The sequence below is a fragment of the Tiliqua scincoides genome, chromosome 2, assembly GCF_035046505.1.
Source record: "Tiliqua scincoides isolate rTilSci1 chromosome 2, rTilSci1.hap2, whole genome shotgun sequence".
NCBI lineage: Eukaryota > Metazoa > Chordata > Lepidosauria > Squamata > Scincidae > Tiliqua > Tiliqua scincoides.
In genome coordinates this window covers 131,668,198-131,738,165 of record NC_089822.1, presented here as the reverse complement: position 1 = coordinate 131,738,165, position 69,968 = coordinate 131,668,198, and the positions used below count along the sequence as shown (strand labels likewise).

General features: G+C 45.2%; 5 protein-coding genes and 3 pseudogenes across 5 annotated transcripts in view; 5 read left to right on the top strand and 3 right to left on the bottom strand.

Moving 5' to 3' along the window:
* The window catches only part of LOC136641585 (keratin, type II cytoskeletal 5-like), a 15,195-nt gene extending 12,068 nt beyond the window's left edge, over positions 1–3,127 (top strand). Inside the window, exons 7-9 of the mRNA XM_066617508.1 lie at positions 1,355–1,575; positions 2,259–2,293; positions 2,886–3,127. Of these exons, the coding sequence (XP_066473605.1) occupies positions 1,355–1,575; positions 2,259–2,293; positions 2,886–3,127 (498 nt within the window). The remainder of the gene's footprint in view (positions 1–1,354; positions 1,576–2,258; positions 2,294–2,885) is intronic.
* Positions 1,712–1,831, top strand: LOC136642799 (5S ribosomal RNA; annotated as a pseudogene).
* Positions 3,128–8,799: 5,672 nt separating the features above from the next.
* On the top strand, positions 8,800–14,914 carry LOC136641583 (keratin, type II cytoskeletal cochleal-like). Its single transcript, XM_066617505.1, has 9 exons — positions 8,800–9,240; positions 9,649–9,857; positions 10,583–10,643; positions 11,757–11,852; positions 11,985–12,149; positions 13,210–13,335; positions 13,561–13,781; positions 14,513–14,547; positions 14,643–14,914. The coding sequence occupies exons 1-9, from the start codon at positions 8,800–8,802 to the stop codon at positions 14,912–14,914; spliced, it is 1,626 nt and encodes a 541-aa protein (XP_066473602.1).
* On the bottom strand, positions 14,351–14,470 carry LOC136642347 (5S ribosomal RNA; annotated as a pseudogene).
* A 3,142-nt stretch (positions 14,915–18,056) lies between the features above and the next one.
* Positions 18,057–27,301, bottom strand: LOC136638795 (keratin, type II cytoskeletal cochleal-like). Its single transcript, XM_066612824.1, has 9 exons — positions 26,948–27,301; positions 24,793–25,001; positions 24,041–24,101; positions 22,952–23,047; positions 21,474–21,638; positions 21,255–21,380; positions 19,794–20,014; positions 18,534–18,565; positions 18,057–18,337 (listed from the first exon to the last, which is right to left on the bottom strand). The coding sequence occupies exons 1-9, from the start codon at positions 27,299–27,301 to the stop codon at positions 18,057–18,059; spliced, it is 1,545 nt and encodes a 514-aa protein (XP_066468921.1).
* On the bottom strand, positions 22,295–22,415 carry LOC136642581 (5S ribosomal RNA; annotated as a pseudogene).
* A 4,368-nt stretch (positions 27,302–31,669) lies between the features above and the next one.
* Positions 31,670–46,033, top strand: LOC136638794 (keratin, type II cuticular Hb5-like). The gene is made up of 10 exons (XM_066612822.1): positions 31,670–32,137; positions 35,862–36,070; positions 37,395–37,459; positions 39,241–39,332; positions 39,807–39,971; positions 41,004–41,129; positions 42,518–42,738; positions 44,772–44,803; positions 44,920–45,133; positions 46,000–46,033. The coding sequence occupies exons 1-10, from the start codon at positions 31,670–31,672 to the stop codon at positions 46,031–46,033; spliced, it is 1,626 nt and encodes a 541-aa protein (XP_066468919.1).
* Positions 46,034–53,324: 7,291 nt separating this feature from the next.
* LOC136641586 (keratin, type II cuticular Hb5-like) lies at positions 53,325–60,423 on the top strand. The gene is made up of 7 exons (XM_066617509.1): positions 53,325–53,777; positions 55,092–55,300; positions 57,263–57,323; positions 57,494–57,589; positions 59,169–59,333; positions 59,938–60,063; positions 60,199–60,423. The coding sequence occupies exons 1-7, from the start codon at positions 53,325–53,327 to the stop codon at positions 60,421–60,423; spliced, it is 1,335 nt and encodes a 444-aa protein (XP_066473606.1).
* Positions 60,424–69,968: the final 9,545 nt, after the last annotated feature.

Here is a 69,968-nt window from a genome sequence, read left to right as displayed (position 1 = left end):
CCCAATAAATGGACCTTCAAAGTCAGCTTACAATCAGTTAGGGCCAAATTCTATCCGACTTTCTAGCACTGATGTGGTTGTGCCAATGGGGTGTCCACTGCATCCTGCAGTGGGGGGGGGCAGTCATGGAGGCCTTCTCAAGTTAAGGGAATGTTTGTCCCCTTACTTTGGGGGTGCATTGCAGCTGCATCAGCACTGGAAAGTTGGGTAAGATTGGGCCCTTAATTACTAAAACAATTGAGCACAACAGTTACTGAACAACAACTGAAACAGAGGCACAGAATAAGCAAACACAAAGGCAAAAAACACTCCCACTATCAAAGAAAAGTGAACTGAAACAAAAAAAAGTCTCTGCTGCTAGCTTCAAGGCTGTTACTGTAGAGGCCAGTCAGATTTCCCAAGAGGGAAGGAATTTCTGAAGATCCACCACTGACGAGGCCTGTCTTACGTCCCCATAAGTCACCTAAGAGGACAGTGCAAAGCCTCTGATGTGGACCTCATGGTGCAGGCAGGTTGATGTAGGAGGAGATGGTCCTGCAGTACTCAAGCCAGGTAGGGTTTTATAAGCAGTGACGAGCATCTTGAATGAATTATGCCCAGAAAAACATCTGAAATCAGGGCTTCCCCACAGCTCCAGCTACTATGAACAACATACTGCAGTTTTATTCTTAAAGCTTTGATTGCTGAATTTACATGCATGCGTAGAAACTACTGCTCATAGCCCAAAGCCCACCCTGATCCATAAATAAATGAAAACCAGCATTTTGTCTGAAACCTATCTGGTGCACATGGATCTCTCTTTTTGCTATCCCTTCAGCATGTTGCTTTTCCAGATCCACTGGATACAGATATTCTATTTGGAAATAAGACTACTGCAATTTTCCCTTGGAGTATGGAAGACTGTACAATATGTACCATATTATACCTGAAACAGTTTGTGATTTTCTGAAGTTGAATGACAACTGATCAAACTGATTGGCAGTAGATGTAGGATGGGCACAAGAGTTACTTTTCCATACTATGCATAGACTATGGAATTTGTTGACAGAAGATGTGGTGATGGCCACCAGCTTGGATGGCTTTAAGGCGGGATTGACCAAATTCACAGGGGACATACCTGTTAATGGCTACTAGTCATGAGGGCTCTGTGCTACTTCCAGGTGGAGCAACAGTATGCCTCTGAAAACCAGTGGCAAGAGAGGAGTCTGTTTTGCTTGCTTGTGGCAGCAGCGGGCCACCATAGGAAGCAGAATGCTGGACTAGATGGACCTTTAGTCCTGTCCAGTAGGGCTTTTCTTATGTTCTTACGTTGCTCTGAATAAAATGACTCACCCATCCTATTCGTTTCTTGCAGTGTGCCAGTCTTCAGTCAGCCATTGCTGATGCTGAGCAGCGGGGCGAACTTGCCCTTAAGGATGCCAGGATAAAGCTGGCTGAACTGGAGGAGGCTCTCACCAAGGCCAAGGCAGACATGGCCCGCCAACTGCGGGAGTACCAGGAGCTCATGAATGTCAAATTGGCCCTGGATATTGAGATTGCCACCTACAGGAAGCTGCTGGAAGGAGAAGAGAGCAGGTGAGTAGAATGCAAGGCATTAATGTATGCTATTCTCTCTTCACTGCACACTGGCCTGAAGTGCCCAACATTCAGTATACTGCAGAAAACAGGCTATATCTCATTTTGTACAATCTTTTTCTTCACTTTAACATGCCCTAGCAGCAACTGATACCCTGCACATGCCCGATCTCATCTGATCTCGGAGGCTAAGTAGGGTCAGGCCTGGTTAGTACTTGGATGGGAGACCGCCTGGGAATACTGGGTGCTGTAGGCTTATACCATAGTCTTTCGAGACTGAAGGTTGCCAACCAACATGCCCTAGGCTTTTTACCATCCTAAGCCTGCAATCCTACACCCATTTATGTGGAAATAAGACTCATTTAATTCAGTGGTGCTTACTTCTGAGTACACACACCTAGGATTGAATTTAAGATTCATCTTCTAAGGGCTCAGCAGATGTACCTAATCTAGGCCCCTCTCAGACTGTTCCACAAATACAAGCTTCTACCAGATCTCAGTGCTCAAAGAAAACAAAAAGCTCTGTTCCTTAATGCTCTTGTGCAGAGCTGGGATTTTATTCTTAATCTGTTGCATACAGTTCTTAGATTTAGAGTTTCTGCAGCTATTGCTTTACTACCACTGTTCCTCAAGCTGCTGGCATTTACAATTGTGGTGACTTCTCTTGTTCTTTCCTTGAACAGACTGGCTGGAGAAGGTGTTGGCGCAGTGAATATCTGTAAGTAATAAACAAGTGAATCACATGAACTCAATGAGATAAAGTTATGGTCCTCAAATGAATTATGGCATATTTATAAGTGGCCATTATCAGTGGTATCCTATTCATTCATTCATTCATTCATTCATTCATTTGCACTTATATCCTGTCTTTCACCTTGCATAGTCCCAAGGCAGCTAACAGCATAAAGCAAGAATGAAACAGATTTTAATGAGAATTTAAAATATAAAACCAGCTAAAACAGCTTCATCAAAAAATGAAATCTTAAGACTGATGTAAAACAGACTTATAAAATATTAAATCTTCAAACTGCAGCTCAACTCTTATTCTTTACAGCCCAAATGCCTAATAAAACAAATAGGTTTAAGTGCTTTTTAAAATCAGGGAAAGGCCTTCCCATACCTCCCATAGCAGGGAACTCCATGTCTGGGGTGGGGTGGGGGGCACAACAGAGGACAGGTCCTTTGTGCAGACCAATCTGGCCTCATCCAGTGACAGCACACCATGTTTGTAGTGAGCCTGTTGTATATCTCAGTTCCTTTTCAAACGCCGTTGCTCCATGAACCTCCAACCTCTCCTCTTCTCTTTACAGCTGTGGTCCATTCATCTGGAGGCACGAGCTACGGCGGTGGAGGTGCCATTGGCCTTGGGTCAGGACTGGGGCTGGCAGGTGGGGCTGGCCTTGGCTATGGAGGAGGCCTCAGCAGTGTTGGAGGAAGCAGCTTCAGCTCCACCAGTGGAAGGGGACTAGTAGGGGGTTCAGCCAGGGCAGGCTCCTCCAGTATGAAAATTGTATCGAAAACCTCCACAACCAGAAAGAGCTACCAAAGTTAAAAGCTTCAGTCATGTCAAATCAGGGATGCCTTTCTGGGGCACATGACGCATGATGGTCAACCCATATGTAAGAATGACATATCCCCCAATTTCTGTAAAATTTGGGGCTAGGGGCAATTAAAACAGCATGGGCTGGTGGAGGGGGGGAATGCTGCTGGTCCTCTTCCTTGTTGGCACTTTTCTCCCTGAAACTCTTCCTCTGCAGTTTGTCTCCTGGTGTGATCAGAGACTAGAAATAGCTACTGCCAGGAGAAAAGTAGAGAAGCAGTTTAATGGAGGAAAGGGATGGACAAAGAAGGACTTAGCTACTGCCTTTGTCCATACTGTGGTTTTAATTTCCCCCTTGCCTGATTGGAATTTAGCACACAGCCTCTTTTTTTACACATGGCTTGTCCCACCATACAGTCTAGTTTACTCCTCACTCTTACCTTTCTGCAGACATCACCTTTCATCACCATTCTTTGCATATGCTTTTAAACATACTGTGTGAATGATCCAGCATGACTGCCAGCATGGGTCAGTAGATACACTGTCCCAGACCTTGCTCAGTTTTCCATCAAAAGTTATGGGATCTATAAAAGTTTCCCTTGGAAGATTTCCTTGGAAAGGATTTCAGGAGGAGAAATGTCCTCCCCTTTCTGATCTTGAAGATAAATTTGTATGCCTTCCTTGCACTTTGAGGAAAATGTGTATGGTTTTTACAAGATGAGCATTTTTATTGGAACCTTAAAGTTATTCTTAATTTTTAAAAAGTAAACTTGGAGGGGATTCATGAACCAAAATCCATTAAAGAAAATAAATGAAAATAGTGGTAAGCTACAATTTTTTGGGGAAAAAATATTAGGACTACTCTCTGTTCTTCATTTTAAGTAAATAAATACATCCACACCTCAGGAGCTCACATTGATCCTACTCTGGTTTTCAAAAGAGATGGCCCACTAATTTTAGCAGACCATTATATGATGATGTACATGGGCATAGTAACAAATGTTTAAAAAAACCCAGAACACTTTTTTCATCCTCACCACATAGCAGAAGCACTTGTAATAAGCAAAATGGTTGTCAGTGCATTGGTTCCATGCTTGTTTGTTTGTGTCCTGGTAAGAGAAGGAGAATTATTCCTAATCGCATAGACAGCTGCTGTGCTTGTGGCATTGTGTTGCAGCCTTTCAAATTTCAAGTAACCTCCTTAAGAAAATAGCAGACTCCTGAAAACTGTGTGCACTGATGGTAGCTTTGGGGCTCTGTTAATACCACTTGGATGAATGTGTGTATCTTAATGTGTATCTCTGAGTGCAGCAGTTCTGCCTTCCGCTTTTCAATAAATAAAGACTATCAAGCCATAGGCCTGAACCAAGTAATCATTTTTCTTTAATGCCTTTGAGGACGCGCAAAGTGTCATTTCTTCACCACAAGGTGCTGCACTACAGATCTGAGTTCAAGAGGAATGGTTGGGAGTTCCCAGCATGTGACTCCCGGTGGTCTTGTGCCCCACCATTGGTGGGTGTTCCTTACCTATGTATATTTTCCTTGGACATGGACACAGCGCAAAGTGTTTCGACACATAGAAAAACAGCAGCAAACATCCCTGGAATCAAGGCAAGTTGTGGTCAGATCTGCAAGACACCCAGTGGGTAGGGCCTACTGGTGGGTAGGTCCAAATAGGAGAGGTTTCCCATTAGTGCAACAATTGCATTCTGGGATTGCATCACACTAGGTGAGCAACTCAGGGAACACAATGGATGTATAACCATACCACATGCAATAGCTGCAATATGCAAGAACTTAGGCAAGCCAAGTGTGAGCAGGGCTATTCACACATTATGCTCTACCCAGGTATAGAAGGTCTGCATCCAGTCCCATGTGAAATGACTCTACAGGTGTACAGTTCAACAATCCATGTGCATGATACATAGATTGTAACCATATTTAAGGGTATCTGTGAAAAACTCTACCCAAGAGCACAGATGTACCTGAATTCAGTTTCATATATGAATAGCCTTAATGTGGAGGGGCACACAAGAGATGGCAGTATGCCAGAGGTGCCCTGCATGCAGGCACCAGTTTGAAGTACAACACCAGAATTAACTTTTGCAATCAAAAACTTAAGGATGTGACGGAGATTTATTTATTTATTTACTAAATTTCTACCCAGCTTTATCTCCCCGAACGTCATTCAAAGTAGCTTACAATATAAAATCACAATAAAAACCATTAAAAAAAATCTACTTAAAAATAAGTCAGCTTTAAAATATTACATTAATAGACAAAGGCTATACTCATAAAACTAGCAGCAATCAAAAAAAGGGGGCAGACTCATAGAAAACATTAACCTGCATGAAATCCCACAATATCCAATATTAAAAGACCTGGACTCAAAAGGCTGATCTAAATAACCATGACTTTAGGCCCTGCTGGAAAGCCTCTAAGGAGGGAGCCGTCTGTAAGCTAAGAGGGAGGGAGTCCATAAATATTACAGTATTTTTCGATGTATACTGCCTTTCTCAATAGACTTCAGGTAGCTTACATAGGCAGACTGAACATAAATCATTTTTTTCAATGAGATTTTTACAAACATTCCAGGAGAAATCTCATAGGAACCTTCATTTATCTGCAACTTCTTAATACCCATGCAGAAGAGAGGCTTTAGTAGAATGAGGCACTTTATTAATCAGGGGTGTCCAAACTTTTTGGCCGGAGAGCCACATCATCTCTCTGACACTGTGTCCGAGGAAAAAAGAATTAATTTACATTAAAAATTTGAATAGATTCACATAAATGAATTTGAGATGGAACTTGAATGAATGAATAAAGTCTCACAGTAGCTCAAGGCCTATAAAAGGCCTTGCACAAAGCAAGGCCGGCCTTTCCTTTGCTGCCACTGCTGCATCACAGACGTGAAACAGCATGTAGTGGAGAGAGCCCTTGTCCCACAGCTCAGGTGGGAGGTTGAACAGTTGTCCTCACGCTAAGAGCAGTTGTGCTGGGCCAGCATAGGCTCCAGCAAGTTTCCGGAGGGCCAGAGGTTCATTGGAGACTGGGGAATCCCTGCGGGCCGGATTGGGAGCCCCTGAGTGCCGCAAGTGGCCCCCAGGCCGGGGTTTGGGCACCCCTGTTATTAATGAACAATAACCAATGCAGCAGGGGAATACTACTACAGTAACTTCAGTAACGTGTGGGCGCTAATCAGGGGAAATGGCACTACCATCTACCTCTCCCATAAGGGAACAGGGCATACCATCTGACTCAAGGCTGCAGTTGGCTGAGGGCCAAGTGATCCTATCACTGTAAACCCTGAAGGGTCAAGGAAGCTGGACTGCACACAGACTCCTAGGTCACTTCCTGCCGGAGCCTTAGCCATTGTCCGGTCAAGGGGCTTGCCTGCCAGCCAGCCTCACCAGGCTGAACAAGCAAGCATGAGCAGTCCTGGCTTACCCCTCGGCTTTGCCTGCCTCAAAGTGGACACTGGATACAATGCCTACGTACTGATTGTATCAGTGCAACAGCAGGGTTGGGAAGGGCGTATCCATGGATTCTGCTGAACAACAGAGCAGGGCTCTGCTCTGAGGGCTTCAGTCATTTCTGCATTCTTTGGTTGGAATGGTCAAAATCTGTATCCCCAAAACATGGGTCCATTCCTGAATTCCAGCTGATCTGGAATATTTACAGTTTCCCCCTGTTTTCCAGACTGAGTGGGTAGGAATGATCCTTGATGGCAACCATTTGATAGCCACTGGCCCATGAACAGTGTCACATCTGTTGAAATGAAGCTTTCATGAGCTTTATATTAGCTTCATGGATGGGAACAGAACAAGTTCAGACAGGCTTTCCTGTCTTTCTTGCCAATAACAAGAAGTGGAAAGAAAAATTTGATCTATGAGTGATGATCAGTGGTTGGGTGGGATACGGTCTTCTTTGCTTGGGTTTGCTTCTGGAAAGCAAGGGTGATGGGGTCAGGAGTTTGTTGCTGCTCCAAGGGCAGCAATGGGCTCACTGCCCAACAGTCCCTATCATTCTCAAGTACATGGAAAACCTAAGATCTGAGGCTGGTGCAGCATCCTGTACACCCAAAACATGGAAGCCCTTGCTCCTAGGAACCCCTAAGTCTCCATATCTTTCCACACCACTTTCACTCCTTGCTGATAATGCCTGACTCTAAATATATACACAAATTACATAGTTCACAGACTCTTGGGCAAAACGCTAATAAAAAACTTACACAACTATAATTATTTTTGTCTTGATTTATTCTAAATGTACTCTGTCTTTTCTCCAGATCATAAACTCAGGGTCTTTTCACATGTTTAAAAAAATAAGTGCACATTTTTAAGAGTATAGTTACAAATGCAAGTGTGGATGTATGATGGAAATCCACAATCTCCCCCTTTTCACCTGTGTTGGGCCTCTCCAGCTCCTCAGAGGCTTCTGTGATGCCTCAGCATCCTGTCATGCTGATTCATCCAGCTGCAGTAGACATTATCACATTTTTATTGCAGAGTATTGTTTGAGCATCTTCTTCCCCAGCTGATCAGTAAACAAAGAACTCAACTTTAAACTAATTCATTGGACTGTGAAGCCCACCTGATTTCCAAGAGTGGGAAATTCAGGACCTCAGGTGATCCCCCAGTACCCAATCCCAGAGGGGAAATCTGCTTAATGCCCATAGGCTATAAAGAGTGGAGTCGCACATACACACACCCTCTGCACACTTGTCCAGGTCTGATGTTGGAAGCAGTTGATGCTTATTGGGGAGCTCCCCTGTTCACTTGCTGCAAGTGTGGATGGTAGAACCAGGAGTAATTAGGGTAGAAGAACTACCCTGAGAAAATGTAACAGGGTTTCTGTTTAAGTTCCATTTACCTTTTTAGCAACCTTGCCATCCTTTGCCACCCCCACCCCTTTTTCACCTTTTGTTAATTGGTCAGTACTTGTTTTACTCACCCCACTCCACATCACCAGTTGCTGCTTGCAGGGGCTGGAAAACTCACAACACGATGGTGTCACATCAGGTGCTTTGTGACAGGAAACAGATGCGAAGGAGATGCGGGGCACTGTTCTTATGGCATCAGCAGCAACAAGTGGTCCTACCTTTGAGTAAAGCCTGTGTAAACCCAAGGTAAATATCTAGATGATCAGGTTCTCCAAATTTGCATCCATGATAACCAAACTCACATTCTGTCCATGTGCATCAAGCAGGCACTTTCAGGCTCATGTGTCAACCTCATAAACAACATGTTGCTTTTTCCCACACATAACACGAAATATCTCACGTATGCAGAAGACATCAAAAGAGTCCTTTTTTCCTCTCCTTTTCTCTTTTAATCATCACTATAAAACAGGGAGGTTTGCTAGTGCAGTTTTTATGGAACTGGATTTCCCTGCCATTAAATTAGAAGCTACAGAAGAGGCACTTTTAAGTGTAACCCAAATCTCTATTCAGCAAAATGGGCAAGTGAGCTGCTTACCCAATACCCCAAGCTAATAAATAGCATGTAAATGGCCATCTGAAGCCGATCAGAGAGTCAAGAGCCTCTCAGCTCACAGATAAAAAGGAGAAAGTTCTGATTCTGGTGACAGTGAGGAGAAATCACCTGGGGACACTTTCCCATCTTCTCCAGCACGACAGGCTTAAGCTATACTCAGCTTTGACATACTCTCCATCAACCACTACAATGTCTTGCCGTTCCTATATCGGCTCGAGGGGTGGTACAGCAGTCAAGAATTACAGTTCAAGCTCAGCGGTTGTCCCAAGGAATGTGAAGCGCTACAGTGCCATCAGCACAGTCTCCTACAAAGGGGGTACCAGTGTGGACTCGAGAGGGCTTGGTTTTGGCAGCAGGAGCCTTTGTGGTAGTTCATCCTCCAGACCTAGAATTGCCGTTGGCAGCCACCGACCTGTGAGATATGGCTCTGGGGCCACTGGTTTTGGATACGGCTACAGGGTTGGTGGAATCAGTGGACCTTGCCCACCTGGTATTGCATCTGTTACTGTCAACCCTCACCTTCTCCAACCTCTCCACCTGGATATCGACCCCAGTGTCCAAGTGGTGAAACAACAGGAAAAGGAACAACTGAAGACCCTCAACAACAAATTTGCTTCTTTCATTGACAAGGTGAGTTGTCACACTTCACTTGTAACTACTTTTGTGGATAGTTCAATGAAGAAACTTGAAGAGCCAGTTTTGGTTGTTTTTTAACCTTTGGAATCATTTTCCCAAGAGAAGAAAAGAAAGCACATCTCTCAGCAGAAACACTTCAACATTTCAATGGAATTCTTTTGGTAGATTTGTAATGTACTAGTATCTTGTTGGTTTTTATGATTGCCATCTTTGCCTGAAGCCATATCTGGAGAGTTCCCCCCCCCCCAACATAAATCAATTAATTAAGGCTGCAAAGGAGGGAGTAAGTGACATCCATTCGGATCAGAGGAACAGAATGGGTCGGATACAGATGGTTTGTTCTGTATCAGATACAGATCTGTTCTGATGATATCAATTGATTTTTTCCCTGGGGGGAGTTAGGTTCGATTCTTGGAACAACAGAACAAGGTGCTGGAGACGAAATGGAGCTTATTGCAAGAGCAGAAACGGGTCAGGAGCAACATTGAACCCCTGTTTGAGGCCTTCATCAATAACCTGAAGAGGCAGGTGGATGGGCTGGGATGTGATCGAAATAAGCTGGAGTCGGACCTGAGCAGCTCAAGGGATGTTTTAGAAGATTACAGGAGAAAGTAAGTGGAGAGGTACATTTACCTACATCACAAGATGTGTTCTAAAACTGCATCCACTGTGTATGAAAAATGGTACCCAAATACACAAAGGAGTGTATGAATTTGCCCTCAGAATATGTAACACTTAACAAAGCAAATGATGCGCAGCTCCTTAAAGTAGAATATCACCCCTCCCTATGCCTGGCCTGCACCAATCCCTGTAAGTTGACATAGAGGCAATTGTGTGGGTGGGGAAGGTTTGGGGGAGTTTTGAAGGCGGGGGGGGGGTTTCAGGGAAGGGAGGGAGTGGATCACAGTATCAGCAACTTGGACCAGGATACTATCCTCTCTTTCCCAGACTGCCCTTCCCCCTTGCTGTCCTTGAACTTGTGCATGAGCTTAACATAAGCCAAGCAACATAACATTGGATCTATATATTTTCTTGTTATGGAGCCCTCCCTTGGTTCCAAAGAATGATGTCAGATGCCCCTATCTAATCTTTGCTCTATTCTTGGATCCTGGCTTTTTCCCTTGTTGCTTTTACTACGGGTACCATGATGAATGCCAGATGTGACTCTTAGCCAAAGCCTTGTGCCTAATCCTTTATAAAAAAAATCTAGGTGATAAGTATCCGAAGAAATTCCTTAAACCGTCTTTGTTCTATCAGAATGTCTGCTGCATTAATCCCCATTGACAGTCTTTTCACTGCACAAGAAATAGCTTGAAAATGCTTCACTTTCTCACAGGTATGAAGAAGAGTGCAATCGGCGAACAGGTGCTGAGAATGAATTTGTGACCCTTAAAAAGGTGAGCAATGCATACATGATAGAAAAAGACAAGATGTCTCCTTTCTCCTCTGGATATACGGAGTGTCCATTTACATCTTGTTTGTCTGAAGATGGAATTACTTAGATTTCTGTGAAATAACACCAGGGCTGGATTTTCTCCTCTTCTGGTTACAACTTTGTTATAATTGATAGGCAAGCTTTTAAGAATGGATTTGGCCCTGACAGAAGCCTGTAGACTTGGAGCATGACAGACAGGGGAGCACAAACCCATGCTTTTGTATAGGCACACGAGTAGCCAAAGTTGGAAGAGGTTCATGCTCAGGGATAAAGACTATTCATAGGTGGTAGACTAGTACTTAATACTTCAAGTCCAATCCTATTGAGCTACTGCACCGCTAGAAAGCTTGTGGCCGGTGCAGAAAGCAGTGAGCAGCTGTGGCTGCACACCAGCAGCCTCCAGAGAAGCCCTGGTGCTGGTAAGTCGACGTGGGGGTAGGTGATGGGCAGTGGGTGTGAGGAATGGGGTGGAGACCAGGATGGGGAGAGGGGTGTGCCAAGGCCAGTAAGGGGCTGTATTGGCAGTAGCGTTCCACCTATATCCTACCATTCTTCCTGGCCTTGATTCACCTACCCAGGTCCACTCTGACTTGTGCTAGCAAAATACCCAGTGCAGGTCTGAGTAGACCCAGCATGGCAGCAAAGGCGTACCCCAAGGCAAGGGAACAAGTGTTCCTTTACCTTGAGGAGGACTTTGCAATTCAAAATTTCTCTACAGCATGCGGGGTGCACCACATCTGTGCGGTTGGATTGGAGGTGAGGGAGTCGTGCTGGATGGGGCTGCCCACATTTGTACAGCATTTCCCCAACCTCATAAGATAAATATTATTATCCCCACATTGCAGTTGGGACTGAGAAGGAGCAGCTTGCCTAAGGCCAACTAGTGAGTTCATGGTACATGCGAGATTCAAGCCAGGAAAGTCCTGATTTGCAGTCTAGGTACTCCTTGCTCCTATGTACGAAACAACGGTTTTCGGCCATTATCAGACTACACTATGAGTGGTCCACTGCTTTGTCTAGGAGACGGTAGTTAATAAAAGCACTGACTTGCCTTTTTTTTTAAACAACTTTCTAGGATGTTGACTGCATATACATGAATAAGGCTGACCTGGAAGGCAAGGCGGAGGGCTTAATCGAGGAAATCGGCTTTCTGAGATGTTTGCATGAGGCGGTAATTACATTTCCTAGTCTGCAAGCCAGCATTCAGAATGCTGAAGTTGGTCATCTAGTGCCATCTAGTGTGGCCACCTAGTGTGGACACTAGTAGCCTGCAAGTCACGAATCTCCTCTCTGTTCCTCACAGGAACTCCAGGAACTTCAAGCCTGCATCTCAGATACCTCCGTTATTGTGCAAATGGATAACAGCCGAGCCTTAAATTTGGATGACATCATTGCTGAAGTCAGAGCTCAGTATGAAGACATCGCAAACAGAAGCCGCTTTGAGGCAGAGTCTTGGTACCAGTGCAAGGTGAGATTTCCTTGTAAGAACAGGATTATTAAACTTTGTAAGATCTAAGGGGATATCTGGGATTGCATCTTGGGAGCAACAAGTTAAAAATGAGAGAGACTCTAGAGCAGGGGTTCTCAAACTACAATACTTACCTTGGTGACCCACTGCATCATTCATATGTGTAACTGGCATATTTCTGAGGAGAGAAAGAGGACAGGGTGGTAGAAAAATGAGGGGATAGAATCTGGTGTGCATGTTTGCTGCTGAGATCTTCCCCCTCTGGTTCAGTCTCCATCCTTGCTCTCCCTCTCATTGCCTCAGAATGCCCCTGGACCTCCTCTTCCTCATCCCCCCCCCCACCAACATTCCAGCCTCCTGGAGTCACTACTGCACACACTCATCATTCACAACAGCAGGTTGGCAGCTCATGACAGTAACCCAACATTTGCTCTGCCATAAAGGATCTTTCACTATTGAAACGCTTGTTCCATCGTGGCCGTAGTCTGCCTTGAATACTGGGCCTACCCAGGCTGTTCTGAGATTCCCCTCAGAGTAGCCTGTAGTCCTGACTATAAGTACCTGCAGAGGCTTGGGGGGGGGGGGCTGGCTCAGAGAAGGATAGTCAGCCAGGTGGGGCTCTGATCAAGGGCTCACATTCATCAGAGAGCTCTCCTCGCCAAGTTGATCCCTGAACCCTTAGTAGTAGTGACAGTGTCCAACACACCATCAGGGGACAGGCTTTGTCTGGGACCCCTAGAAATCTGATATCAGCACTGCAGGGTGCACCGTGGGTGCCAGCTGCTGACACTGGATCCCATTGCTCCTCTTTCCAAACACTGTCTTTTAAGAATAGCCTGGTATCCAAAGTTGAGCTGTGCATTTTGGATGGTTAGAGGCAGCAAAGGAAGGAAGCCTCACATCAAGGCACAACTACCGCATGGTCTCCTGGTCCGATCAGTGCAACTTTTGCCAATTCTACATTATCAGGGCAAGAATAGACTGAGTAATTTAAAACTTTGACTCATCCAGAAATGATCATTAAGGTTAAGTTTTCTGCCTTTAATGTTTTCTTTCCAAGTATGAGGAGATGAGGGCAACAGCTGGCAAGCACTGTGACAACCTCCGTGACACCAAGAATGAGATCATGGAGCTCAACCGGGTGATTCAGCGCCTGAAAGCCGAAATCGACAGCGCCAAGGGCCAGGTAACAGTGAGCCAACCAGCCGGCTGTGGGTGGGCACCTGAGCAGTTGCTCCATCCTGTCATGTGACCCCAGCATATCTTGCTTTTGCATTCAGGTCACCTTCCGTTTATGTAGAATTTCTCATGCATGCCTGTTATTGTCTCCCCATGGTCATTTTTAAATTTAAAAATAAAATGAAATAAATAAAAATGTGTCAGAAAAAGCCTCTGGTTTTCACCTTTGCAGCGCAACAAGCTGGAGGCTGCCATTGCAGAGGCAGAAGAGCGTGGTGAGATGGCCCTCAAGGATGCTAAGTGCAAGCTGACAGAGCTGGAAGATGCCCTCATAAAGGCCAAAGCTGACATGGCCCACCAGCTGCGGGAGTACCAGGAGCTGATGAATGTCAAGCTAGCCTTGGATATTGAGATCGCCACCTACAGGAAGCTGTTGGAAGGAGAGGAGAGCCGGTGGGTTTGTTGGGCATGTGACTGGCCTGAGGAGGAAGCTGCTTGGAATCACATGTGGCTACTGTCTCCATATGGCTGCTCATTTGCAGGGCCAGCCTGAGAAGCTCCAGGGCCCAGTGCAAAACATTTTCGCCACCCACCCCCATGGCCCCCTACTTACCAGGATGAGCAGCAGTGGTGAAGCACCCAGCAGCAGTATCACTGCCAACTGCTTCCTGGGGTGGTGGTGGTGGTGGTGGCAGATTTCAAGCCAATCGGACCCAGGGAATAGGAGGGATGGTCACCCAGTGGCAATGTTCTGCTCACCACGCTCTCCTCGTGATGCCTCATCATGGAAGATTCTGTGCTGGAGCATCAGCTACAGAGTGAGGGGCCTGCTGCAGGTGCTCTGCTCACCACCCCAGTGTGGCACGAGACCCAGTTTGGCAAAATTGGTCAAATTGCCCTAAGGCCAACTCTACTAATTTGTGTGTAGTAGCTTTCCACACTGATGTGAAGCCTCATTTCCGATTTCAGTGCCAAATGACTTCCATGGTTGTCAACCTTCAGTCTCGAAAGACTGTGGTATAAGCCTACAGCACCCGGTATTCCCAGGCGGTCTCCCATCCAAGTACTAACCAGGCCTGACCCTGCTTAGCTTCCAAGATCAGATGAGATTGGGCATGTGCAGGGTAACAGTTGCTGTCAATGATTCAGTGTAAACGTGAGACTTTCCCATTTCCTTTGAACAGGTTGTGTGGAGAAGGCGTCTGTCCAGTGAATATCTGTAAGTACTGCTGTTGATTTGGTGACAAATCTCATACAAGCTTTTCTGATGGAGGCTGAAACTGACAAGCCCGTGTTGTTCTGGTCTTCTTGCAGCAGTGTGCCGGACCCAAGGTGGAGTTATGGGTGATCCCGATGCCTGTATGGGAGGAGGATATGCTTCTAGCAGCCGGACAATCATCAGAAGTGGAGGAATTATGAGCAATGGCGGAGGAGTGTGTGGTATTGGAACGGGAAAAAGTTTGGTGGCTGGTGGTGGGGAACTGGGTGTCCCTTGCTTACCAGTCAGAGCATTCAGTTCTGGGAGCACAAAAGGTTCTAATGTGAAGTTTGTGTCCACTTCCACTTCTTTTAGAACAAAATATTAAATGGGCACACTCTAAAGGGAGAACTCTGTGCTTCAGCGGGGACAGCTGCAGCCTTCTAGAAGAGCATTTAGGCCCACTTTGCCTGCACTCTCCTTTCTGTAGCCTGGCTACAAAACGTACATGGCTTATGTTCAGTATGAGTGGTACATGCTATGTTTTCGGCCCCACATTTGCCTTCTGAGTATGTATAAGCAGGAACCCAGATACTCCCTTTCTGCCACTCATATATTCTCAGCTGAGAATGTGGCCCAGATCACGTACTTACCCCCCTCAACCTGAGCATTGGAGGAAAAGATTAGTAGTGTGGGGGCAGGAAGTTTATGTTTCATGGAAGTTTGTCTGCCGTTACTGATCTTCTCATTGAGGAACCTCTGCCCTGAAAAGCTTCCAAGAAATCCCAGAGTGCTCTAGAACATCGTTTGAACACCACTGCTACTGCTGTTTTTAATCAGCGAAATGGCATGTGGGTTGCTGCACATGATGAATCCCCAAGTGGCAGGGTCACTTCACATCATTCCATGCATGCCGTATTTTGGGCACCCACAAATGCTAAAATCTGCCATTATCCAGCTCTCACCATTCTCAGCTAGCTACAGTGATGTGCAACTTCATTCCTTCTTCACCTGCAGCGGTATGCTGGTCAGCCAGAGGCCATGACCTCATTCATGAGTTTTTGCCGCTGTCTCTATGGTTTGCTTTTCTCGCTGGCTGTGTTCTGTATTTTCTAATAAATCTGTTCAGCACACCGCCTTGCAATGTGGTGGAATCTCAAGTTTATGAAAAGACACACGTCGGTGAACAGCATTTTAAATAAGTAAATAAATTAATAATACAGTACGGCAATAATACAGTTACATGTGAGCCCTAGAACCTCTCGCCAATGCCAGGGCTCAGTTCTCAAATCCGAGATATTCCTGTGGTCAAAATTCCTGAGAAACACCCAATCAGAGATGGGGGCCATAGCTTGAGCACCCACTTTGCATGCAGTTGGTCCCAGATTCAGTCTCTGGCATTTTCAGGTAGGGCTGGGAAAGACCACTTGAAACTTGTGGGAACTGCTGCCGGTCAGTGTTTGTGGCACTGAACAATGGTCTGACTCAGCGGAAGGCAGCAACCATTGAAAAGCGGTATATAAACACTGATGTTAATAATAATAATAATAATAATAATAATAATAATAATAATAATAATAATAATATGACCTTGTTAGAATTATGTGAAATAGCACTAAAGATGGGAGTGTACGTAAGCATGGTCAGAATGCATTTCCTTCCTTTTTGCATAACCACATGACTTCTAGAAAGAGCTTACCTCTTAACCACTGGTGGTTCTCTTACATGAGCTGAAGGACACTTAAAAAAGCCTATCTCGATAAAAAGTTGTTTTTTAAAAGCATAGCAGTACAGGGAGGAGCGCATCATAGCTATGGTATCAGTGGCAGGGATGGGGGTGGGGGGAGACTTTAACAATTTCCCCATTAAGTTTTCTCCAGTTTAAATTACTCTCTGAAGCTGTGCGTAGTGCAGGAGAGCACATGCAGGCTCCTGAAATCATGTTCTCTTTAAAAAAAGCAGTAATGTTAGACAAGAATTTCCAAGGACAATGCTTAGGGAATGGTGGCCAATCCTTATGATATTATATTAATTTATTTTAAAACATTGCTATCGTTCTTCATACCATTCTTCATATGACCCCCAAGGCGACTTGACTTGTGTCATGTCTAGACCGCATGATGTGCCTGAGCCATTCTGATGTGCCCCATTATGCATACATGTAGAATCTCCTGTTTGGTGTCTTGGTATGTTTTATTTCTTCAGAAATGATCTGGGGAAGAAGTAACAGGATAGCGCAGGGGAGGCAAGCAGCAGTGCAGACCTGGCTTTGTGTCCCCAAAAGCCCCCCCTATCCAGGTATGCCACAAACCCCATTAGCTTTGTGACTAGAGGTAGTTCTGTTTTTTAGGCCCTATCTTCCAAATGTTTTTTTGGAAGGTTTTTCCAGGTTTTTTAGGCCCTATCTTCCAAATGCCTTTGCATTTGTATAAGTACTGATTAGGAACTGAAGCTTCCTCAGCTTCTTCTGTTGCACCTAGCCTGACATCCACTGTCAGTAATCAAGCTGTACAACCACAAGCCTCTCCCAATTGTACTGGGAGGATTCCCAATTCATCATCTGAAGCACTGATATACAGCATTATGCAGAGCCTGAAGCTTAAGTGCAGTATAGGGACACCAGCGTTGCCACACACATTCCGTTTCCTCAGACAATCCTTCCCTTTCACATTCTAGAACCCACCAGCTCCCTACTTTGGCTTTTCATGCCGTTGTTAATTTAGCTTCAGTCAGTCTTCGTTCTCCCCGCACCTTTGTGCCACATGGTGACATCACCCAAATCTGTCTTTGTTTTCCTGGGGCACAAATTCAGAAGCAGTGTGGCTCCTCTTAGAATGATTTAGCATGAAAATGAGTGAAAAACATCATGCCCACTCTGGAATTCGCCCTCAGAGAAATCACTTTATTGGAAGAAAAATAACTGTCCAATACACATGCAGTCAACGGTCTGAAGAGAGAAACTAATTAATGAGAAACCGTGTTCCAGAAATGGTTTGACAAGCATCTCTCTGGGAAGCTTCGTAGCCTCCGAACAGTATACTCTGAGGACCTCTTCTTGAATGACTCCCATAGAGCCCCTGGAGCAGGTCTCCTTCCACCGACACCCCAGTACTTCAAAAGCCTGAGAGGAAAAGCCAGTGACACAGCAACTTCCCACACCCGTGTCAACTACCTCTGGAGCCAGGGCAACCCTGGCATGAGAAAGAGCTATCTTCTGGACTCCTCCATGGGACCTTGGCTTTGGGGTTTTGGTTGCTACCAGAGCAGAGCAAGAAGGGTTTCTGTTCTGCTAATGTAATAATGGAGAACCCTGAGTACCACGGATCAGTGGGACTTAAGCATTTTGAATTGTATGCTGGAATTCAGACAATGACTAGTTAGGAAACATCCTTTATAAATACTTTATTTGTGGATTTAGGATTGCCAGCCAATCACTGATTCCTGCATGTTGCTTGGCAAAATCTGAAGGATGCATTGCTACAAGAAGATAAACTTTCACATGTCATGCCGCACCAATTTTGTTTTTTTCTTCAATGTGAGGGCACAGTGGAGTAAGTAGTGGACACAAAGCGCAATGTGGTGCTCTCCATACTCCCACCATGATGAGGGGCACGTACGTCAGGGTGAGGAGAGCCACGAATATCTCCGCCGCTTGCCTGACCACTCCTCACTGTGGTGCTGCCGCCACAAGTGGCTCCAGCACTGTTGCAAACACTTTTGCTTCTGTGGGTGATTCCACCTGGGGAAGCACATGCAGGGCCATGACGGGGGCCACCATCACACACGACTGCCCCCTGACTTCTCTGGACAGCTAAGGAAAAGAGAATCACACATGGTTATATTTTAATGTGCTGCTCAGTAAATTGTTGACAACCTTTAAATCAATAAAATGGGTGTACATCAATTCATGTAACTGAAGGCACCCCCCCTTCTTTAACTACCCTCTGGATGTGCCCTAAGAACTCTGATGGTTCAAGCAGTGTAGTGTCAATGTATCAACTACTTACAGATGTTCACAGACAACTCCCCATCCTTCAGCCTAGTGGGAAATAAATGAACAACAACTTCAAATCTCTCATTATGGCCAGAGCTGATTCAAAGTGGCTCGTACATGCATGTAAATCACCGCTGCATGACTCTGTTGAAAGCATAACATGCCTCTACTGAAAGACATTGTGTTTGAGTAACATTAATGGCAATGCGCAAGTCCTGTCTGCAATTCCCAATCTGTGACAGCAGACTCACACATGCGAGTCATTGCTGGATGTTGCAAACAATGACTGATGAATGTGCACCTGTGAGCTGGTCTTTACAGCTACTGTTACAAGTACTTTTTAAAATGCTGGTCCTTTTTCAACCAGCATGATAAAAAGCATGTGAAAATGTCATGCCCAGACCATCACCAACACCAAACCCTGATGGTGTCAGTCACACCAGAGAGGGGACATATCTTTGAAATATAAGACTGAAATTCAGATTTCCCAGTTTCAAATCTGATGTTCTGATTTTTCAAGGTGCACCATTTGAAACAGCATTACTTCAAATTTCAGTTCCAAAAGCTAAATTTTAGATGACTTTGGAAGGAAGATCCCCCCTATCATCACTACCTCAAACTGGCAATGAGATCTTCATTTCCATAAAGGTACTATTTCAAAAAATCAAATTTTGGGGTCAAGCACCTGAAACATCACAGTCAGAATATCTGTCTAAATTTGGGCAAGCAATTCATTTCCTTTCCAAACTCATTGATATGGTGAGACACATTGTGGTGAACAGTGTCACCCAAGCAGGGCTGGTGTGACCTGGAATGCCACCCAATGCTGCCTCAGGTTTGCCACTGCCTCCTCTGCACTAGCAAAAGAAAACAAATCCGTTTCCTGTGCTCCTACACACTTCCTTCAAATGCAGAAGTGCAGGACGTCCAGTTTTATTTAAAGGGACCACACCAATGACGGAGCTCCTTTGTGCACACAGACCATGTAAATGCAACCAGAAGCCCTACCCTTCCAAGAAACTGCACAAAGTAAGGAGGCAGTTGATCCACTTTCTGCTGGCTTGTAAAGGCGGAAAGTGGATCAATGCAGCTTGTGATTCTGGTGGGCTGGAGAGAAGAGATGGCAGCAAACTTGGGATGAAAGGCATCTCAAATCCACCACCTTCTCATAATCCCTACAGTCCACCACTGATGCAACCCACATCAACCAGGCTCATGAATGGGTGATCCTGGCCTCCAAGATAATGTCTTAATAGTACTAGAACACACTTACCGGCATTCCTCTCCTTCCAGAAGCTTCCTGTAAGTAGCAATCTCAATATCCAGGGCCAATTTGACGTTCATCAGTTCATGATACTGCCGTAGCTGGCAGGCCATGTCCTGCTTGGCCTTATGCAGGGCTTCCTCCAGGTCAGCCAGTTTGCGTTTGGCGTCCTTCACCATTATTTCTCCACGTTCTTCAGCTCCGGCCACCTCTTCTTCCAGTTTGCAGCGCTGTGAATGCAGAACTTATAGGGCATTTTTGTTTCTTGTAACTTTCTAGGGGTTACTATTAGAGTATTCAAGCGGCCCTTAAATGCTGTCACACTGAGGAACACTGCAGAGCTGTTTATTAGCAAAGTTATCCCAAAATGTGACAACATGCTGTTGTTTCTGACACTTCCCTTTATCAATTTGCGTTGGGAAGTTGATGAATGACTGGATTATCCAGAATTTTATATCATCTTATTCTTTTCCCCCTGCCAATGCAGTGATACCAAAATGAATACTGCTGCATCTTGGGGGAGCAGTTGTGGACGTCTCTTCTGGGTAAGAGAACCCTTTTTCCCCTTACCTGGGGTAAGCCTCCACAACACATGGACCCGCACAGCGGGATCGGGTCCAGGAAGGGGGCTAGGATTTGGTGGCCACAGCTGTCACCAAACCCACCCCCTTCCCCTTCCTGGGAGAATCTGCAGGACCAGGAAGTTTACTGCCTCAAAAGGCCAACCCCCCAGGAAGAAACTCTTGCCCTTTTTAGTGGGCAAGTGCTGCTGGGATACGTACAGACGCAGAAAGACAGCCAAATGATGGATGATTGACAGTGCTGGAGGAGGGACTAGTGCAGCTTTTTCCACAGATAAAACCTGAATTGGAGTGAATGTGCGATTGCAAATCTCGTGTAGGATTCAGGAATGTGATTCACGGCTGTGATTTCCCACAGATATCCTACGTGTTTCGTCTGGGTCTTAGATCAGGAAAAGAGGAAGTGGGGTGGGAAGTTGAAATCCAGCATCACTGCTCCAATTCATTACAAGCCAATCATAGCATTAACTGACTCCACGTGGTTTCTATATCCAAGGAGAACTACAATGGCATGGAATGGAACAGCAGTGAAGCAGCTTTCATTCTGTTGTCGGGATCATAGGAACATACCCTTATGCAGCTTTCAAAATCTATGAAGAGGGTTCCAAGAACTGCTTCTCTCCTTTGCTACCCAGCCTCCCTGTAATTCTAAAAGGTAACTTGGTGAAATAATACTTAGCACTTTCTGAATGCTCAAACAAATTCAATCCCCACATTGTGGGGTGGTGGGAAGAGTAGCTTGTGATCCAGCTTAGATCACAAGCTGGTGATCTCGGTCTTACGGATCTGGTGATCCTTATGATCCAGGTCATATGGCAGAGATGTGATTCAAACCAGGGATATTGTGAGTTGTAGCTCACAACACCACTTTTTGCACTGCTATACTCACCTGAGCTTTGATGTTAGCAATTTCTGACTCCAGCGTATGAGCCACCCGGGTCAGAGCCTGAAGTTCTTCCTTGACGCTTCGCAGATCATCACAGTGCTTTGCCGCTGTTGACCTGAGCGATTGATACTAGCGTGAAACACAAAATTGATAATTCAGAAATGAGTGTTGTGTTGCTGGGATGCTAAAAATCAGTGGGGCCAGAGCTGCCCCATTGCTCACCTGGCCCTGGAACCAAGACTCAGCCTCAGCTCGGCTCCTGGACGCAATCCCTTCATACCGACGCCGGAACTCCTCAATAGCATGGTCCATGTCTAGGTCTCGACTGTTGTCCATTTGTACCATGACACAAGTGTTGGAAATGCGGTTCTGGAGTTCGTTGATTTCCTGAGGAATGACACAACATGCAACTACTTCACTGACCATTGTACTTCATTGGGATACAAAGGGCCACCCACCCGTCAGGTTCTCAAAGAACAAATAATGTCATCCAGACCACATTGCACATCATAACTCTGGGCACCAAGAGTGTCTTCAGTCTTCAGCTCATGGAAATCAATCAGAGGCATGATCCATAAGCCACCATGCTCCGGACAAAGAAGGCTCCAGTTCTGTGTCCCATGCAGAGTGCAGATATGTTTCCCATAAGGAGCCAAAGTAGCCTCCCCTCTCCCTCTATAGGGCTGCCACATTTGGGGCAACACTGTCATGCTGACCATTCTACATTTCAGTAAGATTAATAAGCAACCCCGTCACCTACAGAGTGATGGGTGTTGGGCCAGCAGTAGAAGTCCATTATCCTTCTGCCAAGGAGTCATTTTAAAATTCCCAGAAGTCCCACTTCCAACAGCTTCAGAGATAGGCCAATCAGGAATTTAAAAATGGCACCCGGAAAAATGGACCACTGCCACTCCTTTAATCTCCCAGTAAACTAAGGGATACTTTCCAGGGGGTGGTAGGGGAAGCAGTGGCCACTGCAGAGTTCTCCTCCAGGCTGCTATTGCAGTGGTTGGCAACCTTCAGTCTCGAAAGACTATGGTATAAGCCTACAGCACCTGGTATTCCCAGGCGGTCTCCCATCCAAGTACTAACCAGGCCTGACCCTGCTTAGCTTCCAAGAGCAGACGAGATCGGGCATGTGCAGGGTGGGGCTTCTCTAAAAGCACAGAAAAAGTCTCCTTCATTTCCTCCCTAGTTTTCGGCAGAGACTGGAGCTGCTGTGTTCACATTCTTGCATGCACACGTAAAGGGGAGCCTCACCGGTCTTATGCTCCAGGGTGCCCTTCCCTCCTGAGCTGGCATTGGTACTGTATCCAATGGTCTACACTTCTACAGGCCTCTATGTGTGGCTCTACTCTTGCCCCAGCTGGGAGCAACCACACAACAGGGATCTTGCTCCTACAGGTCAAGGAGCAGCCACATGTCAGAGGAGGCAGATTCTCCTAAGACAATGTGTGGCGGAGTCTCCATCAAGAGGGATTGAGATGTGCAGGGATCAGTACACACTCCAAGCACAGAGACACTCTAGTCAGAGAGTGGAGGCTACCCTGATCTTTGGAGAGGCCTGTCTGCATCATGCTCTGCTCATGCGGGGGGGGGGGGAACCAGCAGAAGCAGCAAGGCTAGTAGGACAATCTCTTGTTTTGCTGTTTTCCATATGAGCTGACCAAAAAAAGCTTCCTAATCGTTGATCATATCACCTTTGCATAGAAACATCTCAAGAAGCGGATTTGAATGAGATGGCTTTCTGTCTTGGCTTCCAGTTCGGCCTTGTGTGCAAAGGCACAATCCAAATCCTGCAAGAAAAAATAACATGAAGTGTCTTGAGCTACAACATATCTACTTGGAGCAAATTATACTTTAAATTAGAATTATTTTGATAATGGGGTTTTCATAGTACCAAAATATGAATAGGATGGTGGGAGGTTTATCTTTATTTTTAATTCAATTTGGGTTACTAACTGCAGTATTCAATTTATTTATTCAATTTTGTTTAGATTTTTAAGGGCATAATCCTAACCAGGTCTACTCAGAAGTAAGTCCTATTGTGTTCAATGGGTCATACTCCCAGGAAAGTGAGGTGAGAATTGCAGCCTTTGTTGTTTATGTTGGCCTTGTATTGGTACTGATTTTATGCTGGTCTGGGACCATATTTGATTTGATTTGGAGCAAGGAATGCAGGAAGGAAGGAAATGAGGTGCATAAATTAGACTGCACTGAAATGTCACTGAAAGCAAAATTCAAAGTGAATTCAGAGTTCCCTTCCAGTGTAAATTTCAGCAGACTTTCAAAGGGAGCTGGAAGAGTTTTGAGAAAATTTGTGCAATGTCTCAGGGAGGTTCCGCATATCCCTTGACTGGCACCAGATTTCACTCAGTGAAAATCAGAGCACACGTGGATGGTCCTCCTCCAGGAAGACATAGGGGAGAACAATGTTTTTCAGGTTTTGCATACTCCTAGCTCAACTTAAGGCAGTAGCGTCACTACATTGTGAAAACAAATGTCAAAAAACCATTTATTTTTGTTTGAGGCAAATATGGAAAGATTGGAAATATTTGGGGGGGGGGGAATTGTAAGGGAAGGGAAGCCTCAGCTTCCTCTGGTTGTGGGAGGATGCTTACGATCTGGACCTATGCCAAAACATTCACAAAACAAGTTTGATCTGTTATGACATGTTTGAAAAAGTCAACAAAGTGTTAGGTAACTTGTATCAATTTCACTGTACTAATCATGATCATACAGTCAGTTTTTTAAAGGCAGCTGTCTACAAAAATATTAAAAGTATGCACCTTTTTAAGTAAGACAAACTCATTTTCAGTAGCAATTCTCCGGTCGTATTCTTCCTCAAACCTAATCCGAGAAAGACAAGAAAATCAATATAAAGCACCAAAAAGCATCACCTGCTGAAGCCTTGATGGTGTGTTTGTTCCATACTTTAAGAACGGGAAAAGCTCTATAGCCAGAAAAATCAACAGGTCAAAACTGTATTATGCACATTACGCATGTCTGCATGTAAGTTTGGAAGTTGTTTCACTGATAATGCACCTTATGATGACACCACCTTTAAGGCTGTTTTTTGTAACGAGCTGACAGGCAGGAGGTCTGGTCTAGAGGGTAGAGCCTCCGTTAGCCCGAAGATAACATCAGAAGGTCGCCAGTACGAGGACACCAGCAGCTCCCTGAACGGCTGAGAATGGCGAGACCTTGAAGCAGATGACAAGCCGAGCTGAGTGATTCCACCTGCTCTTGGTGTGAGCAAGAAGCATCTTGGCTGCCCTCCATGTGAGAGATGGAGCTGCTTGTCAGCCTGTGTGGGAGAACTGGAGGCCAGAAGTGAGACCAAACCAGGAAGATCCATTCTGAAATGTTGTTGGTTCTTGAAAGAGAGAACCTCTATGATTGTAAAAATCCCCTTGGGCCTATGTAAACCGCCTTGAATAAAGTCAGAGGAAGAATGTGATGACCAGAAAGGTGATATATAAATGCCTAGTTATTGTTATTATTGTTATTATTGTTATATGCATGCTTCTTTAAAATTCACCTCCTCTTATTGCTCTCCATTGCTTGCTCCAAAGTCTTATGCTGAGCCTGCAACTCAGCTTTCTCACTTTCAACACACTCCAGCTCTTTCTTAAGTTTCTTGATGTGCTCATTAATGAAGGGCTCCATGTCACTTTTGTAGCGCTTCTTTTCCCGCAGAAAGTCCCACTTCGTCTTCAGCATTAAATTGTGCTGTTCCAGCAAGCGGACCTGGAAACCCAATGAAAAGCATTTGTTTGACCTTACTTTTTAACCCCACACAGGTGAGAGAGGCTTCTTTTCATGGTTGATAGCAGTTGCTTGCTGCTTTTTTCCAGACTTATTCAAAGACCCAGGTCCATATGGGTGAAGTCAAGTTTGCAGGTCCTTTTTGACTAAGAACCAAGGTGATGATTGGGTGGGAAAAGACCCATACAATTGGCTCCAACCACATGATGCTGGATCTCTCTGTATTAAACCAGTGTCATGGGATGAAATAACAAAGAAGTATCTTTTGCAATATGCATCACTGCCATAATGCCTTCAGGCCAAAGGCCCAACTAGTCCAGGTTCCTCTATCTCACAGTGGCCAAACAGATGCCTCAGGGAGCACACAAGACAACAAGAGACCTGCATCCTGTCACCACTCCCTTGCATCTGACTTTCTGGGGTAGCCTACTTCTAAAACCAGGAATTTGCAAATACCCATCATGGCTTGTAACCTGTGATGCTTTCCTCCAGAAATCTGTCCAATTCCCTTTTAAAAGCATCGAGGCCAGACACCATCAGCACATCCTTGGTATATAGGGAGTTCCTCAGATGAATTAAATGCTGGGGAAAAAATATTTTCTTTTGCCTGTTCTAACACACAATTTTAGTGGATGCCCACACAAGACATATTCAGTATGTATACCAGGGCTATTCACTGGAGCAGTGGTTCTCAAAATTTTTAGCGCCACCAAAATTTAGCATTCTCAAAATTTTTAGGGACAAACTTTTTGAAATGACACTTTATTGGGACCAATTAGCTTTATGAGACTTTAAAAAAAATGATCTAGAAAGAAATAATATGTTTATTTACATGTAATATTTTATTTATTTATGTAATTATTTGCAAAAAAAAACAACACCCCTCAATCCAGTTCTTGTAATGAGGCAGCCCTAACGAATAGCCTCGAGGGGCTTAGTTATGTGACTAGCCTTTACCTGCCCCCCACTACCTATCATTGACAGATGTGGGTAAAAAAACACACTAGAAAAAAGACGCTGAAACATTTATCTCCCTATATTTACACAAGCTTGCAAACTGCAGTAGCTCAGCTGTTTGCAGGGCAGTTAGCAGCTATCGGATTTTTGAATAGCCTCAGGGCTTGAGGCAAATAGTTATCTGAACTTTCCATCACCCTGTTTTCATTGGAGGCTCTTTGGGATCCACCACAAATTGGATCATGACCCACAAAGGGGTCCTGACCCACAGTTTGAGAAACGCTGCACTAGAGTATCCAAATTCCTAGCGACAGCCCTATGACAAAGCCATAGTGATGTTGTTGCAAATCATTTGTCTAATACTCATTTAGGGACTCTCAGACAGCTCAATCATCATCATCATCGCCATCAATCGTCACAAGAGTAGGGCCAACAGAGGTGTGTCATTACAGTAGTTTGGCTTGAACTGCTAGGCCTCCTACAGTGTGCCTCAAGTGTTGCACAAGAATCCCATTCTTACATTCTTGTAGCATAATCATTCATTAGTATCCCGCTGATAGAGCACCACATATTCTATTACACAATTAAAAATTTGGGTCTTGCCTTTTATCACAAAGGATATTCAATGCACCTAACGCACACACACCAAAAATGAAAAAGGCACCATAAATTTTTTTTTTAAAACACACCAGCATTAAAAAAAACAACACCACATCAGCAGAAAATAACAATGCCGTAACCCTTCAGGTATCACACTATAACTTCCAACAGCCTTCTGGAATAGCCAGGTTTTTCACAGCAACTAGAAGCACAGAGACAGGCAGTCTCTCTGATTGCAGTGCCTCCCCACAGAACCTCAGATATTGGGGACCCACAACAAAACACAGGACCCCTGATCTGAGTTTGTAAGTAAGTAGTCCAATGTGGAAGGAGGCAATCCATCTTCCCCCCGCTGCCCCTCCACCACTCACCTTGTCAATGAAAGAGGCCAATTTGCTATTGAGGCCCTGCATCTCGTTCTTGGCCTGATACTTCACCGACAGGGCCATGGTGTCGATCCCCAGCTGGAGAGGCTGCAGCAGGGACTCGTTGCAAGTGACCGGAGCGATGCCCGATGCCCCAGGAGCAGCGCCGCCCGCCTTGATGAAGCTGTAGTTATATCCAGAGCCACAGCGGCTGGATGCAACCCCGACACCACTCTGCTGCCCCCTCCCTGGGAGGCTGCTACCGGCGGCAAGCCTGAGTCCGTAGGACCCTACACTCTTGCTGCTGAAAACACCTGGTCCTCCGTAACATATGCCAATGTCTATAGGAGGACATAGCATGTTGCTGGCGTGGCAGTGGGCACCTTTGGGGGGCTGAACTTCAGAGCAGGAGCTGAAGTTTTTTGGACCACTCCCAGAAGCAGCACAATAAGAGTGGCAAGACATTGTGTCTTGGTGAGGTGGCACAAAATCAGTTGAAAGAAATTGCAAAAGGTCTACGGAGGGGGGGGAGGGGGCAGGAAGCTGGAGCGGCTCAAGCACTGTGGGTTTAAGTAGGGCAAGCGATCCTTTATATCCATTTTGGAAAGCTGGGTTTGGCTGCTTCAGCAGGGGGGAATAGCAATTTTGTGGCATTTATGAGCTGGGAGTTTTCCAACAACCGTGTGTCGGACTTAATGACCAGGGGAAACACAACTCCCCTTCTGAGTGTACATGGGAGGAAGCGCCTATAAAGTCACTGGATCCAAAGCATGCATGGAACCACATTCCCAGTTGTACACTTAAGCTGAGAGAGGGGAACCTACTCCAATGGCAAGTCTTTCTGTAAAACAGTGCTCATCTTTCTGGGCATGCTCACTATCAAATATGCAGCTGGCCTAACTCATCGTTAGGCAAGGCATCTCGGATTCAGAATGGTGGCCCAGATTCTCTTAGCAGTCACAACACAGGTGCTTTTGTTGTTACGAGGAGAAGCTCAATTTCCTAAGTGGTAGGTGCCATGGGGTGCTGGCTGAACAGGTTTTGTGTTTGGTCATGCATTGCAGGCTGCATACTGATGAACGCTGTGATGCTCAGATCAAGTGTCCAGGCCCTTGTGATTGAAGGAAAAACCATTCCCATCATAGCCTTGTATTTTCCGTGTTGGCCCAGCTTGCTTTTCTAGTAAAAATCATTATAGCCTCTGTTGCTGTTGCCACCCTTTGGATTAACTCTCATCAATGGTCCCATTCTATAAAAAGGTCAAGCCAGTAAAATATAAATATATATTAGCCATTATCTCTATTGCTCCACAACCAGCAAATATATATTGCATTTTTTGCTTAGGGGTGTCTAGACTAGACTACAGCTGCACGATGTAAGGTCTATGGGCATTTGCAGCTCATCTGCAACCGAGACCCATTGTTTGTTGTCTTTTCTAATCTCTTGTGGGGGTGCCATCTTACACACACCCAAATCCTTCAGAAGTGGGGGTGGGGTGGAAGAATGCCTGCATTCCTGTATCTGGTCCTCCTCTTCCTGAAAAATGGAGGACTTGGCACTAGTAAGCCAACTGCAGTGACTTGGTTCTCTGTGTGCATCACTTTCATCTCAGATTCCCACAGTATGTGATTTGCCAGGAGACTGACAGTCTTGTTGAATTTTCAGAACTGGAAATATATACATGCGTATTTATGCATGTGTGTAAACAAATAAGAAAAAAGTCTGAAGAATGAACAATCAAGATAGTCAAGAGTATACCTCTTTAGTCAAATTGGAAAGATGTACTGTAGCTCCATACATGAAACAAACTAAAGGAAAAGTCAACTTTCTCTGATACCGCTTGTGGAATTTTCTGCTAAACCTGTTCAGAAAGCATGGTCTGATTCCATGGTCTGAAAAGTATTCCCCATTGTTTCTATAGGACAGTGATTTTCAAGCTTTTTCATCTCATGGCACACTGAAAAGGTGCTAAAATTGTCAAGGCACACCATCTGTTTTTTGACAATTGACAAGGCACACCACACTGCCAGCAAGCAAGGGGCTTACATCCCCCAATGGCCCTACTGAAAAATGACTCTTCCCTAAACTCCCACGGCACACTTGTGGTCCATTCACGACACACCAATGTGCCGCGGCACATTGGTTGAAAATTGCTATTACTTCCATCCCACTGGTACTAAAAATCTATCAAATTATACATTAGTATCACATGCTACACTTTTTGTTTTCGCAGACCATCTGAGAATGCAGTTCAAGACTGCCAGAAACATCCAAGAGCTGCTGCTGACGTGATGAGTCATCCCAGCTGATGAGCGGAGGATGACCCTGAGCTTCAGTGAGAGTGAAGGGTACTGTCAGATAAAACATGGAGGCGAATGAAGCCAGAATGGTATCAGATTGTGATCAATTCCACCTGGAATGAAGACATTCTACGAAAGATTAGAACTTGCAATTTGAAAAATTTCTACATGGGGATTTAGCAAGCCGGCCTATGTACACCGCCTTGGATTAAAGTCAGAGGAGAAATTCAATCGCAAGAAAGGCGGTATATAAATACTGGTATTTGATAATGATGATGATGTCCTCTGCTGGTAACCAATCCTGTTTCTAGAACTTTGCCATCTGTTTGTACCTTAGAAACGAATGTCCGTGTGTTATTTTTGAGCCAGTCCATTGTGCAAGGAGGAGGGGTTTAATCACCTCTAGAAAATCTGTTATCATTTTACAGAACAGTGCAGATAAAGTCTAGTCCCAAGGCCAATCAGCAAAACTATGAATGAGAGCTTAAAGCATATGTCAAGCAGAGAAGTCAAGAAAATAAGCCGAATCACAGGCCGAGAAGTCCAATCACAGAGTTACAGTGTATGTGAGTACATTTACACCTATTGGCACTAGTTTACAAAAGGAGAGGGAGCAAAAGCCCCACCTTTGTCCCTTGCGTATCTGGCTGGTCTGCAACCCATGTCACCCCCACATATAGGTGCCTGGTGGACCTGTCCACCTCCGCCTTGTGATTGGATCATTCTGTGCATGCTATTTAAATAGTGATGACAGTATAATATCAGAGCAGTGTCTGTTTATTGCATCGCACCCTTCCTCCCAGAACTCAGAATAGCATATATTACAGTTTAATATATGGTTACCCAGCTAGAAACTGGCTTGGTTCAAGCCTGTTCAGTAACATAACTGTGCTATATGCCATACTAGACCATTCTATGTATACTGTATACCTCTGTGATGATAAATGGCAGAATCCTGGGATTTTCCATATGCATTTTTAACCCTTCTCCAAGTTTCTAGTCCATATAGTTGCAGAGGCAACTTTCAAGACAGGTGGGCAGGGGATGCTGTACGGATTGAGCAGCTTAGATGGGGAGGGGGCTTCATTACATAACTGCTAGCAGAAGAAGCAACAACTAGACAAAACCATATTTTTTTATTTGCACAGTTCTTCAGATCACAGAATTTGGAATGACTTTGGCATGCAGGCCCCTATTTCTGAGCTTGTTGAACTTTAAAAAAATATTTGAAGTCAATCTTATGGCTCGATCCAGTTCAGAGGCAGCGCTGATCTTGTGCGTGCTGCCTGGGAGACAGCCATCACTTTGCAGCGGCCATAAGGAGGGAGGCACTGGCACAGAGACCACCAGCACAGCATGGGCGGGTGCCGGGTCTTCACACTTCGCACCCCCTTTGCACCTTTGAGTTCCAGGAATCGTCAGTGGTGAGTATGCTGCTAGGTGGGGGGACAAGTTTCTGGAGGAAACTTTGGACAAGTTTCTGGAGGAGAAATCCATTACGGGTTACAAGTCATGATGCGTATGTGCAACCTCCTGATTTTAGAAATGGGCTATGTCAGAATGCCAGATGCAGGAGAGGGCACCAGGATGAGGTCTCTTGTTATCTGGTGTGCTCCCTGGGGCATTTGGTGGGCCGCTGTGAGATACAGGAAGCTGGACTAGATGGGCCTATGGCCTGATCCAGTGGGGCTGTTCTTATGTTCTTATGAGAGTGGGGAGGAGGGCGGTTCAGGCCCAGGAGGGGGGTGTAGGCAGCGAAGGAGGCCTCTGTCAGATCCTGAAAGACCTACACAGGGCTACTCTGTTCTGGCCAGCAATTGAGCTGGTCCAGACCTTAGCAGCCCCCTTGGGCAGGCTGGGGCTTGACACGAGATAAGGGAACAGCCTTGTCTCAAGGAGACTTCCATCTGCCTCCCTGTCCACAAGGGATACAGTGGTGGCTGTTTCGGCGTTGCTGTTTCGCGGGACGGGCAGTCCCGTTAGGATTGGAACGCCTGGCAAATGTGATTATTTGATACATATGCCAGTTGAAGTCTGCACTCCTTGGGAGCCTTGGGACTTTTCTCTTGTTTTGTAGGACTATCGGGAAATCATATATAATTTATGTGAAGAGTCACCCTGGGCATGGTCCATAGGACACAACACCAGTCTGAACAAGTAAACCATATTATTAATTGTTTGACTGATAGCATCCCTGGTACCTTTTATAGGCTCAACAAGGCATGGTTTTCTGGTTTTATGAAGCAAAGCACTCCAAGCTCATAAATGCCAGAATTTTTCTGATCTCCCCATTATGAGCATCCAAGCCCAGCTCCCCAAAGAGATATAAAGGCCAAGCGCATTCCCGAATGAATCAGAGGGTTCGCACTGGCCCTTCTGCCCTTCTCTTCTCATCTCCTCATTTTCAAACATACTCCTGGCAGGAGCAATGTCTTCTCCATCAAGCCCTGGAAGCGGATCCAACAACTTCAGTTCCTGCTCAGCGGTTCTCCCGCCAACCGGGAGCAAAGGCCAGGAAAGTTCTCCCTGCCCTTCCAGGGCAAGCAGTTCTGGCTTCAAGGGAGCTGGTTACTTCAGCAGCAGAAGTCTCTGTGGCTTCAGCTCCAGTGGATCAAGAATCACAGGTGGCTACCGTCCTGCTAGATATAGCTATGGCCACCGGGGTGCCAATACAGGATACGGCACCAGCGGCAGGTACGGCACTCATAGCTTGTATGGTCTGAGACGAGCCGGGGCCAATGCAAGCGGCACTCCCTTCATCACCCCAGTGACTTGCAATGAGTCTCTGTTGCAGCCGCTCAATCTGGAGATCAGTTCTTCAGCCCAAGCCATGAAATGCCAGGAGAAGAATGAACTCCAGTGCCTAAACAGCAAGTTTGCCTGTTTCATTGACAAGGTGAGTTGAGACACAGAGCTACACGTGCTGCCCCCACAGTTGGCACAAGTCTCTTCCCCTCGCCAGCTGGCCCTTCCTGTGCCCACATGGGTGCACATGGGTCAGCCATTACACCAAATAGGTGGTCTGTGGGCACCTTCCATACGTTTCTTTGCCACCCTTCTCTTTTGCAAGTCCTTGTTTGGCAAGTCGTATGTTAAAAAAAAGCTTGTCAGCTGATGCTCTTAGAAGAGGAAATGCTAGAGGTGTACAAGGGAAACACAGACAAGCCTCCTGTTCCAAGTAATGGTTGGCACACTGCTGCCTATGTGTAGGGGTCAGTGGGGGACAGAGACCTATGCCAGTTACATCCCTCCCATGCACAACTCAGGGTGCAATCCTAACCAACTTCCCACAGCATAGCTGTACCAATGGGGCATGTGCTGCATCCTGCCTTTGGGGGCAGTCATGGAGGCCTCCTCTAGGTAAGGCAACATTTGCTCCCTTACCTCAAAGTTGCCCTTATGTCAGTGCTGAAAAGTTAGTTGGGATTATGGCCTCATTCTGTTACAACTGCTTTGGAACTGTTGTTGAATTGTAGAATTGAACTGTGTAGAAATGTCTTATAACAAGCAAGTGAAGAACTAAGTACCGTATGAGAATATGGAAGATGTACACGGGCCTTCTGTCACATGTTATTGGTGGTGCACTGTGCTGTGCGCACATGGCTTGGAGCCATCTGAGATGCGCAGGGAGAAAATTGCTGCTGCTGTTTTAATTGTGATCTATGTTTTATTGTTTTAATTGTTTTGGGGCAAAATCCTAACCCCTTATGTCAGTACTTTCCAGCACTGGAATAGTGGTGCCAATGGGATGTGTGCTGCATCCTGCAGTTGGGTGTCACTCATGGAGGCCTCCTCAAAGGAAGGGAATGTTTGTTCCCTTACCTCGTTGCTGCATTGCCCTTATGTCACTGCTGGAAAGCACTGACTTAAGGGGTTAGGATTGCGCCCTCAATCATATATATTAATTTTTGGTATTATTTGATTTGTAAGCTGCCTTGAGTAGAAAGAAGAAAGGTGGTAGAAAGGTGGGGTATAAATTCTATAAACAAATAAACAAAACAGCTCCATTGGAGCCTATACTGATCCTCTCCTGCAGGTGCAGTTGCACACAAGAAGGGACCTGATTGTGCCCTTTGCCTTGGCTCTGCTTATATTTTGAATTTTTTTTCTATATGACTGAGATGTGTGTGTGTGTGTGTGTGTAAGCGTGATGATAACTGTGAGATATTTTCATTGACCTGATGTACAAATGCAGATAGGTATTTTTATTTTTTTTAACTAAAAGTGAACTCACATAAGGGCAGAACGCACAGCCCACTCCTATCCACACTTTCCTGGGAGTAAGCCCCATCGAGTCTAATGGGACTTACTTCTGAGTAGACATGCATAGGACTGGCCTGTAAATGTCCACCATGTGGTTGTTCTGCAATTAGCTAGTTAATCTCTTCTTCTTCTTCTTCTTCTTCTTCTTCTTCTTCTTCTTCTTCTTCTTCTTCTTCTTCTTCTTCTTCTTCTTCTTCTTCTTCTTTGCTTCCACCTTATTCTGTCAGTACATAATGCATAATGCTGATGTTAAAAATATTAACAAAATAGAAAGTAAAAATATTACCCCTCTAGTAAGTCATGATGTTCAATTTTAGGAAGTGAAAAGATGGTCTAGGACAAGGATCATATGTGTGCAGGGGAGTTTTAGTGAATGTTTCCATGTCTGAGGGCTTTGGGTTGGAACCAGGGCTGGTGCTGTGACAATGGTGTGCTGAATTGGTTCCCAGGAGTCACAACCTGTTTGTCCGTAACAGAGTCTTCTTGATGGCTGCAGAGGTGTCTCCATTGTAGTATGGCACAGTGAACAATGGGTGGTGAAGGCAGCCCGGCTCATGCCCACGCTGGTGAATAGTTGCTGAGAGGACTACAGAGGCCCTTTTGACACTGGGTGCCTTGGTTCTTCCACCTCAAGGGAGAACTGGGAGACCAGATCAGATTATGTGTGGGTCACAGAAGATGAAGGGTGGGGTGGGAGGCTGGCTGAGCCTTGAATGAAACTGAAATTTGCCATTTTGGGCAAATCACTCATCCCTCAGCTGAACTAGTTTGTTTTCTGTAAAATGTTTGCTGCTCTTACATCAAATATAATATGTTTGGGGCTGCACTGTGCATCTGTCTTGCACTCAAGAGTGTGGTTATGAACAACTCACATCTAGTCCTCCCACTCCCTGGATTGGAAAAGGGGTATATGACAAATCCTGTTGCCTTCATACCTTGTTCCTCAGCTTCTCAGAAGCTTTGGGATTGTCACTCTTGGGGAAAAAAATGATGCTGGACTAGAAGCAGATTGCATTGAAAAGGAAGAAGGGGTGGAGTGGAAGAAGAAATGTAGAGGAGAGGAGGAGGAGGAAAGAGAGGCTGGTGCTAAAAAGAAGCGCATTGCATTTGCACTGCACTGGCCCATCCACGAGGCCAACTGAAGCAGTTGGCTCAAGCAGCAGATGGGAGGGAGAGCCTATCTTTGTCCTGTTTTGCTCCTCCACTGCTCCTCCTTCTACTCCTTGACTTAGAAAAGGAAGAGGGGGACAGAAAATGTAGTGCACCTTCTTTTAGTCCTAGCCCCTCTTCCCATCTGCAGTAGTGGTGACCTACCTTACTTGGTCGCTGTAATGAATATATTGAGATAATGTCAGCAGTGACATGAAATGTGAAATGCAGTTAGTGCTCACACGGCCCAATCCTACCTGAATCCTCCCCACCAGCTGCACCACCTGAAACTCCACCACCACTGCAGCTGGTGGGGGGTGGTGGTGGTGGTGCAGTCCTGTAGGTCTCCTCCATGTAAATGAATATTTGTCCTCTTGCTTGAGGGTGTGCCCTCACTGCCCTTCTAGGTCTCTTTGGACCTGCATCAGTGATTTAGCTCACACAAGTGGACCTGGGAAGGTGGATGGAGGCTAGGAAGGGGGAATAGAAATTGGTTGTGCCACCGTCGCTGATATTGCCCTCTTCCCAGCCTCAGTCCTTTCCTCTCCCTGCCCCAGTCTCTGCCCCCTTCCTTTCCTTTACTGCCATGTTCTGCCCACCCTCTGCCTCTCTCTTGCCTGCTGCACTGACTCACTGGCTCCAGGGGTCATTGTGAGGCTGCTGGCATTGCTGCTTCTGACAACTGTGCAAAATGGTGTGTTGCCTTTTGTGACAGCTGTGAAGCACCTTGCCTGCTGAAATGCTAGTTCCAGCAGTGCAAGGTCCCTATAGGATTAGATCTACTGTCTTATCTGGAAAATCAACATGGGTTTTTCATTTCAATGTAATTCTGTATAAGAGTGTATAATTCTTAGAAGTAAGAAACTGCTAGAGGTGACTGTCTATTTTGTGGTAGAAAATCAATGCTCTGTTTTCATGATCCTAGGTAGATACGCACACAATGTTTGCACAGTGTGTCTTCCCCATTCAATGCATGCAGCATGGTGGCATTTCTGTGACTGCGAGCTTTTTGGACGTGAATGGGGAAGCCTTGATATGCTGGAAATTTATTTGGGCACATCACAGCACACAGGAGTGCATGAGGTTTGGGCTATTAAATGATTCCACACAGTGGTCTTTTCCTATTTGGTTTCATTTACCATAATGTGTAAATGACAGAAGCCTTTTTCAAATGGTCCCCATAATCTCTGTTACCCTTGTCCACTTAGGTCCGATTCCTGGAACAGCACAATCTGATGCTGAAGACCAAGTGGGATTTCTTGAAAGAAAAGAAGCGCCACAAAAGTAACATGGAGCCCATGTTTAACGAATACGTCAGTAGGCTAAGGAAGGAGCTGGAGTGCCTGGAGTGGGAGAGGAATCAGTTGCGGGCAGAAATGAACAACTGGCGAGAAACAATGGAAGGGAGCAAGAAGAGGTGAATGCCAGAGCTGGATTAAGTGTTAGGCCAAATACTCTGAAGAGTAGAACCACAGTACAACACAAAATGCTGTGGTTAATTATCTGCAGTTCTGCAATTGTAATGTACCAAGCGATGAGTGGTGGTGTGTACCTCTTCGCACAGCACACAATTAGGCTGTGGAATTCATTGCCACAAGATGTGGTGATGATCACTTACTTGGGTGGCTTAAAAAGGGGATTGGACAAATTCACACAGGCCTGTCAATGGCTACTAGTCATGGTGCTACCTCCAAGTTCAACAGAAGTATGTGTGTAATCACTAGCTGCAGGAAAGCAATGGCAGGAGAGAGGTAAGCTCTTTTCTTCTACTTGTGGCCTTCCCAGAGGCACCAGATGGAACACTGGAAAACAGCGTACTAGACTAGATAGGTCTTTGGCCAGATGCAGCAGGGTTCTTCTTGTGTGTCTTCTGTGACACTTGTGGAAGTGATTGGTTGAGCTAGGCATATGTCACCAAAGAGCAGACCTTAGGGTCTTCGCATGATATTGGCTGAGCTGCTCAGATTTTTCAGAAGGGCAGAGCAGAAGAGAGAATAGGAGAAACCCAGGTCGAAGAAGTAAGGGCCTAGAAAGAGAAAGGCAGAGGACTGGCAGGGGAGATGAGTGATTACCAAAAGGGAGTTGGAAGAGGATATGGTCCAGAGGTTTAAGAGGGGGGGAAAAAACTAAAAGCAAGAGTCCACACTGAAAGGATCCTGTGGGAGACAAAATAGGCAGAGAGGATTAAGAGGTGCTTGTGGCCAGGATCTGCAGATGTAAAGGAGGCTGAATCTTGATTTTATATCTTGATTTAACAAAAAGAAACTATACAGTACAATTTCAGTAGTACAGAACATTTTAACAACTGTCCATCTATGTGTCTTCTTGCATACATGTATCCCTTTTTTGGCCTCAGAATAAGGCAACATCCGCCAACAGAAGATCAACTGTGGTTAGGTTTCTGTCAGCCCAATCCTATTGGAAGATCCATCAGCATAAAGCCCAGTTAGGATTGAGCTGTGAGTCACACTAAACCAGAAATTCTGAACTTCCTTTCATACTAACAAAATGGCAACTGCATTTTCCCTGCAGTATACAATGGGACTGCCTGTATAACCTAAATGTAGTATTCGGCCTAGTTTTCATTGACGTTAGCCCAGCTGCACACCTACCATCTCAATGAAAGCTGGGCCTTCCTGTATCAGGCTGGATACATTTTCAACTTTGCTCTCACTGGGATTAAGCAGGATCGGCTAATTATTAGCCACAGTATTTACAGTTTGTCTTTCTAATCTTCCCAGATTTGAAGAGGAATGCAATAGGAGGACCTGTGCCGAAAATGAGTATGTGGCACTTAAAAAGGCAAGTGGTTTGGCTTTGCTAGAGACATGATATTCATATTTGGGGCTACTCCTGGACCCAGCCCTGCCCTAGACGTCAGGGTGGCATCTGTGGCCCAGTGTGCCTTTGCCCAGCTTTGGTTGATACACCAGCTGTATCCATTTTTGTCTCAGATGGACCTGGTCATGATGACCCATGACTTAGTCACCTCATGATTGAATTACTGCAACACACTGCACATGGAGCTGCCCCTGAAGTCCGCGCCAAATCTGACTATTGGAAAATGCAACTGCCTTGTTTTGATGAGGGCAAGGTTCGGCGATCATGTTTAGCCTTTGTTTTCCCAGCTGCATTGGTTACCTATTTGTTTCTGGACCCAATTCAAGGTTCTAGTAATTACCTTGAAAGCCCTTTATAGTTGCAAAATAGGAGTATTGTCTTTCTTCATATGAATGTCCCCATCCATTAGTATCTGAGAGGCTCTCTTGTGTGTACCACAGCCTTCTGAAACTGGACCAGCAGTGATGCATGTAAAGCACCTTCCCAGTAGAGGTCCCCATTTTCTAGAGTAGCCATTCTCAACCAGTGTGCCATGGCACATTGGTGTGCCACAAATGGTCTGCAGGTATGCCACAGGAGCTTGGGGGAGAATCATTTATTAGTAGGGCTATTGGAAGGTGTGAGCCCCCCACCAACAGCATGGTGTGCCTTGTCAGTTGTCAAAAACTGATGGTGTGCCTTGACAATCTTAGTACCTCATGTGCCATGAGACGTTAGGCTTGCAAGCCATTTTGGGTCCCCTAGTGGAAGAAAATGTGTGTGTGTGGGGGGGGGGTACCTTTTAATAACTAAATGAATAAATGTACTGCTGACCAGGTAGCAATTTTATGAAGACTGCAAGAATAGAAATAGCTTGTTTTGAAAAGAATACTACCACAAAAGATGTGTTTATAAGATTTTTTTTTTATTAAGGCTGCAAAGCTTTAATCAATAGATGACTCACCTAAAGAGGCAATCCTTTCCACACATGCTTGGGAGTAAGTTCCATTGAGCTTAGTGGGATTTATGCCTGAGTAAATATTTTTAGAATTATATTGTATTCTAAAACACTGGATTAATTTCCAAATGCCCAGAAGGTGTTTATGTGTCTCTAGAATGAGCCCAACTGTGGCATTTAGCACAGCTTGCCAAAGGGGAGCCTTCTCATGATACAGGCAGCTCTCATGACAAGAACACTTTCTCAACATTTCCAATAGTCAGAAGGAAACATCTGTAAGCATGGAGCATGTCTTTGTTTACAGAACGCTGACTGTGAGCATGCCCAGAGAGCCCCACCTCCATTTCAGTGCACTTCTATGCCCAGCTAATCACCCCTCTCCATGGGTAGAATTCGTCTGCAGTGACAAAGTGCTCTCTACATGAAAAGATTGCCCCTGAGATCAGGAACACTGGATACCTACCATCCTAATCCCAAGGATGCTCTCTCCCCACTGACACACTCCCTCAATCGTGAGGACATACAAATTTAATTTCTGAACAGGGCCATCTTGGATGTCAGGCAGAAAGGCAAGATACAATATATACAACAACAACAAAAACAGGATGGTGGAATGATTTTGTGTGTGTCACTAAATTCCAGGTGATACGCAATAATTTGTCAGCGCAATTCCATTTTTCCCCCAAAGCAGAGAGTCTCAAGCTTGCATTTTGTCAACATTTGAGTGACCAGTTTGAACAGAGATGATTCATTGCACATTGACTTTGGATGACCTTCCACTTTATATGTGTTTTCTTCCCCCCAGGGAGTGGATTGTGCCTTTATGAATAAATCAGAGAAAGAAGCCAAAGTGGAGACCTTGATGCAAGACATCTGCTTTTACAAAACTGCGTTTGAGGAGGTCAGAATTGTCTGTTTAGTTATGCTGCTCAGCCATCATGATCAAACCATTTCATGTGTAGAGCTGGCACTAAAATTGAAAAAAAAGGGGGGGGGGAGTAATTTAACATGAATTTCAGTCTTCTTCCCAAAGTGAAACATCTGAGAATTTTCCAGAGAAGCCAAACAAGACCAGCCGGGGGGGGGGGGGGGGGGTTTCTGGATATTAATATCATGCATATGCCTCCCAGGTGGTTATATATAATAAAGGGTTTAAATGGTTTATAAGTGACGCTTAAATGTCAAAGTTAATAGTAAATGCCACCAAGTGGTAAGTAAATAGATGAACTGACTTCGAAGTGAATGTCTTCAGGATCTGAAAAGAAGACTCTTTTCAAAAAGAAACAATATCTCAAGTAAATTTACTCTCCAACTCAGAACTGTAGTATTGAAGAACCCACAATGCTAAATACTGTACATGCCTTGTTCTTTGCAGGAAATATGTGAGCTGCAGTCATGCATCTCAGACACGTGTGTCACAGTGAAAATGAACAACAGCCGAGGCCTGGATGTGGCACACATCATCGAAGAGTTCCGGTGTCGGTATGAAGACATTGCTTCCCGGAGCCGAGCTGAGGCTGAGACTTGGTGCCAGTGCCAGGTCTGTGGGTGTCTCTTAATGCCTCTTGTCAAGGGCTTTCAGTGTGTGCATGATGGAGTTGCCCCTGACCAGTCAACTTTGATCCAAAACAGGGGTGTCAAACAAAAGACCTGCAGGCCAGAAACTCTTTATCCGGACTATATGATATTTGGGCTCTCCCAATACCACCATCACTTGCTCTCAGCTGCTGTGCTGAGGTGTAACTGCTGAAAAGGTAGCCTGTGTGATAACTGGACTCTCCCATATCTCGAAAATGTGATCAAGATTTGTGTATTTTCTCTTCTGTCAATTGAAGCTAATGAGTTCCGAACTGAGAAAAAAGTGCTTATTTCTGGCCATCACCTGCCTAATGACATCAGTTACTGCTTAATGACATGATTTCCAGCCCTTATCAGGTGTCATGAATCCTATTTGACCCAATGTATGAGATAAGTCTGACATCTCTGATCAAAATATAAAGCACTGAGTTTTGGTGAAAGAAATTGAACAAATTCTTTTTTATAAAAAACGTATCAGTATTTGTAGGGCTGGGATAACAACATGTTTGACACACTTAACAGCAGCTCCTCTGTATCACATTCCCTCCTCCTCCTTACACTATATAGGAATATTTATCCGGTGGTGTGGAGGGACCATAGCTCGGTGGCAGAGCACATGCTTTGAGTCACAGGCTCATACCCAGGTTATTTTCAGATAGCAGCTAGGGAAAGCTTCTGTTTGAGGAAACCTTGAGGCAGATGCATGTTAGACAAAAAAAGAGGCTTGAATTTGGATGCCACTTTGGGCACCACCTTGGCTCAAGCCAAGCCTGGGGGTGATCTCTTTACCCCTTTCACTTCTGTGATTCCAAGTGAATATCAAAGAAGTTCCATTGAACCGATTAGGACTCATGCTACTGGTCAAGCTCTGTATTGGTTTCTATTACCTTTAGAAATCCACAGTGGTTTCTTAGTTCAAACAGAAAACAAAATCTGTGTGTGTTGTGTTTGGATACACTCTACCTACAACGGATACCATTTTCTCTCAATTTAGTATCAGGAGTTGAGGACGACGGCTGCCAAACACTGTGACAATCTACGCGATGTGAAGGATGAACTTAGCGAACTGACGCGGGTGGTTCACAGACTGCAGGCAGAAATTGCAAATATCAAAACCCAAGTGAGTCAGGCCTTGGAGATGCATCAGTAATGCCACTGTGGTTAGTGCAGTTCATAATAGTGCATGGTGGTAGTAACAGATGAGAAATTCTTTGCTTTATGGATTTTTCACACATTAGTCACTTAATGAATGATACTCTTCTTCAAGACCTACTTCACCTGTATTCGGCCTACATATTGAGGAAGCTAGTTCCACTATTTGCACTCATTACTGGGTTGGAAGTGTAGTCCAGACCACCAGTAGTACGAGTGGTATCCACTTTAGATAATAAAGGGGCACATGGTCATCTATGTAGTTCTGAGTAGAGGCAGATGAAGCATTGCCCGTCAATCGATTGCAACATCATGCCCTGTGCCTTTCCCAGGTTAAATTAACTACTATGCTGAGTATCTCTTTAAGTCAGTGGTTTCCAAACTGTGAGGCATGGCACCCAAGGAGACACAAAAACCAGCCATGGGAGCAGTGGAATGTTCACAAAAAAACCCCATCGCCTTATAAATTGTAGCCCTAACAGGGAGCTGCGACCAATGGACCAATAGGTCAAGGGAGCCACCAGCTGAAAAAGTTTGGGAACCGTTGCTCTAGGTCAGGGGTCTCCAAACTTTTTGGCCAGAGGGCCGCATCAAATTTCTGGCGTGGTGTGGAGGGCCAGAAAAAAAATTTAAATATAAAATTTAAATAAATAAATTAGAGATGGAACTTAGATGAGTGAATAAATGAATGAATGGGCTTGTTCATTCAACCTCTCTGGCCCTCAGAACACCCTCCAGACGCAATCAGAGCACAGTTCTGGTCATGTTCAGTTGAGTGGGCCAGAGGCTTTCAGGGGATAAGAGGTTGGCTGCAGGCCAGAAAGAGGCTTGCTGCGGGCCGCATCTGGCCCCCGGGCCGGGGTTTGGAGACCCCTGCTCTAGATTGTGGAGAAAGAGAAAATTTCACTCAATTCCTTATCTTATATACATAGCGGAGGTTGGTACAATGGAGGAGCATTCAAAGATGGAAGCCTGAAGTGGCACAGTCCAAAAAATACATTACCACTTGATTCTACAAATTGGACCTGAATGCATGATGGCCATGAGTAGATCTGCATATAGTTTCAGCCAACTTTTGGTGAACCAGTTTAGTGCATGTTGCCAGCATTTCAGTGCATGTAGTCAGCTAGATTCTGTGGGTCACATGATGGGTCACACATGATGGGTGAAGGCCCAAGTTGTGACCCCATCTTACACTGGTTAGTCAAGCACTTTTCTCATGGCCACCATACATTTGCTACTCACCTAAATAGATTCTAAACCTAATACAAATGAAGGTTCTACTTATACAGATTGTGCTAGCACCTTGTTTTGTGCTTCTTCTGTTGTTTCTTGCCTTCCTTCTTGCCTTCATAGCGTTGCAAGCTGGAAGAGGAGGTGGCGTCAGCTGAGGAGCGTGGGGAGATGGCGGTGAAAGATGCCAAATGCAAGCTGGCCGACCTGGAGGATGCCCTGCACAAGGCGAAGCAGGACATGGCCTGCCAGCTACGGGAATATCAGGAACTGATGAGCCTCAAGCTGGCTCTGGATATTGAGATTGCCACCTATAGGAAACTACTGGAAGGAGAGGAATACAGGTGAAAGCAAGAGGCCCTTCTGGGAATCAGAGAAAGCTCTGTTAGGAAAGCTCCCCCAGAACAGCAGAATAAAATCGTTGGTAGTGTAATACCATTACACTACATCAGAGAAGTCAGCAGATGGGAATGCTAGATTTGTATGTATATGTCACGTAGTTTCTTGAGTTGGCATATCAACTTGAAATAGAAACCTACAGGAAAGTATTCCGTATAGTCTAGGTTGCACTATTAGATGGTGTTAGGTGCACTATTAGATCCACTATTAGATGGCACGATTAGATGGCCAAAAGCATTGACCATGCCCTGAAGGTTGTACTCTTGACAATAGCGCACTTTGGGAGCCTTTGTCTCAACGTGTTGGTCATTTTTGGAAGGCTTTCAAACCTTAGATTTATCCTATACATGTGTGTCGGGCTTCATGCAGAGGCAGGGCGGTTGTAGTCCATGGAGCTTTGTTCCCTGCCTCCCAGGCCTTCCTCATGAGGAAGAGGAGGCCTAACGGTACAGTGGAGGGGAGTGCCTCAGGAGCCTCAGCTGGGTGACCAGAGAGAGGGGGTTACAGCCCCCTTCTCCTCCTCTCTGTCTCTTGAGGGTGGTGTTCACCAGTGGGGCAGCAGGAACTGCTCCACACCTTGCCCTCCTCAACCTCCTCACAGGCTTCCCTTATGAAGCCCTCTCTGCTCTACCCTTCCTCCCTCACCCTCCTCCCACTTCCTTTGTGAGAGCCTTAAAGGGGCCTGGGGCTCTGGTCCCTGCCTCCCTTCTTTCCCTTGTGTTTGGTGGAACAGGCAGCTGGGCGGGCATGCCCAGGGTCTAGGCAGCCTCTCCTCCTCCTGAGGCTTTTGCTGCCAGTCTGGGGACCCTCCCCCTGCCTCTCCAGGCAAGTCGGGGTGGGAGGGAAGCAGCCGACCCCAACAATGTGATTCTACTAACTTTAGCAGCAAGCTAAGATGAGTCAAGAGCAAAGTATAGAAGGATATTTTTGTATCCATGGATGTGAGATCACTGTATGTTATAAGACAGTAGTAGAGCTAGAGGGGGTGGAGTTATTTGTGCCACATAGCTCCAAAATTCACCACGTAAGCTGCCCCTCACTCTTGGGGGCCATTCCAAGGAGTGAAAGCAACGCGAAGACATCTCCTCCATGTTGCTTTCGCCCCCAGACAGGCTCCAAGAGCAAGGAGGAGGGGAAGCTTACGCAGCGAGCTTTGGAGCCATGCGGCATTTACAGCTCCACCCCCCCACAGCTCCGCTACTGCCATAAGAGAAAACTGTCTTATATTCTGAAGAGGAGAGAGCATTTGGACATACATTTTATTTCATCTGTCCCCCGTGAAAGTGGAGCATGAGCTCTAGAATACACTCCCAAGTCCTTTGTAATGTGCTGAAGTTCCAAGGCAGACTTCCTGGCAGAGGTTTCTCAGCAGTCACATTGATGTGTTGGGCCCCTGAAGGAAGCATGTTGAAAAACAGTCCTATATACAATTTGTATACATGTTTTCCTTTGTACAGATTATCCCATTGTTGGGGGAAAATATATATATTTGTAGTGGTCCTAAACCTAATGCAATTCATCCAGTACTTTGAATTGTGTCCCATCTGGCATTTACGATCTCAAAGAACCTGTTTGTTTTACAGATATCTTTTTTTCAGATGGAGAAAATACTTACACAGTTGTCACCTTCAGTGGTGACTTTCTCCTTATTACTTAAATTTGCTGATGCAGTTCCTGCCATTGATTCTGGACTTCTGCAAACAGATTATCAGGGCCAGTAATGGCCAGTTTCATCATAAAAACAATAAACCCATCAAAGCAAAAACAAACAGAAATACAACAGCTGCACAATAAGGAACAGCAACCATAATTAAGCAACCTTAGTTATGCCTAACCATAGTTAAGCAATCTTAGCTAAGCAATCATAGTTAACAACCATAGGTAAGCACAGATAGATCAAATGGGGGGGGGGAATATTCATAGAAAGTTAATATATACCTCATGAACTATCTCAACCTCTTTATTTAATTCTCACCAGGATGGGCGATGGAGAATGTGCTGTGAATATCTGTAAGTATCTCAAAGAGCTGCAACCCAAACGTCATTAATCATTTAAATATTTTTTATGAAACCTCTCTGTATCTGTCATCATCTGGCCCTTTTTTCTTTTTTCTTTTATACAACAGCTGTGCAAACAAGTCAAGGTGCCGTTGTGTGCAACGGGGACTGTGGTCCCAGAAGAGGTGGAGGCATTGTGACTAATGGAATCCCTGCAGGATTCAAAAGAGGCGTCATGGCAGCCTGTGTGCCTTGTGGAGATCTGGGTCCCCCTTATGGAGACATGTGTGGCCCTCTTCCACATGGATTTAGCATCCAAAGTGGGAAGGGCTCCAATGTTAGGTTTGTACCTGCTGTTTCTCCCTGTGGATCAAGGGGCTAAACTGCTAGGTGCTTTTTTTATGCAGAGATGTCTGAAGTGGTGTCACGTATTGCTGATTCAGTATGTTTACACTGGCTCAGCAATTCTTGGACATTTCAGAACAATCCCTGGGGTATTCTAGCCATGTACCGTTGCTCTCTAAACTCAGGCCACTTTCAGTTCTCTACAGGTTTGAAGCACATTCTGAATATCCTCCATCTTCTGCATGACTAAGATAGGGACAATGTTATTGTTTCTGTGGTCACTTGTCTGTCAAAGCAAGGTAGAGGTGAGGTAAGAACCTCCAGTAATCCAGGATCTTTCCTCTACCTCTGCTGAAGCTCCTTGATGAAGAAAGAAGCTCCAACACTGACATATAAGGGATATTTCGGAGTACCTGTCTACAAACACAAGATTCAATCCCTACAATGAGTGGAAAGGTATCATTTAGTAATGTGCTTACTTGATGACAACAGTCATTGCATATATAGTTGACCCGCATCTTATGCATGATTCATTTGTGCAAATTCATCTACTTGTTGTCCCCCCCCAAAAGAGTATAAATTGTGTGGTTGACTCTGTCTGACATTCTGCTTACCCTGCTTATTCCCTGGAGCAAGCCTGAAATAGAAGCATGAAGCTGCTGTTCCCTCAGGCCTCTCAGTTGCCATGTGTCTCTTTTTTTTACTTTTCATTATTAAAGAAGCAGTATGACTTTGCTGAGTTTAAGGGAGTTTCAGCTATCCACAATTTGGCTTCACACACCAATCTTGGAACGTAACCCTCAAGTAAGTTGTGGGCCAACTGCACTCCTGCAGAAAGTAGGGTTCCTGTTTCTCTTCCCCAGATTTGGCTTCTACCCTGGAAAATTTCCTGTTTAGAAATTCTATGGGTTACAGACGTTAAAAGATTTGCCTTAGTGGATCAGACTGGGATCCATTTAGTCTAGCACTCTTGTTCCTGGCTGTGGGCAACTAAGTACCTCTGGATTTTCACAGGCAGGGCACAAAGGTCGTGGTTTCCCCAACTGCTTGTCCCTGGCATTTAGTATTTAGAAAGAGATTGCCTCTTGTCTTTGGAGGTTTTGTTTAGCTAAAGCCCATGGACAGATCGACCACATATGTCCAATTCTTTTTTTAAAAAAAGTCTCATCTAGGCTACGCATCAGTTTACAGTGCTGCATATAGTATAGTTCATATGCGCAAAGAATGTTTAACCAAAGCCCTTCTGCAAAAGGAGGACAAAACCCCTCTTTATGATAGCGGTGAAGGAATTCAGATAATCCCAATGCTCCACATGCCCCAAAGGCAACCAAGTATTTGGTGAACAAGGATGATTGCTTTTCAACTGCTTATGCATCTGCCAAGTTGTATTTGAATGGACAAGCTTTAGGGCTGCATGGTGGTTAGCAAAGATTAGCGGATAAGAAAGCAAATGTTTTCACTGCAAAGTAGGATCATGAGGCTGGAATTTCAGCCTTGAACATTTCTTTCATCTTCTGGCTGGTTGCTTTTTAAAACATAGCTTTGTTTGCACCTCTGTTTTCAATAAACTGATCCAGCTGAGCAAAGACTCCAGTCTGACGGGCTTTAACTATGCAATGTGGGGAAGCACTTGTGTTTGGGCCTTGGCAAATGTAACATTTTGTAGTTTCAAGTCTGTGGTAATTTGAGGCTGGTTCCCACATGCATTTGATGAGCACAGTGACAAGTGGTGACTTCTGAAGGGGCTGTCATACACAGAGCACCATAGAAAGCACTTTCCTATCTCCCCACCACATCTCAAACACAATGTTTTTCAGTGGCATCAACTAGTACGATCTGCAGCCATTCATTTCATTGAGTCATCACGCAATGCCCATGCATGTATAACCAAACCTGTGCTGAAACTGGTTTCCACAACTACTGTTCATCCATTTGGATGTGGATTCTTGATGCTCAATTTCTAATGACTGAATCAATCCCTCCGACAGCTATATGCTTTTCCTCTCCCCTCTCTGTGGCAGAGGGAGAGAAGGCTCTAGCAATGATAAGAAATAGATGTTTCCACTGCAGTGTAGGAGAATCAAGCTGGAAGATTTCAAGCATGCAAATACTATTATCTGTACAGTGGAACTAAGCACTTGCCTGCTTATATCTAGTAGAAACTTAGTGAAAGCTCTCTGTGGGGCAATTGGATGAGATTCATGTGTGGGGCACTTGAAAGAGATTCATTTCCTTTCAGTGCAGCAAGCATCTCAGTAGAAAAATATAGTTACATCTTGCTCAATACTACCTTGGTTGGAGTAGGGTCAATATTGGGTAAGTACAATTGTGGCTCCCATAAATTGCTTTGACATGCCAACCACCTTTCTACCCAAGGTTGTCCTATTAACACCTCTTCACATAGACCATCCTCCCTCCCCTCCCCCCCCAAAAAAAACCCCAGGTCCATATGCCCTGTGTTGCATGCTCCCAGAAGCACCATTAGAGTCCATCAATCTTCCTCTCAAGTTAATTTGCCCGTTTGTGTTGTCTGAAAACCACCAACAGAAAGCCTTAGATTTGTGCTCATAATGATTATCATTAACAATGATAATATGCAGTTCCTCTGAAACCTCTTCAATAAACCTATCAAATTTATCCTTTCTTAGCCTGTCGCTCCATACTTTCAGAAGAAGTGAATGACTTAGAACAGTAGTACATCCCCTTGTGCATGTGATGGTAGGGGAGAGAACTGAGTATGCCCACATACTCATGGCCCACTTTGTGGCTAGAGGTGTGCCACTTAAGCCTTGCACAAAGTAGGAACTTTGCCACTCAAGGAGGTTGATGCTTACATTACATTTTTGTGCATGCAGGTCTGAAGCTGTGTACAGCATGTTGAAAGGTGCTGTAGCACAACTAGAGGTACAACAAGCTTCCATGGTTATTTTGGATCCACTGTTACAACATTCTTTCCCACCCACTCAGTGCATACTCTGGGATACACAATAGCACAGACAATTTGTTTCTGTATATTAAAGCTTAGTAGTGGGCATCAGCAGTGCACCTGACTGCAGTGATGCCTGTTGAACTGGCCCGCATTGTGGTAGTGCAAGGAAAATGGGAGGGATCTGTGGAAATTAACATGTGTACAGTAGGTACAACCTTCAGTTGTTGTTATAAAACGTATGTTCTATCATCACACTGAAAAAAGGTGATTCTTGTACACACTTACCTAGGAGTAAGTCCCCCACTGAGCACAGTGCAACTTACTTCTTGAGTAGACATTCATAGGATTACGCTGTCATTGCAGAAGAAAATATGGCTTGACGCTCCATCCAAATTTGTATAGCGGCATTTGTTACGGTAATTTAATATTTTGATATAACCCCAAATGCTGAAACATCCTTTGAGCAACATTCCGATCTGGATTCACGGTGTGTCAAATTTCTGTTGAAGCAATTGATACGGAAGCATCTTTACAAAAATGGTTTGTGATTGGTGCCTCTGTACATGGGGATATGCACATGGGGAAGACACACCTATACCACTCCAAAAGAGAGACTTAAAGTGCTTTCCCTGTGAGCAAGAAAAATCTGTTGTGTTCTGTTATAAAGATGAAGCAAGAAAAAAAAAATGAGATTTTTATATATTTAATATTCGGACTTTGTTCAGATTGTATATATAAATGTACATACACATTAACATACATCAAGAAAGAATAGATTTTTGCAATTTTAAAGCTACACCTTAGTTATGTACCTATGTTTGTAAATGCCAATCTAATCTTCTTTCTAATTTGCCAGCAACAGTAGTTTGGTTGGCAAGCTGTGCTCGCAAGAACTTAGATCAGAGCTGCTAGCCTGTGAAGACTAGCAAAGCATATCCCACGAAAGGAACCCTGTTACGATCTAGCACTTAAATTTGTGTTTTGATCTAGTGTAGCACAAGTGTTTCACCTGTGAAAACAAGATGGGAAAACATCTTTTTAGGAGGATGTGCAGCCACTCTCTTAAAAAGAGTTTTATTTTATGTTCTATTTTATGTGTGCTACTGCTGGTAGAAAACTTTTGGAAAACTGGAATCCGTTTTTGGGATTCTGAACTGAAAGCATTGCAAGCCCTGGCATTTCTTGGAATAAAGCAGGGCTTATAAAGAAAAACCTCACATTATTTGGGCAGCCTAATCCTATCCCCTGGCAGTGCCCAGAGAAACAGCGGCACTGAAATAGCCTTACTGCATCCTATGGGGCCAGGGAAGGTTCTGGTGTCTCCTTGGGGTAAGGGAACATTTGTTCACTTGCCTTGGGTAAAGCTACTGCAGCCCCATGGGTTTTCTTGGAGCTGCAGCAGTTATTTTGCTGGTGCAGAACTGAGGAGGTCCATGTAGGACTCCCCAGGGTGGGAGGAGGCATAGGATTAGGTGGCAGAGTCTGCCACCGTCTCCACCCCCTCCTGGACCTGATCCTTCCCTCCCCACCCTCCCCTGCCCAGTTATGCCCTTCCCCCAAATTCCACGCACCCACCCCCACCCCAAAAAGTCATTCTGCGGCCATTGGAGAAACGTACTGCTGCCTACTCTGGAGAGACATCTTCTTGGTGCTGAGGCCCAGCACCAACTGGCACAGGCCTCAGCACCAGTGCTGTGTTCTTACTGCCAATGCAGAGGTACCTTAAGGCTCTTGTGCTCTTGTGGTTGCCCAGGCAGCATGGTGGCCACCTATGAGCAAGAAATATCCATTTCTGGTCCATTATAAAGCTGCCCAAGTATAGAATTGGGCCCTTACCGCCCATTTCTTTGCATGTCTACTCAGGCATAAGTCCCACGACAGTGGGCTTACTCCCAGGTAAGCGTGGAGAGGATTGTAGCCTTAGTTGTGCCACCTGTTAGTATATCCCTGTTGAGCTGCAAGTCAACATATTCTTATGCATACAAACCTCTCCTGAGCTCTTCACCTAGTTAATTTTGTCAAAAATTAGCATGGAGTTGTATTCCCTGCCCAATTTTGGAAGAGTGGATCACTTCCATGCTTTCAATGCATTAAGATTTTTCCTCTGTCTGCCACAAAATTCAAAAGGTTGAGTTAAGTTCAGCCTTCTTCATACAGACCAACATTTCACTTTCCATTGCAGTATGGTCAGCACCTCTGATTGCTGGGCTAAAAAGATCCTTTCAGCTAGCAGCAGATAAGAAATCATTTCTAGGCCCAACTTTTAAATGGTTAGAGAGAACAATAATTTGAAGTGCAGATATGGAACTTTGAGGCCTCTTTTGTTGGCATCCTTCAGTCTTGGAAGACTATGGTGTCATGCTCTGAATGGTGGTTCTGGAACAGTGTCCTCTCCTGTGCGTGAAGCCTGGGTAAAGTAGATATGGAGGATAGACTGTTTCCCATGCAGCAAATCCCCCCTCTCCACGTCGCTGAAATGGTCCAATGGAAAGGCAGAAGCCAATACGGTTGGTTCCAGCGGAGTCGCAGGAGTTGCCAGAATGTGACTGTGTTCAGCCATGAACTGCCTCAGGGACTCCAGCTCTGGATTTTGCCTCGAGGTTGACTCCTGAAGCCTTTTCCATAACTGGATGTAGCCACTATGCAGTGGAGGTTTGGGATCAGAGTTTTCCTTCTCTCAGATGAGCTGCCTTCCCAGGCTAACGAGTCCCATCTACCCGGTGGCTGTTTAGTCGCCTCTTACGACAAGTACAGCCAAACAGAGGGCCTATTCTTATCCCCAGCCCCCTGTTTCTCAAACTGTGGGGTGGGAGCCAATTTCAGATGGGGCCCCATTCATTTCAATATTTTATTTTTAATATATTACTTGATGCCATCATCGTATGTGACTGCATTTAAGGAGATCTGTACTTTTAATAGGTTACAATGCATATGCTTTTAACAATGATTGTCAATGGGGCTTACTCCTGAGGAAGTGTGGATAGGATTGTAGCCTATGATTGTTAAAAAGTTTTCCTGCTTGATGATGTCACTTCCGGCCATGACATCACTTCTGGTTTAATGACATCACATCTGGTAGGTCCTGAAAGATTGTCATTTTAAAAAGTGGATCCTGGGCTAAAAAGTTTGAGAACCACTATTCTAGTCACATGGTAAAGGAACCAGGTGATCATACCCAATGGTGTTTCTGGGTCCCTGCCTTACTCTTTTGGTAATGAGAACCAGTGTACAGAGAACCTACTTTACAGAAAGAAGGAGAGTAATCTTTGGCTTACCTTGTGTGCTGTGTAAAATTTCCCTTGGCATAGATTTAGAACCATTTCCCCCAATGTCTCTCATATTAAGTGGCCTTAAGGAGGCCTCTAATATCATCCATACATCACATATGTGTTCCATTTAATTTTGCTCCATGCTTCTTGAAAATTTCAGCCAGTACTGCAGTATGCGCACACAAAATGCAATCGAACTGATATATATAGTGATGTACTGATAGAAGCCAAGTCCAGTGTTTGGCACCTCTTGGACTACCTCAGGAAGAAAATTAAAGGCCGTGTAGATTTTATGACCAAAATGTGATTTTAAAGGTGTGCTCAGTGTTAGAAGCGAACGCCTTGCAATTCTGCTGGCAGAATTGCTAAATGCTAAATAGGACAGCATAGTCTGCAACATACACACATTCCAGCATGTGTAGCAATTTGATTACTTGCCCAATAACAGCTGTGTTGTTGCAATGCATACAGTCTTCAAAGAACTGCAACTTTGCAATTCTACAGTAAGTAAAGCATCGAAAAGGGAGGAGAATGACAGCAGTTTATTCAAGATTACTTGTATTATAATCGGAAGAGAGACTGGTTGGTTGGTTGGCAACCTTCAGTCTATGGTATAAGCCTACAGCACCCGGTATTCCCAGGCGGTCTCCCATCCAAGTACTAACCAGGCCTAACCCTGCTTAGCTTCCGAGATCAGACAAGATCGGGCTTGTGAATTAACTGATATTGTAGTTCAGCAGCAGGGAGAAACACACATACCCCTTTTAGTGATATTTTTGGGTATTCTGGGAAAGGATGACAACAGTGTCCACCTGTGCAGTTGCTTTAAAGACAAATCAGTGATCTATTCAGGTGGGGGCACATGACCACACCAAAACATGTTTTGTCCTCACTCCACTGATTCCAAATTTTTGGGGCTACTAACCTGCTACCAAAAAGCCTCTGTCATGCATTTCCCCCATCTATCCACAGCTGAACCTCAAGAGGAGAGGGACTACAGACCAGGTTCTAAGGTGCTGAGCAAAGTCCATGGGTAGACTCGTATGTAAACAGGCGACTATCACTGAGTTCTATGGGACTAGGAAGCAGACTGCAATAGCAGTATAGTTGGAGAAAAGGCTAATCCCACTTCACCAGTGGCAGTGTAGCCCCCCTCCTCATGTCTGTGAGCATGCACCTTTACCCACATAAGTGGAAGGCTATGATTCACTCTGGGGAAAAACAGTCATGTGCCTCAATTAGGACCACCATTGTAGAAAGGGCAAAATTAGCTTCCCACGCCTGGGGGCAGTGGTGGTCATGGCCACACTGACTGGAGGTCTATGGGCTGCCACTATTTTAATTGACATGTGTGAATTCCATGTCCGGGATTCGTCTCCTAATATTTTTACCCCACCATTTTTCCTCAGCAGCAATTTTGTGAAAGATCCCATTATTTTATGCAGCCAAGATTTTGCTACATCAAAGCCACCTTTCATCTGGAGACCTCAAATCTGATAATTAAGAGTTCCGACATTTCTGGGAAGAAAGAGGGTATATCATTATGCTAAGAGACCTATAAACAGAGATACGGGGAGGTCAAACAGCCAGTTGCCGGCACAACAAGGAAATTCTACTTCCACATATCTGTGTGTTAATTACAAGCCTTCTTTCCTCCACGTATTAAAAAGGGAGGGTGGAAAAGCCCTTTAATAGGGCATTGTAGGTGCGGTAAATAGTGACTTTGCGAAATCCCTGAAACCGTTCAAAGTTCCAGCCACTGAACTCTGTGCGAAGCAGAGCACAACATACAAGGAGTTGGTTCACCAAACATACCAAGCTCATTAAAACCCAGGAAGTTGCTTGGTCCTCCATTTTTCAACCGGCCAAACCCAGCTGCCCCAAAAAGATATAAGGGGCAGGTTTCTCCACAGTTTGCCACAACATCTTTGCCTCTTCTGCTCTGCAGTGTCTCTTCCTTCTGTTTCAGCTCTCGCTCTCTTGCAAAACGATGTCCTGCCACTCAAACCCTACATGTGGCCCTAGGAATTTCAGCTCTTGTTCAGCTGTGCTACCACCCATGGGGGGTGTGCCCCGGGTCAGCACTTCCTGCTCTACTAAAGTCATTGGTTGTGGAGGAGCAGGCTGCTTTAGCAGCAGGAGCCTGGTGGGTGCCAGCGCTTGTGGCCCCCAAACTGCCATTGGTAGCCTGCCTCCGAGGTGCGGCTATGGCTATCGGGGTGTTGGCACTGGATATGGCTATTGTAGCACCGGATACAGCTATGGTTTCAGGCGTTCTGGCATCTGCAATCCCTGCGCACCATGCATCACTCCTGTAACTTGTAATGAGACCCTGCTGCAACCTCTTGACCTGGGGATTGATGCCTCGGCCCAGGCGGCCAAATGTCAAGAGAAGAACGAACTCCAGTGCCTCAACAGCAAGTTTGCTTGCTTCATTGACAAGGTGAGTAGGGCAGAGCGAGAACGTGCTCAGACCGGAGACTGGCTCAAGCTTAATTCTTTTGGTCCAGGTTGACCTAATATTGGGTACAGCCCATTATAATAGTCACATGGGAGAGCTGAGAATACATCATCCTGCAACCTTCTACAGAGGTTCATTTAAGGAAGTCATTAGGAAGCCATTAAGGAAGCCATTTAAGGAAGCCAGAAACCAGAAGCCACTCTCATGTGTATTGTGAATTCGATGCCATGTGATATGGTGGTGGTCACTAATTCAGATGGCTTTTAAAAAAGCATTCGCTCCATTCATGGATGGCAGTGATAGTTAAATGGTGCCTCCCTATTCCGAGGTAGTATACCTTTGTGGTACTGGGGACAAAAAATGCAAAAGGGCTGTTTCAGAGCTGTCTCCTGATGGAAGCAGAGTATTGGATACGATGGACATTTGTGTGTGATGTAGCAGGGCTTTTCTTTTGTTCTTAGGAGAGTCTCCAGTGATTACGGGATATTAAAAAGAAAACTACAACAATTGCTCTTAAAGCACACTGCTTCTTGCTATTTAGAATACAGGCCTTTTGAAACAAAAGCATATACAAGAGCAGGTCTTCTGCTGTAAATCTTGCTCTCTCCCCTCAAATCCCTTTGCCCCCTCTTGAAATGGCACTTCTACAGCATAGTAGCTAGGGTTTCCACAGTTCAAACTGCACATGGTAATTCATAAAACGTAGGTCTGATTATGTTTGCCCTTAACAGACATAATCTTGGTAATCTTTCCAGCAGAACTGTAAGGTAGGCTATTACAAACACCTCAATATTGCAGTTGGGGTAGAGAAGTCAAGCCTAAGAGAATAGTGGCTCACCTTAGCCCACGCCAAGAGTTCATGGCTGAGGTAAGCTTGCAGTTAAACTAGGGACTTGCCAGCTTGCAACTTTCATTACTATCCAACAGCTAGTCTCTCTAATTAAGGGATGAGCAACTAGGCACTCATTGTCCATTGCAGGTGAGTGACAGTGTTATTGGGGGGGGGGGACAGAATAGAGCTTTACTCTAGGACCACCACCACCCTCAACAACTTGGCAAAAGTCCTGGATGTTGGGATGGATTTCTGGTTTTGAGGATATAACAAATATACAAGTCCCCAAGTTGGTACATGCTCACTTTTTAAATCCATGCTCACTTTTTAAATCCACTTTTTAAATGTGCATCTGGGTCTTGTTGCCAGCGTCTTCCATTTTCTTTGGATATGGGAATCTGTTTCAAGATCATTCACCCTTGAAGTTAATCACCTTCCTGGGTGGTGTCTCTGTTGGGTTCCAGGTCCGATTCTTGGAGCAGCACAATCTGATGCTGAAGACCAAGTGGGACTTTCTGCGAGAGAGAAAATGCTGCAAAAGTAACATGGAGCCCATGTTTCATGACTATATTGCTAACTTGAAAAAACAGCTCGACTGCCTGGAAAGTGAGAAAGCGCAGCTGCAGGCAGAAATGAAAAACTGGAGAGACACTTTGGAGTGCAACAAGAAAAGGTGAGCATGATCATGGCCTGCAAACGGAAAAACTTCTGGTGGGTCAAGTTGTGCAGCCCAGGCCTGCACGACTTGACCCACCAAACCAAAGACAAACACCAGAGACTTGATGAAATCCCTCTTTTCACTACCTGCCTGGGACTGAAAATCAGGGAGGCTGCCTGTGAAGCCACTGGAAAGCCAAAATGCAAGGCTTTTAGGCCAGATCAATCCAGCACCCATGCCAACTATTTCTTCCAAGCCCACTCTGGCATATATTGTGGGTATGCAAGAAAGAGCAACACTTCTGTGAAGCACAGCAATTAAGAAGTATTGTTCTGCTTTCCGAGCTGTGTGGAGCATATCCACTGTGAGAGGTCTGGGAACTATAGGACAGTGTCTCTTTAAGAGGAAAGAACCACAGATCTGTGGAAGAGTGCATGCATGGTTGTCTTGCATGCATGGGATGTCAAGTTCAAGTCAAACCTACTTCACTGAAAGGCTAAGTATAGATTAGTTTGAAAAAGCCTCTACTTCAGCGTTTCTCAAACTGTGGGTCAGGACCCACCAGGTGGGTCACGAGCCATTATCAGGTGGGTCCCCATTTGTGCCAATATTCTACTTTTAATATATTAGAATTGGTGCTACCATGATATGTGACTGCATTTGGGGAAATGTTACACATCTGTACTTTTCACGGGCTACTATGTATATGCTTTTGACAATGATGGTAAATGGGATTTACTCCTGGATAGATGCAAGTAGGATTGGAGCTGAGCATTGTTTAAAATTTTCCAGCTTGATGATGTCACTTCCAGTCATGACATCACTTCTGGTGGGTCCTGACAAATTCTCATTCTAAAAAATGGGTCCTGGTGCTAAAAGTTTGAGAACCACTGCTCTACTTGATACATTCAGCAATACGGTTGACAGCCAGGGTTGATGGAACTGGGTGACATGGGCATTTGGCTTGACTCAATATAGGATGCATCCTGAATTATTATTATTTTTAAAAAAATATTTATATACGACTTTTCAACAAAAAAAGTAATTCACAAAGTGGGTTCACAGCAAAATAAATAACTTGCATGCTATCTGAACCACTTTGTGAACTGCTTTTTGTTGAAAATCAATCAATCTATCTATCTATCAGCATGCGTCACTTAACAACCGTCCACTTAATGACTGACCACATATACAACGGTGGTCAAATCACCACATAGAGGCTCTTAATGAGCCAGTCAGGTCTCCCATGGCCATGGTAAAAGAGTGTCTGTTTACACAGCAAAGAGGCTCTTAATGCAAAGAAGAGGCAATCGGTCTCCCGTAGCCTGTGCAGCCAGATAGTATCTAGCAGGGAGTGTCTGTTAACACAACAAAGACACTAAAAAAAAGGAGATGCAAAGGGTGTTATCCTAACTTGGGGAAAGAAGATGCATTATTTAATACATTGTATGCCTTCGAGTTCCAAGACTGATAATACAAATGTGTTAACAGATGCAGAAGTGGGAGGAAAAGGAAGTGCAAGGCCAGCCTTAGGAGCTGTGGGACCCAATGCAAAACATTTCCATGGTCCCCCCTCCCCCATGCCCCCCTCCACACCAGGATGAGTGGCAGCAGCGAGGCACCCAGCAGTGACGTCACCACTAACTGCTTCCAGGAGAGGGGGTGATGTCAAACTAGATGGACCGATGGGCAGGTGGGAGCAATCTAACAATGGGTGGGCCTTGTAGCAGCAATACTCTGCTAGTGCCACTTCGGCACGAAATATTCCATGCTGGAGCTTGAGCTACAGAGAGAGGTGCCACCTGAGGCTCTAGGCACTCTGTTCACCGTCCCAGTGCGGGCCCCCTCCAGGCACAGGGCCCAGAAAGGTCAAACTGCCCTAAGGACCACCCTGAGGAGGTGGTTCTCTAAGGAGTGCTTGAAGTAATGTCCATTGGTTCAAACGTGAAGAAAAACGGTTATCACTTCCCTTCCCAGATTTGAAGAAGAGTCCCACCGCAGATCATGTGCTGAAAATGAATATGTGACACTTAAAAAGGCAAGTGATGACATTTCCAAGAAATTACTCTCTTTTTTCTAGAGGTGTGCGGTCTTTGACTCTGATTTCTTCCTCTCCCAGAACCTTGAATAGTAATTGTTCTTGAGCAATGTTCTTTCCTATAATGAAAGTTGTCAGCATCTCCCCATGTCAATTGCATGCTTCTCTAGGACGTGGATTGTGTTTTCATGGACAAGTCAGAAAAGGAAGCCAAAGTAGAGGCCTTGATGCAAGATATCAGCTTTTACAGAGCTACTTTTGAGGAGGTAAGTTGAGCTCTCTCTCTCTCTCTCTCTCTCTCTCTCTCTCTCTCTCTCTCTCTCTCTCTCTGTAGACCAGGGATGGGCAAACTTTCAGTCTCACAGACGACAAGCTGCACCTGCTGAAATTCTCTCTCCTACACAATTGTTAACAGGTTCCTACACGATTCCTGAACAGTTTTTAATCCCACAGCCATAATTACACTGAATAAGGTGATATAGTTGTTACCATGCTCCTGGGCATTATGGTCTGTTTTTATATTATGATGCATGTTGTATAGAATGCGTGGGTGAGTGAGTAGAGTGTGATTGTTGGAATTGTAGTATATATTTATGCTTGTATCTCAAAGGTGCATAAATTTCGTTGTGCCGTAGCACAATGACAATAAAGTTACTACTACTAAAGGTCCAGGATTCCTAAAGTGGAAAGTTTGCTCACCCCTGCTGTAGGCTATAACCCCCAATGGTAAAGAAATTTTTGAAGGCAACCTATTTTAAAGCTGAGAAGGAAAACAGGATTAGAATCAGAGAGGACAAGGACATCACTGATATTACAAGTAGAAAGAAGCTAAAATTATTGGACTTCCCCAGGTGACTTTCCTGTGATTGAAGAAACATTTGAGTTGGCTGTGTAACGGATTGGGAAGTGCCTGTGCTAATGTGACCAACAGGCAGACAGATGCAGCACTGCCTTTAGTAACAGGTCCACAGTCCCTCCAAATGAAGCCAATTCAAATATTTTGACAACTGCATGGAACCCCTGATTGTTTGGAAGCAACACTGGATAACTACAACTGTGGGTACAAATGATTGAGGCAGCAGCTGATCTTAGGGGTTCATAGGCTGACCGCATACTTATCACCCTGAGCCCATGGGAGGGAGGGAGGGAGGGATGATATGTGATCGATGCATGATAGATTAACTGATGGGACACAATGATGGGGTAATGAGAAGAAGACGGAATTGTAAGTTAAGATGTGATCAAACCATTAAGGGCTTTTCAGGTCACAACCCAGCATTCAAATTGTGCCCATAGCACAACAGATTGCTAGTTGGGTGAGGGACAGCTAATATAATATGCTACCAACAACTCTTACCAGGAGACAAGCTACTACATCCTTCTGGAAAGTTATCCAGAAGCTAAATTGGGCATCTGAAGCTTCTAGACCAGCCATTTTCAACCACTGTGCCGTGGCACACTGGTGTGCCGCGAATGGTCTGTCGGTCTGTAGGGAGTTTGGGAGAGGATCACTTATATGTAGAGGTGTTGGGTGATGTAAACCCCCCACCAACATGGTGCGCCTTGTCAATTGTCCAAAAACTGATGGTGTGCCTTGACAATTTTAGTACCTTGTCAGTGTGCCAAGAGCTGAAAAAGACTGAAAATTCCTGTTCTAGACAATCTGTCAAAGACAGCCCCATATTGACTGGAGAAATCAGAAAAATTCACATACATTGATACAGATTCTTCTGTTTCCTTAGGGAGCTAGAGAACCCACTCAGGAATTAGTTCAGCGATGCAAGCGGGGGAAAAACATTTTTGTTTTTTTAACAAGAGACTAACTCTGTCGTATGCCTCCTGCAGGAAATCCATGAGCTGCAGTCTTGCATTTCAGACACTTGCGTCACGGTGCAGATGGACAACAGCCGAGGCCTGAATATGGACTGTGTCATTGAAGAATTCCGACGTCGGTATGAAGACATTGCCTCTAGGAGCCGGGCTGAGGCTGAATCTTGGTGCCAGTGTCAGGTAATTCCCAAAGCTGAGATATCTAGCATGGATTTCAAAGGAGGTTAAAAAGGTGCTGTATACCTGCCTACTCTCCCTTTGCTGGAGCTGCTTTCCTGATTTATTTTTTGCCATAGCCCTGTGGCGTTGCTAAGGGGTGGGGGCCGCACCAGGTGACGTGCACGGGGGGAGGGGGGGTGACACCACTATTGCCCCAAATTTTTAAAAATCTTGGTATTTTCAATAATACCATCACGTTATATATCATTTGATGAAGAATTTCATGTAGAATGCAGTGAAATAAACCACACTGAAATACCTCTATTCTATGAAAAGTTATAGCAAAAAACCCACCAGCGTTGGGCCAATGGTGCAACACCATGCCCACTACCTGGGGCAGTGCCCTGCCCACTGCATTGGAGGAGGTCCATCATGGGAATGACGCACTGGCCTCCCACACAGGGTGACACAAACCCTTGTTACACTACTGCCATTGCCTTCCCTCCAGTGTGTTTCGGATGTGCCTTTTTGTCTTCTTTGTAACTCTCACCATTGGAGGTTGCAGGGGACAGCTATAGCATACAAGTGAGCTGTTGCAGCAATCTTATCTTCCTTTTTCCCTTAGTACCAGGAATTGAAAACAACTGCTGCCAAACACTGTGACAACCTGCGTAGCGTCAAGGAAGAACTTGGTGAGCTAACTAGAGTGGTCCATAGGCTGGAGGCAGAAGTTTCAAATGCAAAAGCCCAGGTGAGAAGAAACCACAGAACTATGACTAGTAGCCCAATCCTAACCATTATGTGATACAGTAGGGTAGACAATTCATAGTTCAGGACAATAAAACTCAGTGCATGTGATATTAAGACACTATGTTATGCTTTGTAGCGTTGCAAACTGGAAGAAGAGTTGGCTACTGCCGAGGACCGGGGTGCAATAGCGGTGAAAGATGCCAGATGCAAACTGACTGAGCTACAGGATGCCCTGCACAAAGCCAAGCAGGATATGGCCTGCCAACTACGAGAGTACCAGGAGCTGTTGAATGTTAAGCTGGCTCTAGATATTGAGATCGCCACCTACAGGAAGCTTTTGGAAGGAGAGGAATGCAGGTGAGCACTGTATGGGAGGTTGGCTAGCACTGACTGGCAGTATCAGTAAACTCTCAAGCTGGGCTGTATAAGTTGTAATGCACCAGCTTTACACACTCACTCAAAGCTTGATAAATTGGGTTTTGCTGTCTGGCAGGGACTACCGAGATAGAAGACTGATTGAGCACCTAACAACCCACAACACATAGTTAGGGGGCTGTGTTTGGATTGGTGGGTCACAGTTTCTGCATTTCTTCTAATGTAAGCATCAGTGGAAGAGGAATCAAATCATAGCAAATACTTTATTTGAGCCTTGGAAATGTTCTAAACCAGCGGTTCTCAAGCTGTGAGTCGTGGCCCGAGTTTTGGTGGGTCGCTGGGCCAGCCCTACCCAGAAGCCACACGACGTTAATGATGATTTCATAGCACATTCCTTTAGTAAACTGTTTTCAATGTCTTTCCTTTTAGGTTGGGTGAAGGAGAATGTGCTGTGAACATCTGTAAGTACTGTGCATTGAGGATAATCTTCCTTGGCCCCAGTTGTTTATTAGTATTTGTATTATTAGTATTCGTATTATACTATGGTGTGAGATATTGTTACCACTTGTGGCTGGCAGCCAGACTGCGCAAAATGGCAGGTCACACTTTGTGACCTCCATAAAGCACACTACACCACCGAATGCATTTTCTAGAGGTGCAGAGACACAATTTGATTTTTAAGATTCCTTCAGAGAAGATGCCCGGAATGACGCCTGGTAAACTCCAATAAGCACTTTGAAGATGTGGAACACACACTTTATATAAAGGAATGTGTGCGTAGGAGGGGCTAATATATTTATGCACAAGTGGCCAATTTCCTTTTTAAAGAAGTTCCCAAGTGAATCCTGAAAATACTTCTGGAAGCCATAAAGGTTTAAAGAGTAATACGCAGAGCTCCGCAGGGCCTCTTTCTGTGGAATCTTTTTGTATGACACCTGGTCTTGATGAAATTTCAAACAATAGTGAATATGTCCTGTTTTCAAGCACCTGCTGTAATATTTTAAAAAAAGTAAATGGTGCTGTTGATAAATATGAGCAGATTTCAGAAACTAACCTGCACAACATCCCCATGGAGTTTTGTTTTTGAAAGTTACCTGGCCCAACAGAAATGGGAAGCACAACTCATTCACACTCCTGTTTTATAATGATAGAGTAACCCTCAGAAAAACCTGTATATAATCCTTTGGGCTGGAGCCAATGTTAAAAAATTGTTCTTACTTGGATTAGCACCAAAATTAGTAGGGGAGAAAAAAAAACATTTGAACTAGTTTCCTCTCAAGGAGAAACATCTGAGATCTTTTAAAGGAAGCAAAATAAGTTTCTGGAAGACAGATTAAATTTCTCAGTGGGGGTTCTTCACATCCCTAGTTCTTACTGGCTGGACCAAGATAGAATACAAACCATTACACTGTATATATACAAATCAAAAGACACAAAGAGCTGAGGGGAAGGCAAGGTTAGTATGAAGGGATTTATGGAGCTGCAAGGATATCTGCATTCGCTTCCAGATTCTAATAAGATTCATTGATACCTGCTTTGAACCTTGAGAACAGGGAAATAGGTGCATTGAAAGAAGATCAAAATGGGTCAGGTGGACTATGCTCAGAATCTAGTTTGAAGTCAACTGTGACATAACTGACATGTTGCTTTCCCAACCCACAACAGCTGTGCGAAGAAGCCAAGGTGCCATTGTGTGCGACGCTGACCCTCGCCCTCCATGTGGGCCCCGTGTGGTGTGTGGGCCCGGTGGAAGGATTGTGACAACGTGTGGCACTCGAGTAACAACATGTGGCCCAGCTAGAGATGTGTGTACAGATGCTGTGCCTCCTTGTAAGGATGCCATGGGTTGTGCTCCCTGCATCAACCCTTGCCCACCGTGTGGGGACCTGTGCCCCCCTCCACGGGGTTTTAGTTGTGAGAGTGGGAGGGGTTCTAATGTCAAATTTGTAACACCCGCAGCTCATTGTGGGCGAAGAATGTAGGCATGTCCAAAGAATGCTGGCTCTGCAGAGTGCAAGGAAAGTATGCCTGTCCCTTTGAAAATTGCACTGACTCCCTTCTGCCAATCTGCAATTTGTCCTACATTCTAAATTTACAGACCCCAGCATACATTTCTCTATAGTACACAGGAGCGTTGGGGAGGCCTCCTGCTGCCTCCCCAGCCCCCAGAAGGTTTTTTGAGCTTCCAGAGGGCCTTCTGAGGCCTTCAGAAGGCCGAAAAACTTCTGGTTTATGGCTAAAGGACTCCAGCTGCACCCGCTGGGAGGATGGGACACCATGGGGGGCGGCACTTTGTGGTCCTGGCCATGGGTGGCATGAGGGCCAGAATCGCAACTGCCACAGCCTATGAAATCCCCATTTTGCAAGGCAATTGTTGTAGTCCATGTGTTCTCAAACATTGCAGTAGATTGGCTTAGCTCCACCATCTTCAGCTGCACTGCCCAGGGATATCGGAAGTACTTTGATCTTCCCAACCACTGCTACTGTTAGACAACAATGGGTGCAATCCTAATCCACTTTCCAGCACTGACCTAAGGGCAATGCAGCTCCGAGGGAAGGGAACAAACATTCCCTTGCTTTGAGGAGGCCTCTGTGAGTGACACACCACTGCAGGATGCAACGCATGTCCCATGGACACTGCTATGCCTGTGCTAGAAAGTGGGTTAGGATTTGGGCCAATGTCTCATTAGCCCCCACCAAGGACTGATTGTTTCCAGATTGATGTTCTGCATTCTTATATGCCAAGATAATAATACCAGGCCCGCATTTGATCCAGGAGTTTGAGACTTTGATCCAAGACTTGTGAATAAGCCAGTGGCATCGCTAGAGGGGGGGCGGTGCACTAAGTTTTGCAGGGAGTCTCCCTGCAGCATGCAAGCGGTTCCTCCCCTCCCCTTTGAAGCCATGTGGCCGGGGGGGGGGAAACTGAGGTGAATGGCTCCCGAGGGGAGGGGAAGGAGCCGCTTGCACGCTGCAGGGAGGCTCTCTGCAAAACTTAGTGCACCGCCCCTCCCTCTAGCCACGCCAGTGGAATAAGCTGCATGCATCAAAATGCTCCACTCCAGTGAGGCTGAAAAGTTGCCCATTATTTTCAAAGTATTTGAACTGGCATTAACATGGAAGAATGATTTCTATTCATCCCTTATAGGAAGTTTCATGAGCTAATTTAAGTGTCCAATCCTACCTGCAGCTGACTGTTCATATGATATGCCAAACTCCTTCTGTATAATAAGTTTCTGCTTGCATTTGATTTTCCTTCTTGTTTTGGAGGTCTCCATTTCTAATAAACTGGCTGTGCTGAGCAAAACGAAAATGGCTTGCAAGACTCCTTCCCTCCCCATTCTTGCTTTCCCACCAGACAAGAAGGTGGTTGGAGCATCTTCTTTGCAAAGAAAGGACAAAACATTCTAAAGACCTTTCACTGGGGGGGGGGGAGGGTGTAAAAAGCATGACTAACAGCACATTTCAACCTCACATGTGGCTCACAGCATCACATGGGGGATTTTTGACTGCTGGAGGTCTCTTTGGGGTAAGGCAGTGGTTTTCAAACTCTCATGGAGAGTTTGAGCCACTGTAAGTGCTTGCGGGGGCAGGGGGAGGCAGCATTGCCATGCCCAGGATCGCTCCGCTTTCACTTTCACTGCTGCGGGGAGCCCTGCCAAAGGTTCGCACCGGGCTCCCTGCACCCTGGGGAGGCTGCAAGAGACTTGGGTAAGTGCCACTGCCTCCTCCATGCCTCCAGGCTGCCCCCACCCCTTAAGGGGGCAGAGGCCAGGGCCCATAGGCTGGGGCGTCGCAAAGCCCCAGTTTGAAAAGCCCTGGGGTAAGGGGATCATTACCTTAGATTTTAGAAGATTAGATAAATTCATGAATGCCAAAACTAATTACACAGGCCTACAAAATTGCAGGTCAGAAAAGTTTTTCCCAAACTTTATGGTGGTTTGATATGAATTTACGGTGCTGATTCAAATAATGGCATCCATTTTTCCCTATCACATCTAGTTTTGGAGATATAGTATAACCTCTTTAGTGAATGGTTCAAGCAGTTTCCTCATGAGGAAACCATGGTATAGGCTTCCTCATTAGGAAGCTGCTTGAACCATTCACTAAAGAGGCTATACTATATCTCAAAAACTAGACATGATAGGGCAAAACGGATGCCATTTTTGGAATCAGGACCCCAAATATACCCAGGGTGTAATGTTTAAGGAAGCAAAATGCGTGTTGGCCTGTGTTATCATTCGGGGGGGGGGGGGGAAAGCGGTCTTATTTGTATGTAAAAATCAAGGTTCATTTTCTCTGACATTTTACTGATACTAAGGTGCATTTGTGGGCACTGATGAAACACTTCAAAGAAGCAATCCTGATGCAATTGTATGTATGTTTGTGTCAAAATTCTTTTGGTGGGGTGTTCTACCAATGAGCATATGTTGCGATCATATGTACAATCACATCAAGATTGCTTTTTGCAGTGTTTCATCAGTGCCCATCTACACACTGGTAATGCAGAAGACAGCAAGTATCTGAAGAAATTGACAGTTGTGATAAACTGTGCATTCTCTTGTTCCAGAATTAATTTTAGATATTCTCTTAGAGGGAATTCAAGCGGGCAAATGTGAACCAGAAAAGCACTAAGGCCCAATCCTATTCAAATCTCTAATGTCAATGCAGCTGCAATGCAACCCTGATGTAAGGGAACAAACATTCCCTTACCTTGAGGAGGACTCTGTGGCTGCCCCTCCACCACAAGATGCAGTACATGCCTTGTTGGCACAGCTGCATCCACACAGGAAGAGTTGGGTAGGACTGGGCCCTAAAACAAGATAGCAGTGAAAATCTGCTCATCTTCATTTCTCAGCAATTTCTCAAACCCACTGGGTGGCCCTGCATAAGCCGCTGTTTCCTAACCTGATTTACCTCAAAGACTGCTGTGATAATCCCCACACTGCCCTGAGCTCCTAGGAAGAAAAGTGAGCTGTAAGTCTAAACAAAAGAATAGCATTTTTGTGGTATCACTGACCAGTTAGATCCAGAGTTATGGAGTTAGATCCTGCACAACTTGACCTGGGAGCAAAGTATTCCCTGGTTGTCAGGGCTTGCAAAGGAAATGTCAGATTGTTGTTTGTTATTTTCCTTTGGCACTGGATCACAGAGTTGCAGCCTTTTTATTAGGAGCTGCCTGAAGTTTTAGATGAATATCTAAACACCTGTGAGATTCAAGAGACTGATAGCTGTGGACGTGTGACCTCTAGTGGTTGTGCAGGCCACTAATAGCTGCCATTCAGAACTAAATGGACATGAACTGTGAGGTAAGGCACACAGCCTGGTTAGAAAACCTAACAGATGAACACAAGCAGATTAGAATAGCATTCTGGTTAAAGAACGGTCTCTCAAGGAGTAGTGGGACAGCACAAACTTTGCATGTGGAAAAAGGACAGCTCCTTATTCAGTCCCTGACACCTCCAGTACAGGGGCAGCATGTGTCTGTGCACCACCCGAATTCATCACCTACTGCCACCTCTGCTCATACGCACCCACGCTCACCCTTCCTATGGAGGGCACGTGGGCAAATGACTGGGCATGCTTCCATCACGCTTCTCTTTACTTACAAAGAGTGCTGCTTACAGCTTCCTTGGGCCGCCCCTCTTTTGTTTGAAATGAACAGGTCCAAGGAATTCTGGGAACCTAGCATCCCTGGCTCACCGCAACAAAAGAGGGCAGGGCAGGGAGGTGGCATGCAGTCACCTTCGTAAGCAGTGGAGGGGGGGGTCACTCACAGCCATGGTTAGACCTGGCCTCTACCTCAAGATCCCTCCTGTGGGGGCAAAGTCTGCCAGTCATTCAGTGGCACACTTGACACCCCGGGCAGATTTGATACCCAGGACAGACTGCACCCACTGCCTTGCCCTTGGTACACTACTGTTAGGGAAGGGGTGACAGGCTACAAATTGCAAGCACCAAGTATGTGCTTTGTAAACACCAACTAGGTGGGAAGACATGATTTGAAGCTGTTTCAACAGCAGTGGGAAAAGAACCCACAAGTTTTTAATGCGCTGCAAAATATTTCTCATCTCCAAATATCCCTTTGGATATGTGGCATTATAACCAAATATACAATGACATTATACTTTACATACAGGCAGTTAGTGAACTGTAACTGCACCCTCCTCATGCTCAAAATAGGGAAACCACAGAAAGTAATGGTTAAAGTGATCTGTTTGGACCTTTACACTTACCTTATTAAGCTTTGGCCTGCAACTTGGCAACAAAAGCAGCTCTTCTGCTGAGAGCCATGGGAATGAAATTGGCTGGGGAGTGAAGGCTTACAGTCTAGGCAGAAGCTTTCCAAGGGCTTTCTCATTCTTTTTTTACTTGCTGCCTTTTGGGTTCTTTTGGCGGGCGTTTAAAGGAAAGCAATAAAAGCAAAGCCATCACGCCAAGCAGATAGTTACGCAGGCATATCTAGCAATTACAAAGATTTCTCCCTCAAAGCCCACACACAGCCCTGGTGCTTTATGCAGCTGTATCAAAAGTTCTCAGCTGAGAGTGTTCAGCTTGAATTTGGAGTGAACCACAAAAGGGGGGGGGAATATTCCCTCATTTTACCCATTTTCACCACCACTGTCCAATTCATGGCTTTGAATTGGCTGTGGGCCAATGACTTCTCCCAACAGCTGTGGGCCGACATCTACTTTTTTTTTTTTAGAGTTTCACCCCCATTTCTAATTTTGTCCAAAGAAAACAACTCCATATCCCCTTTGTCTTCTGACCAATGCCTCTGCTCAATTCTCCAATGCCCAGGAAAAGTTCATTTTCATGTGGTGGTAGTGGGGGTTAAAACAAAAAGATCGAGAGACTCTTCTTGTGTGTTGTTCATTTTGCCCTTAAACGTTTTTTCTGCCAGCGATTCCCTGGCACTGGTGTATTATTGTCCTTGCTGGTTGCTCTGTTTGTTAGCCAACTGGGAAGACAATCTCAACTCCATAATCACTGGAGTTCTCAACTCCATAGTCACTGCAGTTCCCAATTTTTTCTTTCAGGGGCTCAAAGATGACTTGCTGTTCCTAAATACTGAGGTGCTATCCAACCCCCCCCAACACCCCATCTCAGAGCTAAGGGTGGTCTACTGCCAAATCATAGATGGGTCAGTTCTATTATGGTTGATACCCTAATGTCCATAAGCTGTTCACGTGGTAGCCAAGAGGGCTGTTGGCGGTCCAGCCATCTCCCAGTTTTCCCACATATTTTAAAAATAGGAATTGCACCCGTCCTCAAATCAGCACAATTTCTCCCTAGGGAAGCAAGAGCCATCAGTAAGGATGGTGAAGTAATGCTTGCATGTCACATCTTGCAGGTGATGTTCTCATAACATCACGGGCTGTGCTCCAGCCTTACATCTTTTGCACACCGTAATGTGATCGGGTGCCAGACACCTGATATTCATGGCCTTCCAGCTTGACAAACAAGGTAGGGTTGGTAGGCAGATTGCCAAATGTTTCACAGCTTGTGAATTTTTATATTGGAAGACTCACAGTACTTAGTTTGAGCAAGAGAACTGGTGGAACAGAATGGCTTAGGATGTAAAGGGACGACGGTGGGGAAGTCATAGCTCAGACACAGGCAGACACGGAGCCAGTTCAGATGATATTTCTATCGCCCAGTTAGCCCCATGTGTCTCAAAAGACATGCATGCTCCATGAGCACACATATCTTTGAACATGTGGAGCCTGCTGAGCAACATTAGTTTTGTATGAATTGACCTTTTTAAAAAATCATTAATATGCCATGATATTCTCGGCCTCACTTTCTCATTCAAATGTGGAGAGAATAAAACTGTCCTGCTCAATGATGGCCACTCCCTGGGGCTGATTGAGACGGTTGCTTCAGGCAGCAGCATTTAGCATGCCTCCTCAGGCACAAGGAGGTTTTAGGCCACCCTTGATCCTAATTTACAGGGTTGCTGTAAGGATCATGAGATAACGTAAGTTTCAGGATCAGGATTTAGTGGCCAGGACATCCTCAATGAACTGAGCCCCTTAGAAGCAGGGTGCACAAACTATTTTATCAAGTAGCATTTGATCTTCTGGAGCATGCCATGCAAAGTGCCTCACCTCACCACCCTCTGGAGGTGGACCTGAGTCAGAACTCATTCCAGGTTTCGGGAGGCCCTTGACAAAGTGCCCTGGTTGGGCTTTGTATCTTCCTCCTCTTCATATCTTCTTGTTTTATCTTGATAGATGCAAGTCAGCTTTTGATGATACAGTCAAGTAATGAATATACATGTGTGAACTGGCCTGGGGGGGGGGGGGGGTTGGCAGAAGATTTAATGAAAAAGTGCTGGACTAAAGTATCACCCACAAGAACAGGTGCTACAAATGGAAGAGGGCTATTGGGTGTGAAATTCTTCTCCCTAAAAGTTAGAATACCCTTTTTTGCATTTCTTCTGTGGCAGTCTTCAGCCACAATGATCTATTATTTGGCTCTAGTGTGGGGTGCGCATTTCTAGTGGTGGGCAGGAGGTCTGTCCTCCTAGTTTCTAGTGTGGGGTGGGCAGGAGGTCTGGTCTAGAGGGTAGAGCCTCCGTCTGCCTGAACATAACATCCACAAGGTCGCCAGTTCGAGGCCACCAGCACCGTGTGACCTTGAAGCAGCTGACAAGCTGAAGCCGAGCGATTCCATCTGCTCTGAGCGTGGGAGGATGGAGGCCAGAATGTGAAGCCAGATCGGAATGAAACACCTGAATGTAGTGGTTCTTGAAAGAAAGAACCTTCTTTCATTTGTAAAAATCCCTACGGGGATTTAAATAAGCCTGCCTATGTAAACCGCCTTGAATAAAGTCTTGAATAAAGACCAAGAAAGGCGGTATATAAATACCTGTTGTTGTTGTTGTTGTTATTATTATTATTATTATTATTATTATTATTATTATTATTATTATTATTATTATTATTATTATTTCTCTGTGCTAGAAGGCCACAGCACAAGCCTTGGAGGCTAGGCAAGTGTCCCCTCATTGGGCAGCAATACGTGCTCTTACCAGAAGGTGGGAAGCACAAGTATGGGCCAGTTGCCAAGCCAACAAGCTTGGGTGTTTGTGTGTGCACGCACACAGGCTCTTCCCAGGCAGGGCCACAAGGCTGCGCACAGCACTGGAACAGAGAGACATGTCCCTACGTCATCAAGGCAACTTGGGAATGAACTTCCTTTTCCCATTCCACAAAATGGGTCGAGTTTGCATATGCGGTAGCTCCATTTCCTCCCATTAAAAGGAGGGGCAATTTCACAGCCTATGAATGAGTTTGTGGCTATGGTTGCTGAGGTCCCATTGGAAACCATGGAATTTAAAGCAGCACAATGGACTCGAAGGAGTCAGCTCAAGGTATGAGCACCTTATCGTCTTTCCTCTGATCCCTTTCACTTTGAGTGAACAGAATTCCAGAGGCAGAGAAGCAAGAGGGAGCACACTGGGTAAACTTTATTAAGGGCTACCCAAAGTTCACACCCATCTCACCAATCCAGGTAATGTACGTA

What these genes read in the sequence shown, in the direction of transcription:
- LOC136641583 (XM_066617505.1), top strand. Translation starts at nt 8,800, where the DNA reads ATGTCTTGCCGTTCCTATATCGGCTCGAGGGGTGGTACAGCAGTCAAG. An exon ending in TTGCTTCTTTCATTGACAAG is followed by an intron (nt 9,241 to 9,648) that starts GTGAGTTGTCAC and finishes GGGGGGAGTTAG; the next exon opens with GTTCGATTCTTGGAACAACA. An exon ending in TGAGATGTTTGCATGAGGCG is followed by an intron (nt 11,853 to 11,984) that starts GTAATTACATTT and finishes TGTTCCTCACAG; the next exon opens with GAACTCCAGGAACTTCAAGC.
- LOC136638795 (XM_066612824.1), bottom strand. Translation starts at nt 27,301, where the DNA reads ATGCTATGTCCTCCTATAGACATTGGCATATGTTACGGAGGACCAGGT. An exon ending in ATGGAGAGCAATAAGAGGAG is followed by an intron (nt 24,102 to 24,792) that starts GTGAATTTTAAA and finishes TTCTCGGATTAG; the next exon opens with GTTTGAGGAAGAATACGACC. An exon ending in TTGCTAACATCAAAGCTCAG is followed by an intron (nt 20,015 to 21,254) that starts GTGAGTATAGCA and finishes CTGCATTCACAG; the next exon opens with CGCTGCAAACTGGAAGAAGA.
- LOC136638794 (XM_066612822.1), top strand. Translation starts at nt 31,670, where the DNA reads ATGTCTTCTCCATCAAGCCCTGGAAGCGGATCCAACAACTTCAGTTCC. An exon ending in CTGGAAGGAGAGGAATACAG is followed by an intron (nt 42,739 to 44,771) that starts GTGAAAGCAAGA and finishes AATTCTCACCAG; the next exon opens with GATGGGCGATGGAGAATGTG. An exon ending in AGAATGTGCTGTGAATATCT is followed by an intron (nt 44,804 to 44,919) that starts GTAAGTATCTCA and finishes TTTATACAACAG; the next exon opens with CTGTGCAAACAAGTCAAGGT.
- LOC136641586 (XM_066617509.1), top strand. Translation starts at nt 53,325, where the DNA reads ATGTCCTGCCACTCAAACCCTACATGTGGCCCTAGGAATTTCAGCTCT. An exon ending in TTGCTTGCTTCATTGACAAG is followed by an intron (nt 53,778 to 55,091) that starts GTGAGTAGGGCA and finishes GTTGGGTTCCAG; the next exon opens with GTCCGATTCTTGGAGCAGCA. An exon ending in AATATGTGACACTTAAAAAG is followed by an intron (nt 57,324 to 57,493) that starts GCAAGTGATGAC and finishes ATGCTTCTCTAG; the next exon opens with GACGTGGATTGTGTTTTCAT.